This window comes from Notamacropus eugenii, chromosome 2, assembly GCF_028372415.1.
Source record: "Notamacropus eugenii isolate mMacEug1 chromosome 2, mMacEug1.pri_v2, whole genome shotgun sequence".
NCBI classification, from domain to species: domain Eukaryota; kingdom Metazoa; phylum Chordata; class Mammalia; order Diprotodontia; family Macropodidae; genus Notamacropus; species Notamacropus eugenii.
In genome coordinates this window covers 355,831,951-355,903,136 of record NC_092873.1, presented here as the reverse complement: position 1 = coordinate 355,903,136, position 71,186 = coordinate 355,831,951, and the positions used below count along the sequence as shown (strand labels likewise).

The 71,186-nt window shown below is 48.8% G+C and overlaps 2 protein-coding genes across 4 annotated transcripts; one reads left to right on the top strand and one right to left on the bottom strand.

Annotated features, from left to right (window-relative positions):
• Nucleotides 1–12,556: 12,556 nt before the first annotated feature.
• On the top strand, nucleotides 12,557–15,369 carry GJD3 (gap junction protein delta 3). The gene is made up of 2 exons (XM_072646363.1): nucleotides 12,557–12,742; nucleotides 13,439–15,369. Exon 2 carries the CDS (start codon nucleotides 13,455–13,457, stop codon nucleotides 14,352–14,354), a length of 900 nt encoding a protein of 299 aa, XP_072502464.1. The 5' UTR covers nucleotides 12,557–12,742; nucleotides 13,439–13,454; the 3' UTR covers nucleotides 14,355–15,369.
• Nucleotides 15,370–17,871: 2,502 nt separating this feature from the next.
• On the bottom strand, nucleotides 17,872–65,899 carry RARA (retinoic acid receptor alpha). Of its 3 annotated transcripts, XM_072646352.1 has the most exons (10): nucleotides 65,698–65,899; nucleotides 48,814–48,866; nucleotides 48,287–48,336; nucleotides 30,373–30,521; nucleotides 28,170–28,311; nucleotides 25,320–25,480; nucleotides 22,360–22,536; nucleotides 21,749–21,953; nucleotides 20,425–20,583; nucleotides 17,872–20,005 (listed from the first exon to the last, which is right to left on the bottom strand). In XM_072646352.1, the coding sequence occupies exons 5-10, from the start codon at nucleotides 28,279–28,281 to the stop codon at nucleotides 19,782–19,784; spliced, it is 1,038 nt and encodes a 345-aa protein (XP_072502453.1). In that variant the 5' UTR covers nucleotides 28,282–28,311; nucleotides 30,373–30,521; nucleotides 48,287–48,336; nucleotides 48,814–48,866; nucleotides 65,698–65,899; the 3' UTR covers nucleotides 17,872–19,781. The 3 variants fall into 3 exon arrangements, with proteins under 3 accessions (XP_072502453.1, XP_072502451.1, XP_072502452.1); XM_072646350.1 differs by lacking the exons at nucleotides 48,814–48,866; nucleotides 65,698–65,899 and having other exon boundaries at nucleotides 48,287–48,575; XM_072646351.1 differs by lacking the exons at nucleotides 48,287–48,336; nucleotides 48,814–48,866; nucleotides 65,698–65,899 and adding an exon at nucleotides 37,129–38,042.
• Nucleotides 65,900–71,186: the final 5,287 nt, after the last annotated feature.

The following is a 71,186-nucleotide window of genomic DNA, read 5'->3' as shown; positions in this document are numbered from 1 at the left end:
TATGGCACCCTAGTTCCCATGGGCTAAGAGCAGTTCCTTATTGTTAAAGAGGTAGTTTCAATTACCTAACTTAGATCTACCAGTCAGTCACTTTTCTCATTTTTGCTACATAGTCTAGTTTAATAATAAACTCCTGTGACCAACTAAATGCAGCTTTTCCTCATGCTAAGTGACTGGGCTAGAAACTCAAAATACTCAAATGAATCTATGGTCTCATCAATTTCAATATTCCTTCTAATAATGCTGATCATAACCCAACCACACTTACTCCTTCTGGGTGACTCTTACCCTGTCCTTCCATGAGTTTGTCACAGGGAGTTAATCCAATTTGCTAAAGGCCTTCCTCAATTTCATTTAACAACTCTCAGAGAATGATTTCTGAGGACTGACAATAAATCACTTTCTGATAGAGAGGTGATGAACTAGGGTATAAAATAAATGAGACATAGTTTTTTGGGACGTGGCCAATGCAAGAATCTATTCGGCTTGATTGGGCATATTTGTTAAAAAGGGTTTTGTTTTCATTTTTTTTAATGGGGATGTTGGAGGGAAACAAAGTAGATTTTTGTTAATTAAAATCGCAAAACTAAATTAATGTTTTTCAATCTCCAGGATAACAGTGGAACATATAAGCTGTTTGGCAAGGGAAAGACATAGGGAAAACATGAGAAGAAGATCACAGATTTCAAGTATGTAGAAAGTTGTCATGGAGAAGAAGGATTGCTTTGCTCAGCCCCTGAGAGAACTACTTGGGTTCTGCTGGAAGCTGTGAAGAGGCAAATTTAGGCTTAATTTAAGGAGAATATGCTAACAATAAGTTATCCCAAAGTGGAATTAATAAGCCTAGGAAGGACTGAGTTCCCCTCTACTGAAAGTCCTCAAGTGAAGGCTGGATGACTACTTATTGAGTATGTTGCAAAAGAGATTCCAGGTCAGTTGGACTAGACCAAGGGTGGGGAACCTGTGGCCTCAAGGCCACATGTGGCACTCTAGGTCCTCAAGTACAACCTTTTGACTGAATCCAAACTTCACAGAACAAAGCTTTGACTGAATCCAAACTTCACAGAACAAATCCTTTTAAGGGGATTTGTTCTGTGAAGTTTGGATTCATTTAAAGGGCTATACTTGAGGACCTAGAGGGTCATATGTAGGCTTGAAGATATAGGTTCTCCACTCCTGGGCTAGACAACTTCTGAAATCCATTTATTTCTGAGATTATGTGATGCTAAAAGTCTTTGTTTCTGTCCTTTGGGGTTGGATTTCTGTGTCCAGGGCAACCTTCCCCAAGAACCTGAGCACTAGAACTACAAAATCATATCCAGTATTTGGAAGGACACTGAGATATAGGAGATCCTCACCTTTCCCATCTCCCCCTTCTAAGAACTCAATGCTTTGTGAACTTAAAATAAAGTCTCTGCCTAGCTACAGGCTCTAAAATTATTAGTAAATTCTACCATTCTATTAAAAGCCAAGTCAAATCAAAGGTAGAGCCAAGATGGTGGAATAAAAGCATGGACTTCCTTGAGCTCTCCCGCAGAGCCCTCCAAATATGCATAAAAAATGACTCTAAACAAATTCTAGAGCTATGGAATCCACAGAGTGACAGAGTGAAATCAATCCTCAACCCAAGACAACCTGGAAAGTTGACAGGAAGGGTCTTTTGCACCTGGCAGGGAGAGGAGCGTACTCGTGGGGCACACTGGCACAGATGGGCTGGAGGAGGCTTCAGGGGACTGCATCATTGGCAGCTGTGGCGGTTTCTAGACTTCTCAACCCACAAAAACCAAAAAGGTCAATGGGAAAACTCAATGGTCAATGAGACCTGGGTAAAAGAGGAGCATGAGGTTTGGCCAATCCAGCCCCAGGCCCAGAGCAGTAGGAGTGGTGGCAGTGGCAGTAGCAGTAGAAGAGACTGCTTCCTGAGCTCTGGGCCCACAGATGGTGGGGCATCAAGCAGCTGATACCTGGGACAATACATCCACCCCAATGCCCACCCCCACTGGAAGCAGAGTCCTACCATGACAAAGAGTTAGAAAGTCAAGTGTTTGGCTGGGAAGATGAGTAAACAGTGTAAAAGAACTCAGACTAAAGATCTTTTATACAACCAGAGGAGAAAAGCAGAGTTAAAGCTCCTACATCAAAAGCCTCCAAGAGGAATATGAATTGGTCACAGCCATGGAAGAGCTCAAAAAGGATTTTGAAAATTGAGTAACAGAAGTAGAAGAAAACTGAGAAGAGAAAAAAGAGTGATGCAAAAAAAATCATAAAAAATGAGTCAACAGCTTGCTAAAGGAGACCAATAAAATATTGAAGAAAATAACACCTTAAAAAATAGACTAACTCAAATGGCAAAAGAAGTACAAAAAGCCAATGATGAGAAGAATGCTTTAAAAAGCAGAATTGGCCTAATGGAAAAGGAGGTCCAAAAGCTCACTGAAGAAAATAATTTTTTCAAAATTAGAATGGAGCAAATGGAAGCTAATGACTTTTATGAGAAATTAAAAAATTATAAAACAAAACCAAACAAATGAAAAAATATAAAACAATGTGAAATATATCACTGGAAAAACCACTGACCTGAAAAATAGATCCAGGGAAGATAATTTAAAAATTATTGGACTAGCTGAAAGCCACAATAAAAAAAAGAGAGAGAGAGACTAGACATCATCTTTCAAGAAATTATCAAGGAAAACTGCCCTGATATTCTAGAACCAGTGGAGTAATTAGAAATTGAAAGAATCTACTGATTGCCTGTGGAAAGAGATCCTAAAAGGAAAACTCCTAGGAATATTATAGTCAAATTCCAGAGTTCCCAGGTCAAAGTGAAAATATTGCAAGCAGCCAGAAATAAACAATTTAAGTATTGTGAAAATACGATCAGGATAGCACAAGATCCAGCAGCTTCTACATTAAAGGATCGAAGGGCTTGGAATTCCGGTGGTCAAAGAAGGTAGGATTAAAACCAAGAATCACCTACCCAGCAAAACTGAGGATAATCCTTCAGGGGGAAAAATGGACATTTAGTGAAATAGAGGACTTTCAAGCATTCTTGATGAAAAGACCAGAGCAGAATAGAAAATTTGACTTTCAAATACAAGAATCAATAGAAGCATGAAAAAGTAAATAGGAAAGAGAAATCATAAGAGACTTATTAAAGTTGTACTGTTTACATTCCTACATGGAAAGATGATATTTGTAACTCATGAGACCTTTCTCAGTATTAGGGTAGTTGGAGGAGATAGGGAGATAGATAGATAGATAGATAGATAGATAGATAGATAGATAGATAGATAGATAGATAGACAGACAGACAGATAGATAGATGGCACAGGGTGAGTTGAATATGAAGGGATGATATCTAAAAATAAAATTAAAAGGTGAGAGAGGAATATATTGGGAGAAGGAGAAAGGAAGAGATAGAATGGAATAAATCATCTCACATAAAAGAGGCAAGAAAAAGGTTTCACTATGGAGGGGAAGAGGTGGGAGATGAGAAGGAATGAGTGAATCTTACACTCATAGGATTTGGCTTAAGGAGGGAATAACATACACACTCAGTTGGGTATCTTACCCCACAGGAAAGTAGGGGGGAAGGGGATAAGAGGAAGGGAGGATGATAGAAAGGAGGGCAGATTGGGGGAGGGTGTTGTCGCAAGCAAACACTTTAGAAAAGGGACAGGGTCAAAGGAGAAAACAGAATCATTGGGGAGGGGAAGGGATAGGATGAAGGGAAATATAGTTAGTCTTTCACAACATGACTATTACGGAGGTATTTTACATAACTACACATGTATAACTGATATTGAATTGCTTGCCTTCTCAGTGGAGGTGGGTGAGGAGGGAAGGAGAGACTTTGGAACTCAAAGTTTTAAAAACAAATGTTAAAAAAAATTGTTTTTACATGCAACTGGAAAATACAATATACAGACAATGGGGTATAGAAATCTTATCTTGCCCTTCAAGAAAGTAAAAGGAAAGGGGATAAGAGGGGGGAAATGATAAAAGAGAGGACAGACAGAGGAAAGGTGTAATCAGAATGCATGCCATATGAGGTGGGGGGAGGGGAGAGATGGGGAGAAAATTTGAAATTCAAAATCTTGTGGAAATGAATGTTGAAAGCTAAAAATTAATAAATTTAAATCTTAAAAAAAGTCAAGTCAAATCAATAAGCATTTATTAAGTGCTCACTAAGTGCTAAGTGCTGGAAATGCTTAAAATCAAAGTGGGGTTTAGCGTAGTGATGTTATAATGAAACTAAAACCATATTCAAATCCTATCCATCCTTCAAATATGGTGGAATGCTTGTAATGGAAAGAGAAGTAGATTTAGAATTAGTAATTGGGGATTCAAATTCAGTTCTGGCACTTATACTACCAGTGTTACCTTGAATCTCTGAGTCTCAATTTCCCCATCTATAACATGATGGAGCTGGACAATCCCCAAGGTCCTTTATGACTCTAAATCCTTTAATTCCCTAATCTTCAGTCCCATCTTCCCTCCAAAGTTTTCCCTGGACACTTTGGTCCATAGTTATCTCTCCAACTCTGACTCCCCATATCATCATCCAGGGCCTCCTCCTTATCTAACAAAAATTGTTCTAATTCTACCTACCACTCCTCTGACTTTAAGGTTTACCAAGTACAACCAAATATTCCAACAACTCTGGGAAGCAGCTAGCCCCAGTCACTCCTTTACAGTGTTTCCTCAATCAGGTCACCTCTTCCCTCAGGGTTCTCTCTTCCTGCATCTCTGCAATGGGGATGAGAGCAGCTAGGTGATACAGTGGATAGAGCACCAGTGCAGGAGTCAGGAGGACCTGAGTTCAAATCTCACCTCAGACAACTGACACTCACTAGCTGTGTGACCTTGGGCAAGTCACTTAACCCCAATTGCCTCATCCTGGGTCATCTCCAGTCATCCTGATGAATATCTGGTCACTGGATTCGGATGGCTCTGGAGGAGAAGTGAGGCTGGTGACCTGCACAGCCCTCCCTCACTCAAAACAAAGTCAAGTGCAAGTCATGTCATTATTTCTCTGATGGCATGGTCTTCTTCAGCAATGAAGGACGAACACACACAATGGGGATAATAACAGTTGATTACGGAATAAATTACATAATTAATGAAATAATATCCAGCATTTAGGTAGCACTTTAAGGTTTGCAAAGCATTTCACAAATATCATCTCATTTTATTCTTATAACAAACCTACTGATGTGCCAATTTTACAGATGAGGAAACTGAGGCAGACTGTAACTATGTGACTTTCCCAGATTTGAGTTCAAGTCGTCCTAACTCCAGGCCCAGCACTCTAGCCACTTCAATGCATAGCTGCCTAAAGGATAAAGTGGAATAATGTGCGTAAAGGACTTAAGGGGAAAAAATAAAGCTGAATACAAAAATAAGCTATCAATATTAATGTTTCAATAGTTCCCTAGTCTCATTCTTCTATGAGATCACAACTTATCCAGGCTCCTTCAACCTGTGCAACTTTTGTCCATGTGTCCCCACCAATGCCCTCCTACAGGAGTATACCCAAGGCCCTAGGAGCCTTCCCCCCAGGAAGTCTTTTCCTGTGCTATTGGTACCATGGTATAGGTACCAAAACTATAGTTTGGCACATGGGTTGCACCACCTTCTTTTCCAATCATATATTTAATGGAAGATAGTCTTTTTATGTCCCCGTTTACATCCAACTCACCGGTAATATGGTGAGCGTTTATATACACCCATCATCCATCTCTTTATTTTTCTTTGGATCACCCACAATTTTGATTCTTTAGAGAACGTAGCACCCCATAATTTGCGTGGAATAATATTATTTCCCTAGAGTCTCACTGTGGCATGAGAATGACCCTAGATTCTTAAAGCCATGGTCCTGCAGGTCCTACCAAGTTGAAAAGTTCAATCAGTCAGTTAATAAGCATTGATTAAGCACCCACTACGTGCACAGAGGTTCTGGCAATACAAAGAAAGGCAAAGTCCCCATCTTAGAGAAGCTCACAAGGTAACAGGGCAGACAACATACAAACAACTATGTAGTGGCTAATATGGAAATATGTTTTGCATGACTTTACATATATTAATTGATATTATATTGCTTGCCTTCTCAATGGGTAGGGAAAGGAGCAGGAGGGAAGGAGAGGATTTAGAACTCAAAATGGTAAAAATGAATGTTAAAAATAAATATATTTTTTTAAGAAACAACTATATACTAACAAGCTAAATACAGCATAAGTAAGATGTAATCAGCAGGAGGAATTCACTAGAATTAAGGTAGATTGGGAAAGGCCCAGAAATGAATTGCACGTCTGTCCTCCAAAGACCAGCCTGGCGAAGTTTAGAGAGGCTCCACACCAGGCTTCCCACAGGGCAATGAAAATTTTTGTCAAACCAACTCTTGAAGACTGTCTACTGAGCTGTAGATGAATTGAGCTCTGTATAATTCAAGGGATTCCCTACACCAATAAAATTATAGACCCTTGACATTTTGTCATTCATTCATAATAACATGGGGTCATGGCAAGGATACAACCAGATCTCTAAAAGGTTGGGGTGTCAGGAACAACTACCTTCTAGCTTAGCAACAGAAGGAAAGGAACCAATGATGCAAAGGGGAGAAAACCTCCTGTCCTACCACCCAGGTTAGATGATACGCTCAGTTCCTCAGAGCAAAACCTACAGGATACCTGGTACCAAGATTATGCAAGGGTGCTGAAGAGGACCAGATATGGACGGTATCTTACTCAGATGCTTTTGATTGGTTTCCTACCCCTGATACCAGAGGCAGGAAGGCCTCAATCAACAATAGGGTGGGGAGGGGGAAATGGATGTTTTCAGTAAAGAAGATTCCAGGTATGGGGGTTCCAGAGAAAGGGCAAAGTGAGGGTCCCAAGCAGGAATAAGGAGTCTTTCTCTAGCACTGATAAGAAGAGAAAGACCAGTCTTGAAAAGAAGTGATTTTTCTGAACTACCGATCTCAGCATCCCCATGAGTATGTAAGAAGCTTCTCCTCAATGAAGAAGCTTTTGTTCTGGTTCTGGATCCAGTTGCTAGGCTCACACACACCCAAATCTGCTCGGGTGGGCAGACTCCAAGAATTGGAGAGCAAGAGAGAGAGGTCACACAGAAAGGGCTTTCACAATGACATAGTGTCAGTTCCCTGGGTCTGTGGACCTATACAGCATTCCCAGAGAGAAACACCCAACCCACCCTTCCTACTCTCCAAATGAGAAGGAATTTTCTCCAGATGAACAAATGGATGGAGACAGAGACACTGACCCCAGGACTTCCGTTCTGTCCTGAAGTTAGCCACTGGGGTGAGAAACCCTGGTCAGAAGTAAAGAATGGATGGCGGCAGTCAGAGAAAAGTAGGCAGGCAGAGCTTTTGGTGGCTTTAAAAGGAAAGAGAGAGGAAAAAAAAAGAAGAAGTCCCCACTCGACCCCTACCCCCACCCCTGTACCCATCATGATCTGCAAAATCAGGGCAGGTGACAGGAGAAAATCTAGGAGGCGTGATCACTCTGGGCATTCTGAACCTGGGATCTGGTTTTCGAAAATATTTTTATAATTTTTATAATTTTCAGTATGATTGGTTTCCTTTGTTATTCATTGTATTTTATTTTGTGTGTTTAAAAATATTATTTGGAGGAGGGGTCCTTTGCCAGACCCCAGAGGGCACCACAACACAAAAATAGTTCAAAACCCCAGCTTAAAATGAATCTAAAGAAGGGGGTCCATTTGGAGACTGCCACAAGTATGATTACATGATTGTGATTTCTCTTTATTTCTCTCCTCCCCACTTACTATAATGTATCCCCAACCCAGAAGACCACATTAGCTCAGTCAGTGTTAGAGACAGTATTGTGACCAAGTATTTTTAAATCTGTACAAATGTGTCCATGAATATGTCAAGGGGAAAGAGTTTCCTTAGACTGTGAGAGATGATGGGAGGAGGGTGTCTGGAGTTGGGGGCTGGAAGAGCGTCAAGACAGATCGGGAACTTCTCCAAGTTCAAGTACTTGCCAGATGGGACACTAGGCTAGTCCTCCCCACCTCCAGTCTGCCTCTGGCCAGTGTCAACAACACCTCCTCCACTCTCCAGGTCTGAGCTAATCTGGGATATTGGGGGTGCCCCAACTTCTCTCTTGCCTAAAGATTGTAATGTCTCCAGACCTAGAGATGTCTCTGCACAAGAGAGATTATGAGGGACAGGGAAAGGCAGAGTGGAGGCATGAGAAGGAAGATAGGATTCTCACATAAAGTCACACACGATGAAGAATGCTCCCCGCCTCCTAACGGAGGGGTGATAGACTCCAGATACAGAATGAGGCACACATTTTTGGATACGGCCAAATTGGGAATTTGTTTTGCTTGACTATGTACATTTCTTTCAGGGAGTTAGAGGGAGAAAGGAGAGAAAATCAATGCTTGTTAATTGAAAATAATAATTTAAAAAATAAAAAGTGTAAAATATAATTTTATAGAAATTATATAAACTTTATACCTGATATATAAACTACAAGCAATTTATATAAATTTATTTTATAATTTTACTGTAATATGTATTATTTGTAATACATTTTAAATTATTATATACAATTTATAAATTACAAATAAAATTGAACTATTTTTAAAATAACAGAAACATTTATGTAGTCACACCTTCAACATCACTCACCACCACCGCCCCTAATATCACCTTCACTTTCCACTCCCCCCTAACCGAAGCCGAGGGTGGGGTCTAGTCAGGTGTTTGTCCAGGCTAGGCCGGTTCAACCTGACCCAACGTAGCAGGAAATGAAGTGGGGATGGGTGTTGGGCCCTAGGGCGGAAAGAGGGGCAGGGCACAGGGCGTTTCTGAACAGTTTAAAATTAAACTCATGTAAATAAAATATATGGAAGCAAGTGGCAGACCAGGTCTACTGGTGAGGAGACTGATGGGCACTGGGGCCAGCAGCACCTGCTCTCTTCCTGCTTATATAGAGAGGGCTCCAGCCCTTGATTTCCATGTTTGGATTTCATACAGGTCCAGACCCTCCCTCTGCCCCCCATTTCCTCCATCCAGAGCCCTGTCCCATGCCCCTAGCCCCATGCAGGGGTAGCAGAAAGGTCATATTTACACCCAAAACGATCCAACCAACAGTTACTTCCAGGTCCATTGGAAGACAGCAGGGCTCACAGTAGACTGAGCAGTAAGGGAATGAGACCAGGAGTTGCCAACCCATTTGACAGGCAGAGGAGATCACAGGATGACAGATTTAGAGCTGGAAAGAAGATCTCAGAGATCACATGGTACAGTGGAAAAAGTGGCAGATGTTAGAATAAGAAGATCTAGGGTCAGGTCCTAGCTCTCCTACCTACTAATGGTGTGACCTTGGGCACGTCACTGTTCTCGTAGCTAATGTTCCTCATCCATAAAATGAGTGGAGTGATCTAGAGCCAGGATTCTTAACCTGCAGTCCATGAACTATTTTTAAAAATTTTAATAACTTATCTCAATATAATTGGTTTCCCTTGCAATCCTATATATTTTATTTTATACATTTTAAAACATTCTTCTGAGAAGGGGTTCATAGGCTTCACCAGATTATGAAAGAGGGTCACATTACAAAGACAGTTAAGAAACCTCGGTAGATTAGATAAAGTCTAAAGTCACTTCCGAATAAAAATCTATGATTTAATTCAACCTCTTCTCTTTCTAGATGAGGAAACTGAGACTCAGAAAATTGTAATGAGTTGCCCAAGATCCCTCAAATACTTAGGGTTAAGGCCAGAATTCAAAACCTGGTCTTCTGACTTCAAGTCTAAGTCTCTTTTGTTTTTCTCCTTTAGAAGCAACTGGGGTCACACAACTAGTATGTGTCAAGTGCCTGAGATGGATTTGAACTCAGGTATTCCTGACTCCTGGGCTGGTGCTGCCCATCAGGCAGGCTTTTTTCCACTGTATCATGGCACCTCTCATGGAGGAGAGGAGATGGTCCAGTCCATGATGGGAGGTGAAAGGCATTTTCTCTGCTCCTTGATACTGTGGGAGGTCAAGCTGGGATTCTGAGTAGGGAACTCTGCCCAGAAAATGAATCCCTGAACAGAGAACAGGAGCATTGGGTGGGGGGAAGGGGAATGAGAGTGACAGCTGGGTAATAAATCAACTTCCACCCAAATGGGGAGGAACAGCGGAAAGGAAATACTAGCCCCACCCCACTCTAAACCACTGGGGTAGCCACCTCTGCCCTAAATATTAGGTAACAGGATAGGGCCTATGGGCTCAAGCAACATTAAAAAAATAAATTAAAACAGGGTCTTTCCATAGGATCACAAAATGTGGGGATTTAGAGTTCATAGATTCAAAGCTGCAAAAGGTCAGCTACTCTAATCATCCCATTTTACTTATGAGGAAACTGAGGCACACAGAGCAGAAGTGACTTATCAAGCCTCACCTACCTTATCCTACCCCCAATCCTGTGTTCTTTTCCACTTATCAGCAACCGAGTTTGGAGCTTCATCTCACAACCTTTTTTCACTTTTGACCCACAGCTAGGCAAATACCCCAAAGAAATCCAGGACAGAGAGAAGGGTCCCACATGTGTCAAAATATTGATGGCAGTGCTTTTTTGTGGTAGCTGAGAACTTGGAACAAAGTACATACCTACCCACTGGGGAAATGACTAAATAAATTATGGCACATGAATGTAACAGAATGTCACTGACTTTAAAGAAATGAGGAATAGGAAGAATTCAGGAAAGTGATACATGTGCCCCAAAAGAGCATCAATAAAACATTTTAAATAGAAGAAAACATAATACTACAGAAGGGGATCCCAAAATAAAGCAGTTTTGTTATTACTTTGCATATATGTATATACATATGTGTGTATCGCCACATATATGTATATATATATATGTATACAGTTGTTCAGTCATATACAATTTTTCATGACCCCATGGACCATAGCACACTAATATTGTTCATGGAGTTTTCTTGGCAAAGATACTGGAATGGTTTGTCATTTCCTCCTCCAGTGGATTTAGGCAAACAGAGGTTAAGTGACTTGGCCAGGGTCACACAGCTAGTAAGTATCTGAGGCTGGATTTGAATTCAGGTTTCCCTAATTCTAGGTCCGGCTCTCTATTCCCACCTAACTGCCCCTAGGTGTATATATACATGTGTGCATATATAAGTATGTACATATACACATGGATATCTATATGCATACATTATATTACATTATCATGTCATATTAGCTTCACTTTACTCCCTCCAACCATTTCCTTTGTAGCATCCTCCTCCATAACCACCTTGCTCATGAGCCCTTGCCAATCCCCTCCAGTTCTGGAACCATGAACCATGATTAAAGCAAATCCGGAACCCCCATTCTTGAATGGGATGTCCAGCTATGCTGCTAAGGTCCCATTCACCATCCCTATGACTTTGCAGACTGTTATAATTGTTCCTCCTGGGAAGTAGTCCCTTATATAGGTCACCTCCCCATAGAGGAAGGAAACTCTTTCAGAGCAGGGACTGACAGTCTTAGTTTTTGTGTTCTTATCCCCAGATATCCCCAGTGTTTGGCATGTGATGAGGGCTGGATGAATGAATGCTTTCCATATACTCCTTAAAAACCAAACCATATATACCAGAAATTCTGTTTCTTATATAAGCCTTAAAATGAACATGTTGTCGATTGTTAATTTCATAATAAAGAAGGAAAATCTAATTAAAAAATAATTGAGGGAAGTGGGAAGAGTTATATGCAATACGAGATGACCAGATCCAGGAAAACATTATACCCAGTGACGGCAACCATCTAAATGGAAAGAACAGAGAAACTGAAATAATACTGTGTAATTTTAATTTTCCATGTTGACCTCAGAAAGGGGCAAAAAAATGTACCTTCCTCCCTTCTTTGCAGAGGTGGGGACCTATGGATATGAGACATTGCATATACTGTCAGACTTCATTGATGGGTTATTAGTTTTGTTAAGCTGCTTTAATCCTCTTCCTTGATTTATTAAAAGGGATACTTCCCTAGGTAGGGAATGGGGTAATAAGCACATATGTGGATGTGAGGGTGATGTAAAAACAAAACACGTCAACCCTTTAAAATGCAAGTCTTTTTCTCTGCTGCCTGAGCTGAGCTTAGAATATCTTCCTAAGTCTGTAGACATTCTAGAGTTGTCTCTGGAAATGTGGCTTCTACAGGGTTTCCACTCTGATGCTCTCATTCAAAAATGGGTGGGTGGGGAAGAGAGGTGAAAAACCTAATGTTTGTTTGTTTGATGGAGAAGAGAGTTACTTACTATCCTGTCTCCTAGTTTTCAAGATGGGTGGGAGGGGATTTCTGCCTTCCATGTAACAACTTGGTCCCCACATTAGGATGGGCAGCTAATGCTCTCCCCCATTTTCCACCTGGAAACAGAAACCTGAAAGTGGGGGACATGAGGTTAGAGACATAATGCATAGTATGAGAAGCCAGGCAGAAGTCAGACTATCCCTGCCCCACTCCCAACCAGTCCCTGTGGGGGAGGAGCCAACCGGACAGGCTACCCCTGTCCCTTTAAGAGAGAAGAGAGCTCCAGCCCATCCTGACTACTGTGTTCTCCCCCTTATGCTGGCCAAATCCCAATCGGAAAGGAAAAATGAAAGATTGAAAGAGAAAATGAAAGACCAAAAAAAATCTCTACCTTCTCCTGGGCTCCTGCTGCTCTGATCTCCTTTAGCCCAGGTTGCTGCAACTGCCTGGTAAGCAGGAGTGGGGGCCTATAGGGTGGAAGGTTACATGGGGACAGGAGACATACTTGATGAAAGTTTGAAATTAAGTTAAGTTTGAAAGTGGGGGATGGACCCCAAGGAAGGATAGAGAGGCAGGTGATTTAGGATTTCCCAGTCAGGTGGAGGGGCAGTTAAGTAGATGAGGATGGGGGAGAGGGGAGAGAGAGAGTACAGGAATTGGAGAGAACACATGATAACCAGGAGAGAGATTCCAAGGGGAGAGACTGGATGAAGCTGGAGGACAGGAGACATTTGGGAGGATGGCTGGAGGAGGGGTAAAGGGAAGGGCACCCTGGTTTGGGACAAGTGTCAGTGTCACCACCTTTCAATGGCATTGTCCCTCTACCCCTCCACTCCTGGGCTGGGATTTTTGTTCTTAACACTGTTAGGATGGGAAAAGGAAATAGGAATGAAAAAGAGGCAAACCATCAAGAGAAAGGGATTCTGGGGCAAGTTGGTCCATGGCTCTCTGGGCCTTTTGGCTGAAGTCTAACTAAGCTCAGCCTAGAAACACCTGACCACACCCTGCCTCACCTTTCTGGGCTGCAGGGAAGGGGACAGAGCTTGGGAAGTTTGCAGTGCAGGAGCTGGGAGTTGGGATGTGGGGGACTTAGGAGGCAAGCCCCCTCTGCAGCCCCTCTAACCAGACTCCCCTCGACTCCTTAGGGTGCCCAGCACTGCTATGGGGGAATGGGCCTTCCTGGGATCTCTGCTAGACTCAGTGCAGCTGCAGTCTCCCCTGGTGGGCCGCCTGTGGCTGGTGGTTATGCTGATTTTCCGAATCCTGGTGCTGGCCACGGTGGGGGGCGCCGTGTTCGAGGATGAGCAGGAGGAGTTTGTGTGTAATACACTGCAGCCAGGGTGCCGCCAGGCCTGCTACGACCGCGCCTTCCCCATCTCCCATTACCGCTTCTGGCTCTTCCACATCCTGCTGCTCTCTGCTCCTCCTGTGCTATTCGTCATCTACTCAATGCACCAGGCCAGCAAGGGCCCCGGCCCCCAAGGTGATGGGGAGAAGGAGCAGGAGAAGGGGTATGCCCTCCGGGACTGGCAGCTGGCAAGGCCCCGGGCTCACCACTGCTACCTGCTGAGCGTGGCGCTGCGCCTGCTGGCCGAGCTGGGCTTCCTGGCAGGGCAGACACTGCTGTATGGCTTCCAGGTGGCTCCGCATTTTCTCTGCACTCAGACCCCGTGCCCCCACACTGTGGACTGCTTTGTCAGCCGGCCCACGGAAAAGACAGTGTTTATAGTCTTCTACTTCGCAGTGGGGCTTCTCTCTACCCTCCTCAGTGTGGCGGAGCTGCTCCACCTCTTCTGGAAGGGTCGACGAAGCGCAGACAAAAATTCCCTGTGGCCAGGCAAGGCACGCACAGGTGAGAAAGACAACCATTGCAACCAAGAGCAGGAAGAGGCCCAGAAGCTTCTCCTGCCTCTCTCCGCACCAAGAAGGGGCCCTCCACTGGGCCCTGCTCCCGATGCTCCACCTGCCTATGCCCACAAGCTGAAACAGGGTGGCAGTGAGGTCGGCACCAGCAGGAGCAAGTCCTCAGTGTCCACAATCAGGGAGGACCTATCCATCTAAAGAGGCACCCTGACCCTAGCTCCAAGACAGGGAACCACTGGGGCAGGGGAATGAAGATGTGGTAACAGGCCAACTTCAGCCCAGGAAGATCCAAAGCAGGAAACTGCGGCTTGGGGGAAAGGATCCTGGATACAAAGCCAGGAAATCTGCATTTAATGCAGATCTTGCTCTGATTTGCAGTGTGACCTTGAGCCATTCACGTCCTATCCTGGGTCTGAGGTTCCTTCTCTATAAAATGATGTGGAGGGAGATTCAAGGTTCCTTCTAGCTCTACCAATCTATGGTTCTAACTATCCCTCATCCCCCTTAGAAGAGCCATCCCTTTGAGGTCAATGGTGAAGAAGACTTGGGGGAAGAATCTGAACTCTCCAGGGTCCTCCCAGGTAGTTAACTCCAGAGGCAGAATGCAAGAACTCTGCATCATGGACTGCGAAGTGCACCATAGGACTACTGGAAGTGTGGAAAAGGGGGAGAGACTGGGTGAACAGGCTGGTTGTTCTCTTGTAGACCACAGCAACAATTGTGATTTGTGGTCAGTGTTACTAGACTCTGCGTTTCATGTTATGTGACCTTAGGGAGATTGTGAGGGCTTGTATCTGGTATCTGGGATGACTGTGTGCCTATGTTTCTAATGTTACTCTCAGTGCCTCAAGCAGAGCAGGAAGATAGATCTGCCAGCTTTCACTCATTCCCAAAAGACCCAAGGGTCTCCTACATAAAATTATCCTCTTCTTCCATTAACAAAGTAGGCAAAGCTGGAAGGTGGGTAAGGCACATCCCACCCCGGGCTGTGTGGTACCCTTTTAAAGTGGCCCAATATGTTCATTATAACCCTATTTTTCTTTGACCTCTTGGGGTTGAGAAACTAACAGTATGGTTTTCCCCCTCTGCAGCCCCCAGTCTACCCACTTGTTTCTCAGTGCAAATGCATTTATTGGTCTGTCTATGTCCTGTGTGTGTTTTCTTCTCCCTTTTGAATTGTTACAGTAAATAGAAAACTATATTTGGAGTCAGAGGCATGTTCAGTCGTTTCAGTTGTATCTATCTGACTCTTCGTGACCCCGTTTGGGGGTTTCTTGGCAGAGACACTGAAGTGGTTTATCATTTCCTCCTCCAGCTCATTTGACAAATGAGGAAATTGAGTTAAACAGGGTAAAGTGACCTGCTCAGGGTCACACAGTTGAGAAGTATCTAAGGCCAGATTTGAATTCAGGAAGACAAGTCGATCTGACTCCAGGACCATGGGCTCTGCTCACTATGGTGCCACCTAGCTCCCCACTAGCTGTACTAATTTCTACCTATGTGAACCTTGGGCAAGGTACTTGAGGCTTCAGGAGGCCATGTGGTATAATATGACTACTGGATATGAAAACCTGAATTGGAATCCCACCTTAGTTCTTTGCTAGCTGTGTGACCCTTAGCCTCTCTAACCCTCAAATTTTCTTATCTGCAAAAGGAGGGGTTTGAGCTAGATAATTTCTATGGTCCTTTCTAGCTCTAAATCTATGATCCGTCCCCATGTGATGTGTGACCCAGATCCCAAACCCTCCTACCCACCCATGACCAAAATCAGGTTACCAGTCACAGCAGGAAAGGGCTCCCCTCCCCAGCTGCCCTGTGCTGATAAGGGTCCAAACAGGAAGAGCAGGGGAGAGGGGGAGTGAAAGAGTAACCAAGGGGGAGATGACTCTTCCAGGCCAACACTAACCTCAGGTGATGAGGGCAAGTCACAGGAAATCATCTGCTCTCTCACCTTCTGGCCTATTACAGTGGGCACAGACTGAGCCCTTTCCCCTAAGTGAGGGGTGACAGGAAGGGCTACAGTAGGAACTGGTGGGAGAAAAAAGGGAGAACAGTGTGTTCTGGGGGTCTGGGGGAGTCAGTGGCTAACTCAGGATGGCCAGCACCCAGAGGGAAGGAGGGAATAAAACACAGGAGGCAAAAAGGATGCTGGCTGGTGGGCCACTGCTGCCATCCGGCGGCTAAGATGGGAGCAGCTCCCCCTCCTCCCTCCCTCCCCCCCCAGGCAGGCCTTGAATGGTACCAGACAGACTGCCTTCTCCACCTGGACCCTGTTGTAGGGCAGTCTGGGAGTGCCTGGGATACCAGGCCACGTACCGCTGCTCCCTCCCCTTTTCTCTAGGAGCATAGCAAACAGTAGTTCCTTGACCTTCCAGTTATCCCAACACATACAATCTTCCCCAAGCTAAGGCCCCAATCCCCTTTGCCTCTATCCCCAACCCTATTTAAACCAGCTGATTGCTACAATGAGTACAGACTTCAGGCCCCCCCAAGACCCTCAGTGGGTTGAGTTACAATTCCTCCTCTAGCGAGCAGCTTGTGACCTCCGATAAATGATTTGGCCCCTTTGGCCTAGATTTCTCCCTCTATAAAATGAGTAAGTCTCTGGTGGCTTCCAGCTCGAACATTCTAGATTCACACCCCCAGTACATTCCCAAGAGTGAATCCAGAACTATTATAGCAGGCAGTAAAGACTCTTGTCTGAAGACTATTGCTCCCTTCCACTGGACCCCTGGGGACCCCCACTCCCTGAAAACATCCCTGTGCGACAGAATGGAAGTTGGACTGGGCCTTGGGAATCCAGAAGGACAGGGCCTAAGATGGAGAAAGACCTATGGCAGCGCAAAGGGCTAGTCCCACCTGGAGGATGCACAGGATCCTCCTCCAGAACTTTCTGGGTTGCGGGTTCTTGTTATATAATCCTCCTGCCCACCCCAAGGGCTGGCTTCTCCTTGTCCTTCCTTAACCCAGCCTTAGAACAGACACTTAACCTTTCTCCCTTTCACTTACACAAGATGTTCATTTCACATATACACACCATTCCCACAGTGCCCCACGCCCCCTTCCCTGCTCAGGCAAAACCAGGAAGTCAAGCATTTCCTCAGCCTCCTTTTCCACTTACACACAACATGGAATCTTGGCTCTACCTGGGAAAGGCTGTTACCTCTGAACCTCCCAATAGTGCTGAGAGCTCTGTACCAACTCTACCTCCCCACTAGAACCAGGGCTGGGAACCTATGAAAACATACTTCCCGAGGGAACTCTGGGTGGACAGGTACTGCCTTCTTTTTTATAGAGGCAATAGAATAAGTAACCTGCCCAGGGTAAAACCACTAGTAAGTGTATGAGGTCAGATTTGAACTGAGATTCTCCTGACTCCAAGGCCCATGCTCTATCCTGGGGCTCTATTCACTGCACTACCTAGCTGCCTCTACTGCCTTCTTTCTCTGAATTCTTCCTCCTCCCTAACTCAGGGTCCTAACCAAGGGAAAGGGGTAGGCTGGGAAGGTTGAGAGGACATATACCTATCCCAAGTTCTAGGCAAAGTACTTCACATAGGGACCTGGCTTCATTGAATCAAAAACTTCCACATTCAACCCAGAATCTTAATGGAAAACCAAGCATTCTGCACAGCCTGAACCCAAATTGTGGGGGCCCAGGCCCCAAAGGACATTTATAGATACAGGCTGGAGGGAGCAAGGATTTGAGGCATGTATAGAATAAATATAATTTTATTCTTTATCCAGTAGATCTCAGTGGAAAGTTCAACAGTAACAGCTGCACCAGGTTGGGCTCCCTAGGGGGAGAGGGAGCCTGCCCGGAAGTGAGGGGAGCATTGGAGGGGTCCCCACACTCCCCTCAAACCATCCCCCAGACCCCTGTGAAGAGGCAGGCAGGGTCAGGTCTCCCAACCCTGGGAAGGAGAGGGAAGGGTCCCCCCAGCAGATGCCCGCCCTGCAGGGGGAGACAGGAGTAAAGGGAGGGGGGAATGCAAGTAGAAGGTGAGCAGAAGAGGCCAGGTTGTAAGAGAGATGTTGACTCAGGAACACAGGTGTCTTGTCTGCGGTGAATGAAAGATGGTTGGGGGGAATGTAAGGTGGCCACTGCCCCAGCCCACGGTGGGGAAAAATGGGACTGCTGGTGGCTGTGAGGCTGGGGTAGAAGCAACAGAGGTCAGTGTCTCTGAGCCCCCCACTGTTGCTATCCCATTCACAGTGGGTACAGGGCAGGGTCCCCAAGGACAGGAGAGGCCAGACCTGATGTGGTGGAGAAGGGAAGAAGGCATCAGCTCTCGCCATGGTGGACTCCGTAAGCCTAGGGAGGGGCATAGGGTGGAGAGTGTATCTTGCCCAGCTCCTCTCCCTTTCCCCCTAGTCTCTCAGACTGGTACCCTCCAAACCTCAGTGGGAGAGGAAAGAGGGGAGCACCACACAACAGGAGATAAAAGAGAGGAGAAACAGTAAGACCCTTCCTTCCCCTCCTTCCACCCCCTACAAAGAACCTCCTTTCTCCCCTGCTCTCTAGGAAAGCCCACACCCAGTGGTTAGGAGTAGAGAGAAGTGGTGTGGGGGGCTGGCCCCCTCTTCCCCAGTGATGGGGTGGTGTTGGGGGTATAGAGAGAGGGGTTGGCTTTAGAGCAGTATTTCACAGTTTTAGAGAGAAAACTGAGGAGAAATAGGCTTGAGGGGGAGAGGAAGGGGTGGGCAAAGGAAAAAAAGAAGGGAGGGAGTTCCCTTGGGGTTAGGTCTTCTCTCCCCCATTAACCTCCCCTCCCCCTCCCCCAGGCTCTGAGCCCAGCCGCCCCCAGGGCAGCACCCCTCCCCCCAATGCACAGCACAGATTCCTTCAGTACAAATGTGCTTAAAATGAAACTTCTTATTTTAAAAAAATCAAAACAAAAAAATTAAAATAAAAACAAAACCAGCGGGAAAGATGGTAAAATCTGGGAGGAAAGGGAAGGGGGGCAGGGCGGGATTCAGCGGAATATGTACAGGGGAGAAGCCCTGTCCCCCATCATCCACCTGAGGGGATTCCACAGCATGGGGGACTCTCACCCCCCCCACCTGAGCCCCCAGACTGTCACTGTCCCCCAGCCCAGGAGAGGGCGGATGGCTTGCTAGTTTGGAGAATGGTGGGGCTAAACGCCCCCAGAGTTTGCTGGTGATGAACATGAGGCTGGGGGGTGGGGTGGAGAGTAGAGGGTGGTGAGCAAAGAGGCGCTTCCATAAGCATGGCCTTCTCTCCACCCGCTCCCACGACATCCTGGCGGGGTCTCACTGCTCGGGCCCAGGCCTGGGATTTGGAAAGAGGGCACCCTTTGCCCCGACCCCCACCATGTCAGGGGGTCTGTCCAGGACAATGGATGATATCCAGTTCAGGCTGCAGTGAAGTCCATTGCAGGGATGGAGCAGGAGGAAACCTGGCTCCATCCTTCCCTCCTCTTCCATCCTCCCATTCAGATCCCAGGCCCCCATGAGGTTCAGAGACCTCCAGCAGTCCTGGGGAGGAGGATAAAGGGAAAGGGGAGACGTGTTTCATGGTGATTTCATTTTGAAGGCAAAGAAAGCCAAGTTGTGGGGTGAGGGCTGTGTCCGTGTTTCCGCAGGGGGGAGAGCTGGGGTTCGGTCAGGGAGAATGGGTGGCTGGGCTGCTTCTGTTGGAGCTAGGGGAAAGGCTGGGGCTGCAGCTGCCCGGTGGCGGGGCCAGACTGCTCCCATCCCCTTCCCTCCCCCCACCCCCCTGCTGTCCACTCAGAGTGTCCAGTCCCTCTGAATTCTCTAGCATTTCCTGGATGAGGGGTGGCATAGAGCCTGGGATCTCCATCTTCAGCGTGATCACTCGCTCAGCTCCTGGGAGAGGAGGAAAGTTGGAGGAAGGTCATCCACCTAAGCCATCCCCACCCCCAGGGAGGGTATAGTCTCCCTCCCCCATCCTGGTTTGTATGTTTCAATGTTTGTTTTGGTGGATGGTTACAATGAAATGTTTAAGGTTACAATAAATTTTTTAAAAGGAGTCTCTCCACCCCCAGGGTGCTCAGTGAGGGGGAGGTGTCTATTTGCAACTGACAGTTGCTAAAGCAGGAGGAAGGGCTCAGTCCTCCCTAGGGTGAAGATCTAAGTAAGGAGAGGGTGTAACAGACCAACAAGTACCTGCCCCTCTTGGTACCAAGATCCAGGGCCCTGAGACTGCAGGGGTCTTCCTTGTGGTGAGCACCCCCACAGGAGGGGAGCACTCTCATGGGAGGGGGAGCACCCACTGCCTTACTTACCCTTGGCGCTGATGCTTCGAAGGTCCGTGATCTTCATCAGCATCTTGGGGAACATGTGAGGCCGACTGGGCCGCCGTTTCCTCACATAGACCTTGAGGGCCTCCAAGAGTGGCTCCTGCAGCGTGTCCACTTTGTCTGGCTGCTCCAAGTCCTGCCGATCTAAGAAGGGAGAGATGGAGGGATGAGCATCCGTTCTCCCTCCCCTCCCTTCTCCAATGAGGAAAAATCAAAATCTGGTCATGCAGTCCCAGGCCTGGCCACTGAGGGGCACTGCTGCCCAGGTCTCTGAGCAGGGTCTGGGAGCAGGTAAGGATGGGGGTCATTTTACCCACTGACAGTATCAGTTGTAAGAAGGAGGCCACGCCAGCTTATCTACTGTTCTGTCAACGACAGCCTCCCCTCTCTTCTTCCTAAATCCTTGGCCTGGTATCTTCAATTTTTTTTTTTTCTATATAGGTGACTTCAGTGTGCAAAAAGTCCCTGAGCGAGGGCTATGTCCACCGCTGTGCAGACCAGCAACTTTTCTGTGACTTAGATAGCTGCCATGGGGCACTGACACTTGATCATGGTCAGATACAAGGGGAGGACTTTGACTTATGTCCTGAGCCCAAGGTTAGCCCTCCATTCTCCAGCCCAGACTGTCCTACCCCAGACATAATTCAGTGACAAGAGCAAAGGGTTTGGTGGAGGGGAAGATAGTTGGGAGGTCATCCACCATTCTTAGCTGAGATTCTTCCAGACTACAGACTCCTGAGCTTTTTGGTAATCTAGTGAAGCCCATGGACCTCTTCTCAGAATACTGCTGTTGCATTGGACTTACAGCAGAGGTTCTCAACCTGGGCAGGCAAACTTGATTTCTTTCACATTCTGATTTTGATATAATTGGTTTCTTTTGGAATACTACATATTTTATGCATTTAAAGGCATTATTCTAAAAGAGGTCCATCGGACTCACCAGACTGCCAAGGAGGGTCTATAAAATGGTTAAGAAAACCTCAACTAGACTGACCAATATCAACCCCTTCCTCTGTGAATCCCCCATGTCAAGAGCTTATATGGCAGCATTCTGCTAGAATCTCAAGAGACTGTGTTAAAAGCTACATAAACAATCATCCTGGCCTCATCTGAAAAATATTATGGTAGTATGTCCCTTTCCTTAGCCCCTTCATGGTATATTCTATTTTGTAGTTCCATGTACTCTGTCCTAATAGGAGACCCTAGGAGAGGCTTGGGGGAGCTGCCATGAAACCTGCCCACTCTGCCCTCAGCTCCACTCCCACTCTACAACCCTACAGTTCCCCTTGGGTTCTTAAAACCCACCCACCTCCACAGATGAGGCAGATGGCACTGAGGAGCCCGGTCTCAGCATCATCCATCTCCAGTGGCAGCAGCTGGTTGGCGAAGGCAAAGACCAGGTCAGTGAGAGGCCCAAAACCAGCATTGTGCATCTGCGTCCGGTTCAGGGTCAACCCATCTGAGAAGGTCATCGTGTCCTGTTCTGGTGTGTACCTCGTGCAGATCCGAAGAATCTGAGGGTTCAGAGTAAGAAAAGATCATACTGGTTCATTATTTTCCTGACACACCTAGGCCCCCTTTAGCCCCTGAGGATTTCATCAAGGAAGGTCATCTCGATCATCCTCCTGTTTCTGTGCCAAAGGAACCCCACCCCCTAGCCCAGTCTCTCCAAGCTAAGTACTGTTTCCCTAGGGAAGTTTCTGCCAGAGTCTAAAGTAACTTCTGCAAATAAAGTATTTTCCTTTGGCGGGAAAGGAGAACAAATGGGAGACTGAATAGCACTGGAAGTACTCTAACTCTTCACAGATCCCCTCTCCTTGTTGGGGAGAGGGAGAACAGGATCATAGCAAAAGTGGCAAATAGGCAAGAAGGAAAGGCTGGCTATTCTAGGACAGGCAGCAAGCGCCCAGGGCTCCTCACCAGGATGTCCAGGCAGGCAGCCTTGAGAAGGGTGATCTGATCAGCAATAGTGAGAGTGGTGAAGCCGGGAAGCTGCTTGGCAAACTCTACAGTCTTGATGATACATTTGGTGGAGAGTTCACTGAACTTGTCCCAGAGGTCAATATCCAGGGAGACCCGCTGTTCTGAGCTGTTGTTCTGTGGTAGAAGGAGAGAAAGGAGGCTGTGACAGTTACCAGCCAATTGTCCCCTGCGGCTTACCTATTGATGACTCTTCTTCTCCTGGCCTTGACCTCCCAACTCCCCTCAAAGGTGACCAACCTCTACCCTGACCCAACACCATGTTACTGATGACAGCTGAGGCTGTGCCAACAACACAACACAGTCAGTGCCTGTTTCTATCATGCTAACAAAGCACTTTCGTCCCTACCCTCAAAGCAGGTAATGATTTCATTAGCCCTAGGCAGCAAGTTGATGGAAGTGGAAAAAGGACCGGACTTGGAGTCAAGGAGACTTAAGCTGGAATCCTGTTTTAGATATATTATCCATATGATCCTGAGTAATATCACTTAACCTTTCTCAGCCTCAGTTTCCTTATCTATAAAATGGAGATGAGAATAATCACCCATCTTACAGGGCTGTTGCAAGGCTCAAATGAGTTGACATATTATATAGTGCTTTTCAAGTTTTAAATCAATATACAAATGCTATTTATTACTATTATTATTCCCACAGATCAGACTGAAGCATCAGTCAGTAAACATTTATTAAGCACCTATTATGTGCCTGGAACCATGCTAAGCACTGGGGACAGAGGGCCAATCATTTAATTCAGAGACAACAAGCAGATATATATGTACAAACAAGCCACGTAAGGGGAAAATGAGAAATAATGAACAGGGGGAAAATGCTAGAATTAAGAGGGATTGGGGAAGACGTCCTGTAGAAGAGGAGATTTTAGTGGGGATGTAAAGGAAGCCAGGAGGCAGAGGTGAGAGCATCCCAGGTATGGCAGACTGAAGCTTTCAGAGGTTCACAGAGCAATGACAGCATTAACAGCAACATGTATGTAGCACTTTAGGATTAGCAAAGGACTACAGATATAGAAAGGAAGTGTGGTGCCCCAGGAAAAACACTGAATTTGGAAACAGGAGCTATCTGGGGTTATACAGCACCTTGGACCCATCCTAGCCATGTGATGGCAGCCACGTCACTGAATGTCTCTCCTAGTAGAGAAATGGGGGGAGGCACAGAATGCTGCATATACTGTTAGATATGGACAGTGTGTCAGGTGGTTTAGTTTAACTGTTTTTCTTTAATACAAAAAAAGGTTCGGTGTGGGGTTTGATATACCAAAATGACTGTACTCGGGCATCATAGTGGCCATTAATAGATCTTTTAAAATAATTCAAAATACCTGTAGTACCAATTTCTCAGAGTTGTTAAAAATCAAAGATGATAACATATGCAAAACCCCTTGCACAGTCTAGATATTGCTATTCTGGGTATCAAATTTGGAACTGAACTAGAATTTGGAACTAGGCCCAAAGATCTATAAAATCGTGCATACCCTTCAACCCAGCAGTACTGCTAGTAGGTCTGTATTCCAAAGAGATCAAAGAAAGCGGACAATATGCACAAAAATATTTATTGCAGCTCTTTTTGTGGTGGCAAAAAAATTGAAATTGAGGGGATGCCCAGCAACTGCTTGTGGTCCATGACTATGATGGAATACCATCGTGCTGTGGGAAATGACAAGGGGGATGGTTTTAGAAAAATATGGTTAAGACCAACATGAACTGATGCAAAGTGAAGTGAGCAGAACCAGGAAAACATTTTGCACCATAACAGCAATATCGTAAAGGATGATCAATTGTGAAAGATTCAGCTACTCTGATCAATACAGTGATCCATAACAATTCTGAAGGACCCATGACGAAAAACACTATCTACCTCCAGAGAAAAATGATAAACACTGAGTGCAGATTGAAGGACACTTTTTTCACTTTATTTTTCTTGCTTTTTTTTCAACATGCCTATGTTTTGCATGACTTCATATGTATAAGTGCTATCATACGGCTTGCCTTCTGATTGGATAGGGGAAGGGCTGGAGGGTGAGAAAGAATTTAGAACTCCAAAGTTTAAAAATGTTCAAAATAGTAGAGGTGTGTGTGTTTAAAATTTTAGTTCAGTTTTATTAAAGCAGCTGGAGCAGTCGATAGAATACCAGGGGAATCAGAAACACCTGAGTTCAAATACAGACTCAGTTTACTAGCTATGTGACCTTGGGCAAGTTGCTTAACTCCTTCAACCTATTTCCTTTTCTGTAAAATGGAGATAATAATAGCATCTTCCTCCCAAGGTTGTTGTGGGGATTATATTTGTTTATCAGGATATTTGTAAAAAGCTTAGCAGAGTGTCTGGCACATAGTTGGTATTTAATAAATGTTTGTTTCCTTCCCTCCTTCAGTTAATGGTTAAAACTTCACTAAGATTTTGGGACACCGTGTATAAAGGTCCGGTATTACTGGGTTTCCTCCCAGCCTTGCCCTGTGATCTCATCAGCATAGGGATCTCCCAGGAAGGAAAACTCCCTTCTGCCAGTGAAGGTAAAACTCTTCACCAAAACTCTGCTACTGATGAGGAAACGGAGGCTCCAAGAGGTTCCCTGTCTTGTTGCCTATGTCCACACAACTAGTAAGAGCTGGATGGGGGACTGTTTTGATCCCAAGTCCAGCACTCTGCTCGATGTCACCATGGAGTCTACATAGCTCCAGAGGCGAGGAAGGCCTCTGAATCAGGACTGGACCCTTTAAAGATGAGGGTATTAAACCAATGCCTCCTGTGTCCTCATTCCTGTGCCATGAAGCTGTCCTTCTTGTTCCCAACATCCCATTCACCTCCCCATCGCCCCCATCCCCTTTCTTGCCCAGCCTTCGAGGTTTCCATGCCACTATCTCCCCATATTCCTTGCCCCATACCGTAGTGTATTTCCCGAGCTGGCAGAGGGCAGGGAAGGTTTCCTGATGGGCTTTTCGAACCTTCTCAATCAACTCCTCCACCTCAGGGGTCAGCGTATAGCTCTCTGAACACTCTGCCTTGGGCGGCTCTTTCTTTTTCTTATTCCGATCATTCCTCACAGCTGGAGGAGGGAGGGCAGAGGAGAGGGGGAATAGGGGAGAGAGGTTAGAAGCAGTGTGATGGGTGAGGCCCTTTTATGAGGCCCTGGGCCCCCACCCCAGGGGGCCCCTCATATCTTAAAGGGGTGGGGATTTCCTCCCCAGGCCAGTACATCTAGGCCAGGCAGAGCTGTTATCTCCTTAGCAAAGTCATCTTTGTGAACGTAAACACACACACACACACACACACTCTCTCTCTCTCTCTCTCTCTCTCTCTCTCTCTCTCTCTCTCTACACCTGCAAAGGATGAGAAAACTGGTCCTCCAGCCTCAGTGCTCCCTCCCTCATCTGAATCAGGAAGGAAACTCCACATACACACATACTGGATATAGCAATGTTTTGACCATGTCTGTGGGCCCACAGCTTAGTTAGGAATAAGTCCCAGGCATTGCTATCTGGCCTTTTGTATCCCCATGCTCTGGGCTGTGCATTTGTCTGTGCACATTCTTGTCACTTAAGTCTGTTCCTCCAAACTCTCTTTTGTTTTGCTTTTCCTCATCTTCCTCCTTGAAGGCCCTCGGACACCCTGGGCCTTGGGTCTCTCACTGAATGATGCAGAGGGTCCCTTTATCCCTGCGTCTGAGTAGAGCACCTCAGGGTGGACTGGGAGGTGTCAGGAGGAAAGCCTAAAGGAACAGTCTTCTCAGGATCCCTGTAAAGGAAAGGGAATTGGGCAGGAGGGTGGGAATGGGGGATCTCTCGGCCCATTAGCCAGGGAGCTGACAAATCACCGTGGGCGCTGAGCCGCACACACCACTCGCCTTTAAAGAAGCGATGGGGTCGTTACCAGCCGATTATCCCCGACACACAATCACTCACAGGGCAGGGACTCAGCCGCTGTTGGGTGGGGGAAGGGGGGGTACAACTGAAGAGGAAATCATGGAAAGTGAGGGGGATGGGGGGGCTGGCAGTCGGAAGGAGTAGGGAGATGGTGGGGAAAAAGAGAGGGAGAAAGAAAGAGAGAGAGAGAGAGAGAGAGGAGCTGGCATAATTTGGAGATCACTCATGTCGACTCTGCAAATTCAATAAAGTGCAGGAGAGAGAGAGGGCGAGGGTGAGGGAGAGGAAGAGAAAGCGGGGGGATAATTTGGGAAGAGAAAATTGCAGCTGTGACAAGACGTTTATCATTCGGAAGCTTTAATTCTATTGAAATGGCAGCTGCTCAGCTCCAGGGCACAGAGCTCTGGGAAGGAAGGGAGGGAGGAAGGGATGGGGAGGCAGGGTCCCCATGGCTGCCTGTCCCCAACTGATTCCTTTTTCTCTGAGCACATACACACTGAGGTAGAGTTGAGGAAAGCCTGAAGGTGAGGTAGGTTCAAATCAGAGGTGGATAACCTCTAAAGGTTCAAAGCTCCCTACTTCTTCCCTCCCCACCCACAATGAAGGGAGTCTGGGAAAACTCCTGTGTGTGTATATATGGGGGGGGCCTTAGATAACAAGGGTAGCAAATCTCATCCTCTACCTCCTGCAGTGAACTAGCACCAGCACAGGCTGGGGGGAGGGGGAATAGGAGGGGTAAGACAGAGGGGTGGGGAAGAAAGGCAGCGCATGCTCAGTCTCAGACAGAAGCCAATACTACATGGTGTCTGTCACTAAGGCTGGGGCACATTGGAGACTGGGAAACTCTGGGCTACCCAAAGGCTGCAGACTAGACCTGCTTATTTCCCCAGAACTCATGTACCTCCCACTAGGAAAAGGGATAGGAATTGGTGGGGCTCTATATATGTCTACCTATGTCTCTTATCTGCATGTGTCTGAGGGTCTGTACACACATGTACATGCATCTTTTTTTCACACCCCCATGCTATACTGGGCTATGAATTGGGGGCAGGGAAGGGGAGTCCTGCTGCCACTGCCCACCTCCCCCAAGTCTGAAGGTTCCAGCTCCATGACAACGGCCAACGCAGACGGAGGCTTCTGTCAGCGTCATTTATCTCTGACATCATCAATCATTGGTTGCCATAACAACACCCATGATTCAAACACAAGAGGGTTCCCCCTACCCCAGGCCCTGCCTCGTTCCAGTCTGCCCTCTACTCAGCCCAAATTTAACATCCGTGTTCCTCAGAAGCAGGCTGACAACCCCAGATTTGAGATAGCATGGAATGGAAGTGAGGGGCAGAGAAGAAAGAGGCTTTTTAATTCTCTTCCTCTTTCCCTCTCTACCAGGGACTCCCCTAGAGCTCTTGAGTCTCTGGAGCCTCAAGTCCATGGAACTCCTACCTCTGAAGGGAATTGTCCTAAATGGAAAACTGAGTCCCTCTCCCTCTCCCCAAGGTCATAGGGCACCCAGGTGTTCCTCCTGTGTCTCATCATAAGTGATACGGTGAATATAAGCAGGCTAGCCTGAGAAAACAGCTTCTACACAAATGCACACATGCACACACGCACACACACACATACATCCACGCTCATGAACACACTCACATACACGCATGCACGCACTCATACACGCCTTCTCTTCACTGCCAACTCATTCATGGAAAGTTGGGCTTCTCCCTCAGCTTTCCTCAATCTCCCCTAGCCCCATAGTTCTTATATTGCCCAAGGGCTGAAAGGGGAAACCAGGTCACAGAGTGCACACAGTATCCTGTCCTCCCTGTTTTGGCCCCAGGATGCCTAGCTGTGAGGGTAGCAAGGGGTGGCACTCACACTCCTTGGACATGCCCACTTCAAAGCATTTCTGTAGCCGGCAGTACTGACAGCGATTTCTCGTCACCTTGTTGATGATACAGTTCTTGTCCCGGTGACATGTATACACCATGTTTTTCTGGATGCTTCGACGAAAGAAGCCCTAGAATTGGAAGAAGAAGCCAGGTTGGAGGGGTGGGGTACAGAGGTCAGCAACCACAGAGCAGAGGTGGGAAAGAGGGGCAGATCCCCATCTGTGGTCTTTGGGTGAAGACAAGACAGTACCTCTTCCCGGCTCAGGCACCTCATCACCTCCCTGGACAGATGAGACCCAGGGTCAGGAGAACGTGATTCAACAACAAGAAAAGGAACTCCCAGAGGAGAATCCCAATGCCTGCCTGCTGAGGCTGCCGCTGCCACCACTACCCCTCCAGTCTCTGGCATCCTTAGCTCCTTCTCCTCTGAGGAACTAGCCCCAGGGTAGCTAATGAGTCAGGGAGGGGCATGGAGGGGTAAAGATGGGGGAGAGGCAAAGCCCACAGTCTTGGTGGCTAAGAACACACTGGCAAGCAGGCACAGGCACAGACTGACGCATAGTAAGTAGATATACAGGTACAAAGGCCAGCAGGCAGAGACAAACCAGCGGGCTGGCAGGCGGACCAAGAGAAGCAGACAGGAAGAGGGCCAGACAGGCAGGGGCAGGCAGGCAGAGAGATGGACAGACAGACAGAGAGGTGGGGCCAGAGAGGTAGATAGAGAGGCAGAGAAGTGGGCAGAGTGGCAGAGAGGTGGGCAGAGGAACAGAGAGGTGGACAGAGGAACAGAGGGGTAGGCAGAGAGGTGGGCAGAGGAACAGAGAGGTGGACAGAATGGCAGAGAGGTAGGCTGAGGGGCAGAGGGGCAGAGAGGTGGGCAGAGGAGCAGAGAGATGGGCAGAGGGGCAGAGAGGTGGGCTGAGGGGCAGAGGGGCAGAGAGGTGGGCAGAGGAACAGAGAGGTGGACTGAGGGGCAGAGAGGTGGGCAGAGCAGCAGAGAGATGGGCAGAGAGGTGGGCTGAGGGGCATGGAGGTGGGCAGAGGGGCAGAGAAAAAGCCAGGAACTAAGAGAGCCTAGAAAAAAGGCAGGGAGGCACATGTATATAGGCAGACAGGCATGCAGGTAGGACCCATATACATGACATGCAGGTAGGCAGGTGACCACACACAAACACACTCTCCTTCCCAGGTAGGACCCACATGAGATGCCACACATGCATGCACACACACTAATTAAAACACAAGCACAGAGAGGCAGTCTGAGGTCTTGGGCTCTGCCCTTCATCTCTATCTCCAAGTCCACAGACAACTTGCTCCAGGTTTAGAGAACTCAACTGTGTAACTTCTCAGACCTCACTCTTGTGGAGGCCCCTGGGGAGGGGAAAACAGTAGAGATGGTGTGCCCTGCAGTGTGGTGGGAGTGAAGACAACTGCCATATTGGGTGTTTCTGACCTGTCCTCTCCCAATTCCAAGGGCCAAATCTAGAGTAATGGGGTAAGACTAGGGTCTGAGTGGGTAGCTGTGAGGCTATAGGAAGCCAAGATGTGCTGGCATTGGGGGAGGGGATTCTAGTAGCCAACAGCTTTGGCACTTTCTGAGAGTGGGGTAGGCAACTCCCAAGGGGTAGTTCTATACCTCCTCTCACTGGGCACTCCTCCTGCCAGGTTGTTCCAATAGGGTTCAGGCAGGGTTGCTGGGGGAGGCCTCCTGGGTCTCTTACCAAGAGCAGGTCAGATGCCAGCTCACCATGGTAACCCCAGCAGTGGCGGGTGTTCACCCTGCCAGCCAGAATTATCAGCCTTGGGAATGCAGCCTTTAATGCGGAGGGAGAAGACCACACTTTGGGGCTAGGGGCCTCTACACAGGGGAAGACAAGAGGCAACCTGAGGAGGTGTTTGAGGAAAAGGGAGAAGTCAATCACAGATTGACTTTCTGTAGCTGTATGCAACCTTACATCTGTTCCTTCTTCAAGATCAGAACACCCCTGCTTGCTCCTCATGCCTTCCATTCTCTCTCAAGACAGACAGGACAAAGCCAAAAACCACCATCCCCCTTCCCTTCACACAAATCAAATTACTGAGGGGTACAGACTGTGACCAGAAAGGAAACCCACAGATATCTTCTGTATTTCAATGTTATCTCTTCCCCTCATCTTTCAGCAATGGTCTGTTCAATACACCTAACTCACCTTACAGCCTTCACAGGCACTGACCCCATAGTGGTACCCCGAGGACTTGTCCTGGCAGACAAAACACGGCTTGTAGATTCGGGGGAGAGGAGGTGGCGAGGGGGGGCTGGGCACAATCTCCTCTGAGCTGCTGCTCTGAGTTTCAATGGCTGAAAGGTTAGGTAAGAGAAAATGAGAAAACACAGGTTAGAAACCCTCATTCCACAATACCTCCTGATAACCTAAGACCCCCACCATTGTCATAGGCAGTATGATAGACTGGAAGACGCATGGAATTAGATAGAAAAGGACCTGAGTTTGAATCCTGATTCTTCTTGTTACTACCTGTGTAACCTGAGGTAAGTCTTCCCCTCAATGGGCCATAATTCGAAGCTCCAAATCTATAATTTATGAACCCCACCTTTGAAACCCCCACTGGCCCCATCACACCCTCATGGCCACATAGTCCCTGGAGGCATTAGGCAGACCCCGGCCAACCAAATCGATACTACCCTATACAATGTCATCACAGCTGGATACAAAGTATGTTTGTGCTAGCCTGGATCACTCACTGGGTCAGAGTGATCACCTGCTGAAACCCTTTCTCATGAATTCTTCCTTCCTTCCATATAGCTAGGAAGGAGTTAAGGCAAGATGGGAAGAGGGGGGAGGGCCTGAGTCTGGACCAGAGGAAACTGGGGTCAACAGGATGTTCAAAGGCAGTCCACTCCCCCTCCTTTCTCTGCTTCCGTTCTCTACCCCCCCAGCCCTGAAACAGTCATGGCCCCTCCCCCCACAAACAATTCCCTCCCCCTCCTCTGGCCAGGAAACCAAAGGGTAGAGCAGGAGGGCAGAGACACAGCTAATCTTCCACCCTACTTCTCAGCTCTTGGCCTACAGAATGGAAGAGGGATAGAGGTCCCCTAACATTGACCCTAGGAGTGTCTCTTCCCAGAAGTCAGAGATTGGGAACCCTCTTGGTGTTCTCTACCAGTCAAGTATGGATTTGTGTTGTTGAAGGCATGTGTTAAAATGTTGCCCCCAAGCCAAAGTGGGGGTGAAAAAAGGGGCTTGTTTCTACTCAGTGGTCAGTGTGTCCTGCCTCCTTACTTAAGACTCACTCTACCCCACTCCTGCTACTGAGTTTCCAGGAAATGTGAAGGCAAGTGACCTGATGGAGGGGCAGTTGGGTACACAGCACAGGTCAGATTCTCTATAACCATACTGTCTTCCTAGGGGGGATGGGGCAGACTTCAGGTACATTTGATATTAGGGTATATTTGATATTAGGAGAGTTATGTTGGAACTCTTAGAGTCGGGGGGGGGGGCGTGAACTACTGAAATGATAAAAAGCAAAAGACATCTCTCCCACCCCTTAGGATCAACCTATTTTCCATTTCCGAACTTTCAAACTACCATCATCCAATGGTCAGTGTCCAGCCTCCTTCCTCTGACCCCCAGTCAAGTCAGACAGTAGGATACAGAGGGGGTTTGTCAGCATGAGAATGCAAAGGGAATTCTAGGTCCTCAAAACTGATTCTTTATCACACCTAACCACTCCTGTATCTACCAAGCTCTAGGAAGAACTCTGTGAACCTGCAACATGACAAAGTCCAAAGATGCAGGTACCCCATTAACATCACCACGTTAACCCCTCCCAAGCACACACACACACACACACACACACACACACACACACACTCCCAAAGCTTCATGCTTGATGAGAAGGGAAGGGATTGGTACTAAGAGACAGGAGATACTAGCCCATTTCCCCTTCCCCCACTTCAACTTCATCAATAACAGACTTCTTTCTTTCTGGGGGTGCCAGGAGGGTGAGAGAAGGGCACTGTGCCAGCCCAATGGGCTAGGGCCAACTATCATCTCAGCTAAAGGCATCAAGACCCTAGACGCCATCCTGCCCTGGTCACCCCAACCTGGAATGTAAATGGTTGCAAAGTTCAATCCCTCCATCTTGACCTCAGTTTCTCCTACACGCTAAAATTCAATGCAAGAAAGCATACAAAACTTAGATCTCCTGGGGGCCTTCACCCCCACAAAACTGTTTCCCTCATCACTTCTACTCTCCCTTAGCCCTAGACAAGTAAATCAGACAGACAGAGAGGCCTGAGAACAGCTGCTGGGGGGGGGGGGGGGGCGGTAACTGGAAGGGGGGTAAGGGGCCAGGGTGAGGCTGGGGGGGGAGGGGATCTGGACAAAGGAGTCCTTTGTTGTGCTAACTTTTTCCAAGACGCAAACCAGCAACAATAGACAATCCAGCCTGGAGAAGGTGGGGGGGGGGGGGGGGGAGAAGCGATATCAAGGACAAGGGGTGTGGGTCCCCACTGCCTGACCAGGAGTCTAGCATTCCAACAAGCTGAGGGACAAAGGCGATGACCCCTCCCCTCCTACCCCACCTGGCCTTTGGCCTCCTGGCCCCGCCTCCCCTAGGGGACCAGATCCCACCCCCAAGTGCCTCTTATGGCAGAGGATAGAAAACGGTCGATTCACTATGGGGAGAAAAGGCAGAAAGAGACAGAGACCTTGGGAAGCAGAGGAGAGGAGATGGGAGATAGATGAAAGAGGAGGATAAAAAAAAACAGAGAAAACTGGAGGAAACAGGAGGTGTAGGATGGGGAAGGAGAAACTGATGTTTTGAGGAGTGGGGTACGAGCAGAGGAAGAGAGAATTCAGAAGAGGAAAGTGATTGGGGGGAGGGGAAATGGGGAAAGCAAAGGCCAAGCAGAAATATGCAGCAAAGGCAAAGTCCAGAGGGTGTTGGTAGCAAAGAAAAAAACTGCTTTGGGGAAAGGAGGGGTGAGAAGAGACATGGAAAGACATGCAAGAGAAAGGGACTCAATGGGATAGAGACTTGTTTCCAACCTCTCCTTCAGCCCACTCTTCTCACTCTTCTTCCTCAAGCTATAGCAGTTTCTATATCTCCTTATATACCCTTTTCCCCACATCCTCTCTCTCTCTCTCTCTCTCTCTCTCTCTCTCTCTCTCTCTCTCTCTCTCTCTCTCTCTCTCTGTCACACAGACATACAGACACAAGAGAATATCCTTCGCAGTCACCCAGGTAGCCCAGTCCTGCTCCTGACAGGGCCACCCTCTCGGAATCTGAAGGCTTGGTCTCCTGTATTCCACCCTCTTTTCTCCCCAGGTTTATAGACAACTGAGGAGAGGAAGAATGAGGACCTAGGGGGAGACTGGTGGGGTGGTGTAGGGGACTAAAGAACAATGTTGTCTGCTCTCTCCAGCTGTATCTTCTCTGCCCACCGAAAGAGGAGGGGGAACCTGCATCCATCTGTCCTGATGGCCACTCTATCCTTAAATACACCTCCATCCACCCAGGAGACCACTTCCCTGCTGGAAACATCATAGAGCTGTCAGCCCCAGGGAAGAAACAGCTTACTATCTGACTTCTCTCTCACTACCCATCAAAGCTCCCTCCCCTAGAGAAGGGGAAAGCAGAGATTAAAGGAGGGATAGAAGCTAGATCAAAGTCCAGAACTCAACAGAGAACTAAGGTGTCTTGACTCCTAGCCAAGGATAGGTTTAGGCTGTGGAGAGAGAGGGTATCTTCCCAGTCAGGTTTGGAAGAAACTCCCTGGGCTGGCCCCTCTCTCTACTACCTCTCTGCCACCCCCTCCTTGGGGCCAGTTTCCTGAAGATCAGCAGGAAATCGGATGGGCCCTTGGCCAGGACCTCCCTTTCCCTCCCCCACTCCAAGTCTGGCTCCTATACTATTCCCTACCCCCATGAGCCCCCAAGGGGGAAGGGAGAGATCTCTAGGGACCAGCCCCCTCCCCAAATTCCCCAGCCCTGAGACTGGGGCCAGGGGAAGTATGAAAATGTATGTTGGAGGGGGGCACAGGGGGAGGATGGGGGAGGAGGACGGAAGAGGTCTGGCCAGGCTGTGCTAACTCCGATAAGCATCTCCCCCCCTCAACCCTCCCCTCCTACTCCCTGGGGCTCCCACGTGCTCCACATTCTTGGATGTCTGGGAGCAGGCAGAGGCGTAAAACAGTCCTGAGTATTAAGGCAAAGGATCGGGGAGAAACATCCTGGCCCTCCAACATCTCTATCTCTCTGTCATTTCTACCCCCTAACAGGGGTGGAGTAAGGAAGGGGTCCCCAGGGCTCTGACTCGAAGCCCATTACCCTTTGGCAAGGTAAGAATCCAAGAGTCTTCCCTAGCCCCCCACCCTCAGCCTGGATGACTCCTCCCACTCCCTCATCTGAGGGAGAGCAGAACTTTTAAGTTATCAAGGGGGTAGAAGAATAGATTATAATAACAGGAGCTGCCCAGTCTTTTAAGTTTTGCGTCTGTTGTCATGGGCACATTGTACCCTTCCTGTGAAGGGCATCTGCCCCCATATCCCTGCTCCTCCTGACCTCAACTTTCTGCTCATAGCTGACCACAGTCTTTCTTCCAACAGGGAAAGTGGAGGGAAAAGAGAATGGTGAGTCTAGGAAGGCTAGGTCTAGGCCCCTTGCCCTCTGGATAACTGGCATACACCAGGGATGTGGGTTCCCAGGACAGAGGACTACATTTTCAAGCTTGGGATTGCCTACAACTCAGTTTCCCCATCCATTCGGCAACAAGCTACCACAGCACAATCTACCTCTCTACCTACTGGGTACTTCAAAGGGTAAGGAGAGAGAAGGAATCTGATACTGTGGTGGCTCAAAACTTGAGCCTTGGCCAGGGGCATTCAATGAAGATGGATGACAATCACACAGATGGACACTAAGTCTCCAACAATTTGGGGGGGGATCCTCTGGCGAAGGGAGGTAGAGGTGGATAGGAGGGGAAAAAGTTAACAGGAAAGAGTGACAACTTTAAACAGCCAGATAACTCCAGAAGAGTCACCTTCCTTCTTCCCTGAAGCTGGGAGTAGGGGTGATGAAGACACTCCATCCTGAGTTCTCACTTCTTCCTCAGCCTGACCCCAGTCCCCACCCCACTCCTATTATCTAACTAAGGTCAATAAGCAATCTCCCCCTCCCCAAAGCAAAGCCCTCCCTCCCCTCCACTGGGTTCCTGGATAAGCCACAAAGGTCAGGGGCCAGAACAATGGGAAGAGATGGGTGGGGTGGGAGTGACCAGAGCCTGGGCTAGGAGATCAGGATGGGCCAGTGCCAAGTCAAACCCTATATTCCCACCTGGTGGGTCTCTAAGTCGGATATAGGTGGAAAGGACTTTCTTGCTTCTTTTCCAATTTTCATGTTCTTTCCCCTTCCCCATCCAGGAATGCCTTCCTCTAGAGGAAGGGATCCCCTTTCTAGTCTAAGAAAGAAAGAAGGGAGGGGAAAGGAGGTGGGCAGGCAGACACAGTGGATTGGAAGTGAGAGGCAGTCAGTCCTCCAGGGAAACCTAAGAAGCCTGAGGAGGGAGAAATCTGAGCCCATCTAGCAAAAAATCCCAGGAGAGGTCCTTCACACCCAGGTACTCTGTACACAGAGACACACAGCTGGGCACAACATACACACACATGTGTATACACTATACACAGCCTGCACAGTACCCCCCACCCCAAGTATTGTGGAAGACTCTCCCTCTAAACTAAGGGCTCTTAACTGTTTTTGTGTCATGGACCTCTTCAGCAATGTGGTGACACTTAGGGACCTCCTCTGATTGTTTTCAAAAGCACAAAATAAAACACAATAGAAACCAATTATACTGAAATAGTTATCAAAATACTAAAAATTCCAAGTTTACATAGCCCTGACACCCATCTAAGGACCCTACATTAAGAACTGCTCTAAAGGGGCCCATATTATGGGAAAAGAATACCAGGTTGGGTGAAATGGCCTCTCAAGTCTCAGCTCTAGACATCTACGATCCCAAGAAAAAGGATAAATAAGAAGGAGGAAGCGTTATGAGTAGGAGGTAACAATCTTAGAGTGTCAGGGCAACAAGCTGATTTTCCCCTTTGGGTAGAACAGTAGAGGCACCCCCCCCCCCCCCCCAGTGACAAAAAGATCAGTCACTTCCCTAACCTTCAAGATCTTCATTTATCACTTTGCTTCCCCACTCTGACCTGCCCCCACTCCCTAACATTCCTGATACCCTGGGTTAAAAGAGATGGTCTAAGACAGAAAAGAGCTACAGGAAAAATTCCAATTCTACTCCCAATCCTGTGCCTTACTCCCCTATGGGGAGTGAGGGGGAGGTATCTTCCCACCTTCCATTGGAAGAGAGGGAATAATGATACTTAAAAGCACAAAAGATACCAGTCAAATAAAAGGGGCTTAGTCTATCCTCACCATGCCCCTCTGGGTACCAGGCTTCATCGAGATGTGGGAAGAGATAGGAGGGTTAAAATAAAGTTCTTTCTGGTGCACACCCTCATCTTTCCAAACAATACACACCAACATACTCCCCTGACACCCACATTAATGAAGTGTGAGCTATGAATTGGGAGCAGCAGCTGTCACCATGGGGGGGAGGGTGCCAGTTTGGGGGTGGGGCGATCCCTTTCCTGTGGGCATGACAGCCGCCAGATAGTAGCCCTCTGCCCTACCCCAAGTTGATATCACCCCTTTAGTTGGGGGTAAAGTCTTTGAAAGCCCATCTAAAAGGGGAGAATGGTGGCTTATACTCCTCTGCAAGAGAAGTTATTGGGGTGGCAGGGACAAAATTGTCCAGTAAAATGTCCAAGTTGAAAGGAAAGAAAGAGAAGACCAGAAAAGCGGGGTATCCACAGAGAAGGTCAGACTGCCTACCCCAAGGTTCCAGGGTCTACAATAGGTGGGAAAGGGGCTGGTACCTACAGCGGCTCGAGTTGTTCCAAATTGGAGTCCGGAGTGGGGTGGAGTAGGGGCCGGAGGCGGGAATCCCCTTCTCAGAGAGCAAACAGGCTCGGCTCTGATTATAAAAATCCACCACAAGGAAGGGGTTTGGGCTGGGGGTGAGCACCCCTACATCCACGCTCTCGTACATCTTCCCCCCAGCCAGCAAAGAGAGGAGGAGGAAGACTGGGGAAGGAAGTCCCCAGTGGGGAGGTACTCCAGGGAGACCCCCCCACTCCCTCTCTCACTCCACTGGCCAAGGCACCATCCGAGGAGTGGGGCCAGGGAGCAGCCGGCAGCTCTCTAGCCACAAAGTCCCTGAGTTCAAATTCCACAGCAGCAACGGCTGCCACTCCAGTCTTGCGTGGAAAGGGGGAAGTGGGGGAGCGTCCCCCAGGGCCTCCACAGAATGACCAAAGGAGGGCCCCCCAAACTCAGTCCAGCAACTCCACCTCAAGAGGGCCCCCAGTCTCTAGTCTCATGATGTCGGGTAGATTATTGGGAGAAAGGTCACAGGAACTGCTCCCCAACTCCCCAGGCTGGGACAGGGGTGGAGGTGGGGGTGGGAGAAGGGGGGGCCCGGAACACAGGCGTTTTAGGCACTTCCTCCTGTCGCTTGCCCTCGCTGGGGCGGCCTGTCCCCCCTGCTCAGGGTGGGGGCGTTCGTCCCCCTCTCAGGAATCAGCCTCCTCTTCCTCCTCCTCCTCCTCCTCCTCCTCCTCCTCCCCCCAGAACCAAGGATTCCCGGGTCCTGGTCGGGGTGGAGACCCTGGCTCCGACTCCTCCCTCCGCCAGGGCCCCCCAGTCCTTTCCCTCTTGCAGCCGCTCTCCTGGGCTCCCTCTGGGGTTGTAAGAACCTCCGCGGCAGTCCTCCACTGGGGGGGGCCTTCCCCAGCCCGCCCCCTACTCCCCCCGTACCCTCCCTCTAGACACCCCACCCCCTCAGCTTGCCTCAGCCCCGCCCCATCCAGGTTCCGCCCCTTTAACCCCTTGACTGTCTGGTGGGGAGCAGGACCAGCCAGCCTGGGAATCGCGGAAGGGAAGAGACTGGACGGGGCGGGAAACGGCTCTCTCTGGGGGAAGGAATCAGGAGAAGAGGAGTAGACAGTAAAGTACAGAGGGCGGAGAGGACAGGGCAGGAGAGGGGAGATAGAGGTGTTTCGTCTTTCCCCTACCACAAGCCTGGGCTCCGGCTCCGAACCCCCTGCAGGGAGAGCTCCTCGGGCTGGGTGCCGGTGGCTCGGGGGACACAAGGGGGTGGTCCCCGTGCCTTCCTCCGTTGGAGGCCTGGGTCCCAGACTCATTTGCCTAATGCAATGCAGGTGAACTTTCACTGAACTCGCCCAGCGGCAGCGCCTCACATCCCAGTGACCCACCCACCGGCCAGCACCCCGTCTATGCCTGTGACATCACGCACCTTGCCCGTGGCCGAAGGAGTCCGTCTGGCCAGTCCCTATTCCCACCCGCGTATCTTAGGGGAGGGGGCTGGCATGTGTGTGTGGCTTTTACACGTGTGACATCACATACCACGGAGTGTAGCACTGTGGCCTGGCATGTGAAAATAGGTGGGTGGCTTTGACACTAAACTTTGACACTGTGAGACGTGAAAATATTTGTAGGAATGCTATTTGCATGGAGAGAGAAATGTCCCCTACTCCCCACAAGGTAATAGCTGACACAGAGGGAAAGAAAGGACCCATCCATTGTCCCCCATCCTACCCCAAGTTGTTCAGGCTCCATGCTTTACCCATGCTGTACCCCTTGTACACCAAAACTCTAGGCCTGACTAACTTCTCAGATAGAAAGTACCCTTCACTGTAGGGAAGGGACACAGAACAGTTTCATTCTCCCCCTAAGCCGCCCCCTTACTCTGCCCTTAATCTTAACCAAAATAAATAGGTTGATGAAAGGGAAACCTTGACCAATTTGGGTGATCGACCCTCCCTCAAGAGGCAGATACTCCTTCCAGAGGACAAGGATCTTCTGTGTCCTTATTCTGTCCCTGGTCCCAATCCTATCCCAAGAGGCCATGGCACAGGAAATCACATAAAAGCTATTCCAACCGGATACCAAAGTCTTAGCAGTGGCTGGATATCTCTAGAGATCTTGTCCAGCTCTATCCACCTGCTATATCTGATCACACTCCCTCAACAATGCACTGGACATTTCTGACCATCGAGCTGAGTTTTGAGTTCAGGTCAGAATTCATCCATCCCTTTCTTTCCATGCCCACTTTCACTAGCTCAGTCCAGGTCCCTATCACATCTCTCCTAGACTGACACCTAATTAATTTCTGTGCCCCCTGTCTCTTCTTAGCCTCTCCAATACATCTTTCATTAGACTTTCATTTAACATCTTTCATTAACCTAATCTTCCTAATGTATCTTTAAGATGATTTACTGTTTCAGAAGAATTGCAAACTATTAAGAATAACATGAATGGATGCTCCAGATCACTAATAAGAGAAACGCAAATCCAAAATAGTCTGAGGTTTTACCTCAGACCCAGAAAATTGGTAAAGATGACAAAAATGGTTACAGTCAATATTGGAGGAGTTATAAAAGAAAGGCACACTAATATATTGTGGTGAAACTGTGAAGTAGCCAATCATTTCAAAAAGCAATTTGGAATTATTCAAACGAAGATGCTAAAATGTCCATGCCCTTTGACCCAGAGATCCACCCCTAGGCATATATACCAAAGAGCTTAGTAACAAAACAAAGCTTCCAAGTACACCAAAATACTTATGGCCATACTTTTTAGTAATAAAGAACTGAAAATAAATGAGATACCCACCACCTAGACAATTACTACACAAATTATGATACATGAATAATGGGATATTACTGTGTTGTAAAAAATTATGAATATGGAGAAACTTGGGAAGAATTTTATGAACCGATAAAAAGTCAGCAGAACCAGGAAAACAATGTTTAGTGACTACAGCAATGTACATGGGAAGTATACTGAATGCTATCAAAAATGTAGTGACCAATGTTTTTCATACCCATTAAGACTGGTAAGAGTGACAAAAAAGTAAAATGACAAATGATGGGGGAAAGCAGATGGATGGATATGGGAAAGCAGATACATTAATGCACTGCTACTGGAGTTGGGAATGGTCAAGTCACTCTGGAAAGCAATTTGAAACTATGCCCAAGCAGATACTAAACTGTACATACTGTTTGACCTAGTAATCGTACTATGAGGTCTATGCTCCAAAGAGATCAAAGAAAGAGGAAAGGGTGCCATATATACAGAAATATTCATAGCAGTTCTTTTCGTGGTGGCAAAGAATTAGAAACTGAGGAACTACACCCACCCATCAACTAGGGTATGCCTGAATAAATCATAATATATTAATATGATGGAATAACTGTTATACTGTAAGAAATAATGAAGAAGACGATTTCAAAGAAATCTGGAAAGATTTGTATGAACTGATGCCAAGTGAGATGAGCAGAACCAGGAGAACAATTTATCAGAAAATAATATTGTACAGACAAACAACTCTTAAAAGGCTTGGGAATTCTGATCAGCACTATGACCAATCATAGTTCCAAAGGACCCATGACAAGACATGGTGCCCTCTTCTTGAGAGAGAAGTGATGGTCTCAGGGTATATGCTGAGACATTTTTGGACATAATGCAGGAATTTGTTTTGCTTGATGATACATGTTTGTAACAGGAGTTTTACTTTTCTTGCTTTCTTAGTAGGAGAGGAGAGGGGAACCAAGGAGGGGGAAGATAAGGCATACTTTCATTAGAAAACAAAATTTAATTTAAAAAAAAAACAACAAAAAAAATGAAGTAACTAAGTTTCACCCAAAAGAAGAGATCAGAGAAAGCACTACCTCTGTCTCTTTGCAGAAGTCGAGGACCATGGGTGTGGTACATTGTATAGAATGTCATAATTTTTCGATATGTTGGTTACTTTTGCTTGGCTATAGTGTTATTTCCTTCTTTTTAATTCTTTCTTGTAAGGGATGGTTCTCTGCGAGGAAGAGACCAGGATACTTTGGGAAATGTAGAAGATGTAAAAACAAAAGATATCAATTAAAGTTTATTTTTAAAAAACTACATTTCCTTGCTCAAAAGGGGAGCTCTACTGAATAAAGGTCAAATTCCTTATCCTAGCATTTGAGATCTCCCACACTCTGGCTTCATCCTGCTTTTTCAGTCTTGTTCCACATTCCTTCTCTACACTTCTGAACAGGAACCAGGTTCAAATCTCAGTTTTGCTAGCACTTGCTACCTCAGAAAAGTAAATCTTGGGATCTCAGCTTTCATATTCTAAAATATGGGGGGGAGGGCAGGGCTAGACTGGATGATCTCCAAGGTTGCTTCCGGCTCCAGGGCCTATCCTGTAATCCTGAGACTCACTGTTCCACAGCTTATCCTGTCCCCTTGCCTAAAATAAGCTTTCCCCATGTCCTTTGAAGTCTTTACCCTCCCTGACCCCCTCTAAGCTACAGATGAGTGCCTGTTCCTTCCCCAAATCTCTCATACCACCATTCAGCCCTCTCCTCTGTACTTAAATCACATTCTCATTTGCATACAGAGCTCATAGCTACCGTCGAGTAAGGTCTTTGAAGACAGGACGGTGTCAGAGGCTGTGGTTTACTGAAAAGAGAACCGGATTTGGAATCAGAGGACAGGAGTTCAAGTCACAGAGCAGAATTGTTTTACCTTGGGCAAATCACTTAATATATCTCAGAGGCTCGATTTCCCCAGCTGTAAAACCTACTAGACAAAGTGGTTGTAAAAACCAAAAGAAATATTTTTCCTCTGTGCATCTGCCCCACTCTCACCTGACACTCAGTAGGCACTTAATAAATTTAATGAATTTGAATCTAAGGATCTGCCTCAATTATACCCTGAGAAGATCCAGCCCCTACTAATTTCCAGTCTCGGAGTCTGAGAGAAGCAAAGCAAATAAAAGATGGCTGAGGATACCCCTCCACTACCTGGGTGCCCCCTAACTTGGAGAAGGGAAGAGAAGGTCTCCTTTTCCAGGAATGAGCTTTTCCTGGCTGCAGGCTTTGTTTCCTCCACTCCTTTAAGGGCAAAGTAGGTTACTTTTGCCCCCAGATACATGCCCCACTGACTTGGAGAGAACCTCAGAGCAGGAGCCAACCCAGCTGAGGAGTTTTCCTTCCCCCTACTCCTCACCCCAGTAAACATTCTGGTTTCTGATGGGCCTGGAGGGGGTCCTCCATCCAACAGAGAAGGAGGGGAGGGGTGGAGTCTAGATTCCAAGTCCCAGCTCCCTTCCCTTCACTCCACCTGGGTTAATCAGTGCTAGGAAATGAAAGGTGAAAGGGTCTCCTCATTTAAAACCCTATTTTACAGCCTTTGGTTGACTTAGCATTTTGGACCCCATGAATGGAAGGGCTCACTAGGCCATCCCCCTGCCCCCTAGCCCTCAGTGCTTACTCTATTATCACTGGGAAAATGGAAAGGAGCAAAGGGGAGGGCTAGGGGAGACAGCAAAAAGGAAAGGGGTTGGAAGGCAGTGACCAGCAGGAGGTGGTGAGAAGGAAGAAGGAATGAGCAGACATGCACTTTTCAGCATGACTGCTAATACTCAAAAGTCTTTCTTCAAGTCACACGAGACATTTTCTCCACGGAGAGACAAACATAGAGAGAAAGATCCCCCACAGAAGAGGTGTGGTAGAGAAAGACCTTAGGCCTCGAGAGCTATACTAGTTCCTCTATTCAGTCAACAAGTATTTAAACATTAAGTAGCTAGCTACTATGTGCCAGGCACCCTACTAAGTGCTGGGGATGCAAAGTTAGCAAAAATGGGGTGTCCCTGCCCTGGAGGAGCTTACAATCTACATTCTTGTTATAATCTCACACTACCACCTCACACAAAGGAAAAAGCCTGTGACTCTCAAAGCCTTCTTCTTTCTCTATGGGGGGACTGGGGGTGTGGAGAGGAATGAGCTTCCCAGTGGTGGAAAGGGGGCAAGTGTGGACAGATTTGGTGGCATGGGAGTAGGTGCGGACAGATTTTATCTACAGCTTTCAAAGAAGAACGCAGATCTCCTCTCCCTCCCCTGGCCTCTTCCTTAACGCTCCCTCCTGGGGTGGGGGGCCTCCAGCCAAAAGAGAAAGGGAAGAGGGGTGGAGCTTAGGCTCCCTTCACTCCACCTGGCAGAGAGGGGCCTCCCCTCCCTGGCCTGCCAGGAGATCAAGGGAAGGGAGGAGCAGCCATCCATCAGTATGAGGACAAGGACAATGGGAGAGGGCAGAGGAATGCCTATCTGGGTGTTTATTTTCCCCCTAAATCTGAAGGGAAGATAAAGGTAACTTCTCAATAAGAATACTCTCTCCCTCATCCAGAGTTAGCTCTATAACAGATGCCCTAGATCCCTAGTTCCCATTTACCTTAACTCTGGTCAGTTAAGAAATGTCTTCTCCAATGGGCGTGGGGCACTTGAGGTGAGGAGATCTACTGAGAATCTCCCTTATCTCTTTCATCCTCTCACTAAGAACCTGGATCCCTTTCATTTATCCTCAGGTCAAGTTTGGAAAGCATAGCCATCATCGCCATCATCATCATCATCATCATCATCATCCTCCTCCTCCTCCTCATCCTCATCATCCTCATCCTCATCCTCATCATCATCATCACCTCAGGGGTAGGAGCCACACCAGTGATTTTGCTGATATGGGAACTCCCAGGTGAGGAAGCTCCCTCCACTGATGCTGGGCTGCACTTCTCTGCAGCTGAGTTTCCTAGAGTACCGAGAGGTTGGATTGTTTGCTCATCCCCACATATATCAAAGGCACACTTGAATGCAGATTTTCCTGGATTTGAGGCCAATCTCTATCTACCTCCTAGAGACAGTTAATATTTACACAGATTCATTAAGATATGCAAAACTTTTTGCACAGATTATCTCATTTAATTCTCATGACAATCCTAAAGAAAGGCAGTAAACATTTTATCCCTATTATATGGATGAGAAAACCAAGGCATAAGAGGTTAAGTGAGGTGCCCAAAGTCACACAGCCCTATCAGTTATGAACTAGATGCATTATTACTTCATTTTACATAAGATTAAACTGAGGCACAAAGAGATTAAATGACTCACCAAGGGACACAAAACTAGCACGTGGAAGAAGTAGGATTTAAATCCAGGTGTCTCCTGACTACAAATCCAATCTTTTCCCCACTAAACTATATGGCCTCTCTAGTGTGTTAGATAAGAAAGATGAGTACTTGGTGCTTTCTCCTCCCCCTCAACTCATACGAAAACTGGACAGAGGGCATGGGAATATGACAGGCTAACTCTTTCCCATATACACAATTCACTGATACTTGTCTCCCTCCCCAATACTCAAATACCAAAGAGCCAGAGCAGACCTCAAAAAACACAGTCAAAAACCTATTTGGTTGAGGTATCACCATATACCTAACCTTATTCTCTCTTTCCGACTTCAATTTTTTCCTTTGTTAAATGACAAAGGTGGACCAGGTAATCTCTAAAAAACTTTTGAGTCTGGACCATAGCCCTGGATCCTCTGCCCAACACCCATCCCTTGCCCCCTCACTGGGGCCTTGATTTGGAAAGGACACCTGCCTAAACCTTCTGTGAGAAGCCAATCAGAAGACAGAAGGACACTCCTCTCCACCCCTCCCCCAACCCCTACCTTCCCCAACTCTTCCTTAGGGGAGATCAACCATGTTGAGGCTTTGTCCATACCTGACCACTTCCTCTATCAGCTGTCGTCAACCCAATTCTGCTCCTATCACTTCCCAACACGGAAGAGGGAGAGGAAAGAAAATAAACAGATCTGTCTATTTTTTGGAGTTCACCCCAGTCCAGGGTAGACTCTGCTCTAAAGAGGAGATTACACTGAAGGCTACTGTGCTCTTGGGAAAGAGGGGTTCTCATGTTATTCTCCAAAATCCCTGTAGCATTAAGTGGCCAGAGGCTCAAGGGGAGGAAAGGTTGGTTTTATAGCTCCTGTCAGAAGTCCCTGGTCTCCCAGGCTTACCAGGCAGTGTGTGCCTGGCTTGGGAAGGCTGCCTCCCAAGGAAGCATGAATCTTTTATCAGCCATGCTTGGATGCATCCAGCTACAGAAGTGCCATCACAAGGCAGGAGGTGTGTGTGTGTGTCTGTGTGTGTCTGTGTGCATGTCTATGTGTCTCTGTGTGTGTATCTGTGTCTGTGTGTGTGTCTGTGTCTGTGTGCCTGTACTGGGGTGCAATGGGAGAGAAGCAGGAGAGGTAGGCCCCTGCAAAGATGATTTACACACCAGGGACCTTCACTCTAATTATGGGGAGAAATCTACCTTCACAATTCCCTGGTAAAATACCACAAAGTCCTTCCCCTGTTACTGTATGTGACAAACGTGGGGGATGGGGGATAGGGAGAGGAGAGATGTTGTTATTATTTACTGCAGGGGGGGAGGAGGCTCCTGGGAAAAAATAAGAGCAGTGGCGGGGGAACAGGAAAGGGTATTGCCCAAGTATGGGTGAGGGGACCCTACCAGGAAATTACAAATCCACACCTCTTTCTTCCCACTCACCCCCTCTCCCCTGCACCCAGGGGAAATGGTTCCCAGGGTGGGGAGTACATCGGGGATCCCGGAAGCCACCCCCTAGTGCACATCAAGAAAGAGGAACCAGCTTACAACATTCCTGGGTAAGGGGGAAACCTCTTCCCAGGCTGGCATGGGAGTGGTCATGGGGTAAGGGAGGCAAAGGCTAGGCAGAATGTCCTTCTCTAGTGCCAGCCAAAGACTCACATTCCCCCATTATGCAGTGTCCCAGGATTTGGGCCACTAGTTTTCTGCACATCCCATTCTAGAAAAAAGTGTGCCCCCCAGACACTTGGGCACACGCCCCACTGTCCAATGGAAGTGCCAACCTGGCAAGAACAGGAAGCCTTACAATTTCAGCTCCTAGAATGGGGGCAGTGCCAACTTAAGGAGGAATCAGTCCAGTCCCCCCTCTCAGCCCCACCTCCAAAGGCCTTAACCACTCAGGACAAACACCAGACATTCAGATAAAGCATATGGGCTGCAAGAGTAGGTGAGATGCAAAATAAAAGAGCTCTCTCCCCAATTGGGGTTGAGCTTTAAAGCTTCCATACAGAGCAAAGTGTACAGAGTGAAAACAAGACAGGAGACAATGAGATGGGAGAAGGGACTGAAGGGAGAAGGGAGACTTTGGGGCACGGGGGCGGATATCCAGAGTGGCATTCAGGAAACTTTCTGAGCAGGACCTGGGTTATCCCTCTGGGGACCAAGAAGTAGTCCCTCCCCCAAGCTGAAAACACCAATAGTAAAGTGGGAAGGGGGCACCAGAATGGCAGATACATTTGTCCATTTCAAATTGATTTAACAACAAGCATTTATTAAATGTCTACTATGTACAAGATACCTGAAAGTTCCCTGGCTGTGGGGGGAAGTCAGGAAGGAGAATGACACAGAGACAGAGGAGGAACTCTAGGGAAGGTCAGATGCTGTGGGCAACTGGCCAGAGCAAGTAGGGTGGCACCATTCCAGGGTCAACTTCAGGGACAATGAGACTGCCCTGACCCTAGGAAGGCGAGTACTGCCCTAATCCAGAGAAGGGAGCATTGACCCAGGGCAGGGAGCAGAGAGCAGTGTTGCCAGGTGCCCCACTGGTGCCAACAGGAGAAGCAGTGGGTGTCTGTGGCAGTGTTCATCCTGGGCAGGCCAGGGAAAAGGCATGTGGGATGGAGGGAGGAGGGAGAACAGGACATTTCCCAGGTCAACAGCTGCCCTGTCCATCCATCTCCCAGCCTCTGTTCCCTCTTCTCCCCGCCCGGCCAGGCCCCAGATCCCTCCCCCTCCTGACTTGGCACTGTGCCCAGCTCGGCCCTAGGGGCCAGAGTTACAGTAAGAGGCCTGGCAGGCCTCTGGTCTGAGCTATGCCAGCTGGCAGCCACTACTGCCACCTCCCACTACCTGGCTTCAGACAGGCCAGGGGTGGAAGAGACGCCCACCTAGCCCGTGCAAAACTCTCATGGGAAAGATAGAGAGGAAGGGGGAAATGGGGGAAAAAAATCAGAGACAGAGCAAAAGGGAAGAGGGAGGGGCCTATGTCTTTTCCTTGCAGCCCAGCTCCCACCCATGACCAAGGCAGAGCTTTCCTCCCTGCCCCCGCCCTCATGCTGTCCCCAGAGCTCCTTCCCTCCATTGCCTAGCTCACCTCAATTCTCACCAGGTTTATACCCACCACCTCCCTCCCTTCACGCTCCACTCAAATAGGGGAATTAGTAGCAAGGTATGTATGTAGGGGAAGCGCGCTGTGCTGGCCTTCCTCCTACACCCTTTAGGTACCCTCATAAAAAGACACCTGGTACAGGGGACCCTGAGGGTAAGGATGAGGGAGGAGGGCATGTGGCTGCCTCTCCAGGTCACAATACTGTTCCCGCCAAATGTCGAGAGGTTTGTTTATCTACCAGGGGCCTTTGTCTGCTGCCAACCAAGCTATTTATAAGATCCTCAGTGAGGTGGAAGGAGGGAAAGCCGGGCCGAGAACGCAACACAAATGGCCCTAACCTTTCTGCAGCCCTCCAGCCTAGCACATACTTTGGCAGAGTCCAGCAACCCAAATTATAATAGAGGTTCCTTTCCCATCCCTAGATGGGGCCCCTGCAAGCTTCGAAGGACATTCCCTGTAAAACAGGCAACAGTAATAAACAGTATTCATATAGTGTTTCGAAGTTTGCAGAACACTTTCCACATCTGATCTCACTGGAATCTCACAATAGCCCTGTGAGGTCAGTGCTATTATTCTTCCCATTTTACAGATAAGGAAACTGAGGCTGAGAGAGGTTTAAGTACTTTCCTAAGGTCACACAGCGAGTGTCTATGGCAGGATTTCAACTTGAGTTTTTTCTGATGCCAAATCCAGAGCTCTATCCAGTGTACCCCTTAGCTCCCCCAACAGCTACGTCCGTTATTAGCCACTCTTTCTTTGTCACTCCCTGACTGACACCCCATCCTTCCCAGTGTTTTTATATAACAAAACCACCACAAACCATCCCCTCACAGAGCTCTGATGATAAACCACCAGGTTCTCCTGTGATATCTGAGCCCTCAATCCCACCCATCCCCACCCCTCATTCCCACTCTGTGGCACAACTTACTGGCTGGTGACGGAGTGCTGTACCCACTGACAGGAAGCTGGTGCTGGATACTTGTCAGGGTGCCAGGTGGAGAAAGTCCGCCCAGCATGGGAGGGAAGAAGAAGGCATAGTGAGGCACTGGGTACCCATTAAGGTGCCCACTCCCAGGCGTTGGGCATGAGCTGCTATTGCTGGCCATGCCCTGATGACAGTCAAAGATACAGACAGAGAGTCCAGTTGGGAAGGTTTGAGGGGCTTCTCAATGCCCCTTCTCAGCTCATTGGGGCCTGGAGTTGGGAGGGGTTGTGGGTGATCAACCCACCCCCTCTTCCTGTCCTGCAGCTGAAGAGGGCAGTACCCCACAGGGTGATCTTGGCCTTCTGGAGCCACCGCCCAAACCAGGGGCAAGGTGGCAAAGGGAGGGGAGGGCGCTGCTCAGGTCGGCTGCTATGATAAGCTGGAATGAGGCTTGGAAAGCTGAGGTAGCCTCCTGAATGGCACCCACCACGGCTGGCTGTTAGGCAGAGTATCGAGCGAGGTATCCTCACCTAGATGAACTCTGATGACGCTGGTGCTGCTGGGGAAGCCATGTCTTCTGATGCTGAAAAGGAGAAGACAAGACAGGTGAGTAGGCACAGAGAACAGGGCACAGGGGTTTTCTCTACGGGGCTCCCCCCACCTGGGCAGCTGGAGGTTTTCCCGTGACACCAGGCTAAGCAGACAGATGGCACAGTGCCTGCCTGGCACAGACAACTTGGGAGTGGGGCCCAGACACTGCAGAGGAAGAGGTGAGGGTGAGAACATTCGCACAAAGAGCAGAACTTAAACCTTTAGGAGACACCTCTCACCCTAATGTGGCCAAAAGGCCTGTTGTGCCTTGAAGGCGGGGTCCCTGGAGATCAGCAGGGGACATGAGGGAAACACAGCTGGACCTAGAGATCTCCCCAAAGAAGGGTTACCTAAGGTCACAGATGTAGAGAAAGCGTGGGGATGGTGGAGGTAACCGAGGGAGGGGAAGGGGAGAGAAGCTGCTTCCCTAAAGCATGGTACTTCTCAGAATCGTGACGCAGCAACCCTAGGGGCCTCTTACACCACTTCCCCCACCCCAGCCCCAAAATCCAGGGACCTAACACCCTGCATGGGTGGGGATAGGGTGGGGATGAGGATGTTTAGCCTGGAGAAGAGGAAGATGCAGGTGGGCCACAGAGCCGTCTTCAAATATTTGAAGGCTGGTGTGTAGAAGGGGGGTCATGTTTGTTGTCCTTAGCCCCAGAGGCAAGAACCAGGAGCAATGGGTGGAAATTGCCAAGAAGCCAACACAGGCTTGATGAAAAAAAAACATGCTAACAATTAAGGATGCCCAGGAGAAGAATGGGTCACCTAGGAAAGGTAAGTATCTCCTCACTTGAAGTCCTCAAGCACTGACTGAAGGGAGCCAAGGGATTTACTGGTATATATTTTTACATGGGAATCAGGCTAAAGGGCTATCGAGGTCCCTTCCAATTGTAAAATTCTATGATTCTGGGGTCATTTTGACATTCCCTGCCCCAAACCTTAAGTGAGTACAATGGAAGCAGAGGCTTTCTGTGTTTTTAGCTTCACTCTTTCACTTTTACAGATGAGAAAACTGAGGCCTGGGGCTGGCAAATAAGTTGTCCACAGTCACACAACTTGTAAATGACAAAGCCAGAACTTGTGCCTGGGTGTTCTGATTATAAGTCCAGTCTTTACCCTTCCTCACATGTTAAGAAAGGTCACAGGGGCAGCTAGATGGCATAGTAGATGGACCACCAGCAGCCCTGTAGTCAGGAGGACCTGAGTTCAAATCCAGCCTCAGACATTTACTAGCTGTGTGACCCTGGGCAAGTTACTTAACTCCAACTTCGAAGGAAGGAAGGAAGGTCACAAAGACAGAGGGAGTCAGAGAGATGGAGAGAAAAGAGACAAAAGGAGAGAGATAAAGAGAAACACATTAGGACAGCCATCAAAGGCCACACCAGGGCATGTGCAAAGAACAGTCTGTAGGAGCAGGTCTACAACCCCAGTGAACAAGGGGATAAGCTACATTATACCTTGGGGAGCAAAGGGTACTGATGCAGTACCACCAAGCCCAAATACCAAGCTAAGTAATGCCTACCTGCCAGGGATGCCATTGGCAACTCTTCCCCCTCACTGTCCACTGTCCCAGCTGAATAATGCAGGGTAGAGTGGTAGTGAGAGCCAAGTAGACATTAGGAAGAGACAGGCAGAAGTGGGGAAGTGAGGAGGTGGGGGATGGATGTCACAACTGAAATTAAGGTAAACTGAGGCACAAAGTATCAAGTTCACAATTCAATTTATTGGTAAGGTGGGGCTGCTAGGTGTCTCGGTGTATGGGGCACCAGTCTTAGAATTAGGTATCAGGAGGACCTGAGTTCAAGGCTGGCCTCAGATACTTATGAACCATGTGGCAAGTTACTTAACCCCAACTGCCTTCCCCCCCTACAAAAAAATTTATTGGTAAGGCTAGCAATTACCATTAAAAGGGTCTTTCAGCTCCTCAGTAAGCAAAAAAGCCCCTGGGAAAGGGGGAGAAAAGGAGGAGGAAGAGAGAAATGTAGCCTTTTGTCCCCTCTACCTGGGGATAGAGTTTGCTTCCCTAGCTTATTAATTACCATGATTATTAATTTTGACCACAGAAACACACTTCCAGGTCTCTGATGAAGTCCTCCCAGGCCAGTAAAGGAGGGTGACATCAGAGGCCCAGGGAGCCCCACCCAGTCAGCAGCCAATCTGCCACACCCAGGACCTCTATGGAAGTTCTCCAGATGGGTAAGCTTCACCAATGACAGGAGACAGTGACCCAGAACCTCAGGCAGACAGAGAGTCATGTGTTTGGGTGGGAAAAATGAAATCATGTTCGTATACACTCAGCCCAAACTGCTCTTTTGTGTTCTTTTACTTCACTGTTTTCAAAGATTTTAGTTGTGGGGATTCAGTTAGGAGAAGGCTAGGGATCTGTATGATGTTTCAAAAATAAAATTTATTAATACAAATTTTTGTTAAAAACAAACACATTCACTTCCAAGAGAATGGTGTGTGTGTGTGTGTGTGTGTGTGTGTGTGTGTGTGTGTGTGTGTGTGTGTGTGTAGCTAGGAGGTAACTATTGCTATGCCATACAATGAACACAATTATTTACTTCTGTCTATACACCCAGACATACAACCCCACATGGACATGGACACACACACACACACACACACACACACACACACACACACACACGAGTTTATTCCACTTTAGATTCTCCCAGCTCTCTACCACCAGCCTGGACCTTCCAACTGCCTCTTCTGCCAAGAGAGGTCCTAAAAGCCCCTCTCCCTTAAGTCCAGCCATCCCACCACACACACTGATGATCACACAAACTTAGGCATAGCCTACCCTCCCTAAGGCCTGGAAAATGGTCACTCTCTCAAGGCCTGAGCTCAGCCTCCACAGATAAGCTCAGGCTAAGACAACTAAGGGAGGGGCTCTCTGACAAAGGGGAATCCTACTACACCCTGTCTTATCCAACTTAGCTTATTCTGAGCTTATCATTTGCTGGCATCACCTCTCCATCTTAGGCCCCCATATCTCCAGTAAGCTCTCAAACACAGGACATTCCAGTAGCTGTGTACCCCACATATCCAGCTAGACAGATCTCAATTCAAAAGGTACCCTCTGGGCCCAACCTGGACTCAGCTCTCAGAGATCCCATAACCACTCCCAAGGGGGAGACCCCAAGCCACCTTGAACTTCACCACTAGGTACTGCCCAGGTATTAGAGGCATCCCCCTTACTCTCATGTAGAAGGAATAGAGCCTGTGTTCAGCCCACAGTTTCTCCTTCCCGCCAACCCAACCACCTCCATGTCAGGACTGACAGCCTGTCTCCAACACAACTTGGCCTATGATATAAAGTCTGGAGCAAAGTTACTTAAAGTTCTCAAGGGAGGGACTTCCAGCCAAGGGGAGGAGGAAGCAATAGAGGCAGGGATAAAGGTCACAGAGATCTTGTCAAAAGCCTAGGTAAGACCAACTAAACAGGGTTGGGCAGAGGGGTGGAGATGGAGGTAGGAGGACCTGACAAGGCGACACACAGAGTACCTGAGAGTCCAGGAAGGGCAGTGAGTGTGTGTGTATGTGTATGTGTGTGTGTGTGTGTGTGTGTTTGTGTGTATTCACTCACTAGGTCCTACAACTCCACCCCACCTCATCCTAGAAGCATGGCATCACCTCTTTCTCCTGGGGTAAGAAGGGCATCTTCAGAGAATCAAGGCCCAACACAGGCAGAGAAGGGAAACAAGACACCCACATCCAATTCACTCCTATACTTCGTAGGCTACCCACAGGGTACCTTCCTCCCCCTCAATGTGGGCAGCAGGGGCGGGAAAACCACAAGCCCACAGTGCCAGGATATCCTGAACCCTTCTTGTGCCCCACCTGGCAGTGGCAAATAAGAGGGAGGAGACACAGGGGGCAGTGTCAAGGGGATTTCAGAGAATCGGCAGGCACAAGAATAGTTTGCTATGTCATCTACTCCTGTAGAGTCAACCCCATGGACCTCCTCTCCCTTTGACTTCCTTCTCATGTTTTAGCCCCACACAACAGGTTCCTCACAGGATGTTCACCTCCTCTAAGGCTGAGAGGATTGAACTGATTTGAGCTGTACCCTCCTTGCTTCCACTCAAAAACTCAGCGGCCTGGGACTCCTCTCTCCTGTATCTTCCCATGACTCCCACCAGTAGGCTTATATTTGGTTTACTAGAGTGATATAAGGACTTTGTTCTACAGGCACCTACTCCCTGTCCCCCTGCTTCCTCAACATGAGGATGATGATGATGATAAGGATGAGGATGGATGATATATAAATGTCAAAAACCTACATAAATACTTTTGAAATAAACCATCATCACTTATTAAGCAACAGTGATAGCTGTTAACAGGTACCTGCCATTGAATTCCTCAAAAGTAACCAAAAGTGGTTTACCTCTAGACGGTCAATGAAATGCCTAAGGTACAAGAGTCATATCAAGAGACCCTCCATGGGTAACATCCACATGAACTGAGCATATCAACAATATACTGATGAAGAAAACTCAAACAAATGGTTGAGTCAGATGGATTTGTTTGTGGAAATTAGGGGTGTTTATGACAGCAATTAAGGACTAGATCTTACCACCAGAAACTACAGGACGATTATAGTATATACTTATATTTGCAGCCATACCACCTTGCACACACCTGATTTAGGATGTAGGATCTCAGAATTGAAGCAGGGCCAGGCCTGATTAGTACTTGAGTGGGGCACCCCCTGGGAATGCTGGGTGATGAAGACTCTTACTTTTTTGTTTCCAATCCATTGCCTGCCTAACCCATCTTCCATTCAGCTGTCGAATTGATTTTCTCAAAGCACAGGTCTGACCATGTTATCCCCTGCCCCAACTCAATAAATTCTAGTGGTTCCTCATAACTTCCAGGATCAAATATAAGATCATCCGTTTGTCTTCTACAACCTGGTCCCTTCCTGCCTCTCTGGTCATCTTACACCTTACTCTCCTCTACATACCCTCATGATCTAGTGATACTGACCTCTCCATCATAGTTCTCACATAACACTCCATCTCCAAACTTGGCATTCTCATTGGCTGTCCCCCATGCCTAGAACTCTCTCCCTCATGATCTTTCTCTACTAGTTTCCTTCACTTCCTTTAAGTCTCAGCTAAAGTCCCACCTTCTGCCTGCCTTTTCCAGGCCTTGTTAATCTTAGTGCCTTCCCGCTGAGATTATCCCCAATTTACCCAGCTATGCCTGTGTGTGTGCATATGTGTGTGTATCTTGTTTCCACAAAATTACTTGTGTGCTGTCTTCCTCACTATCCTGTGTGCTCCTTGAGAACAGGGGCTTTTTTTTTTTTGCCTTTGTATTCACAATGCCTACTTAGTAAACTCTAGCTGACTGACTTAAGAAGCCCAAATTTTGTGACCAATTTGACTATTCATAGAAACAGTGGACACTATACAATATGTTGCTGCAAGCTGCTACAGTTTCAAAGTTTAACATCTACCAAATACCTAGAAAGATGTAGCCTGAATTAAACACCAGAAGCTCTGGATGTTTCACAGTTTAACAAAATAACAAATTCCAAACTACAAATACAAACTCAAAAGTATCCTAGAAAACTGAACCAATAAACTATATTGGAACCACACCCAGACTAAATTGTCACCCATCATCTCCTTGATGTAAGCAACACTGATTCATCAAAAAACTTAAAAACAATGTTTTTAATAAGTATCACCATTCCAAAAACTCAAGTGTCCAAGCTGTATGAGATAAAAAGCATTCAAAATACGGAGAACTACCAGGAGAGGTGTCAAGGTTATGTGGGAGCAAGATGAGGGGCATATCATCTTCAGCACCTTGTCTGCTAAATGCATTTGTACCAAGGATGCTTTGAGCTAAACCTACTAAGGCTGGGTTTGTCTTAATCATTTTAATCTAAGTATACAAAGTAATTATTTTATCCATCTGCTCATAGAACAGTACATACAGGGGAATGATAACATAATGACTTGCTCACACCATTTGCATCTGAACTCCTTTAAACAATCTACCAATAGTGAAAACAACTATAATAAGGAGAGAATCTCCTATCTATGATTTCATTGGTATAGGGAACTCCCAGGTGAAGAAATTCCCCCTGCAATGGAAGGCTGGCACTGTCTCTGCCACTTAAGAGTCTTCTGAGAGATTCCTAGAACATCTAGAGGTTAAGTGACTTGCCTAGGGTCACAAAGTCAGTATGAATCAGAAGTGGGACTTGAATCCTGGCTTTAAGGTCAGCTGTCCAACCACCATACTATGCTGCTTCTCTAATAATAATAATGGCAATAAACAATTCGTATTACTACAGAACTGCAAAAAAAAAAAGTATTATCTTCACCACAACCCCCTGAAGCAGACAGCATAACTATTATTCTCCTAACTTTACAAAACAGGAAACTAAGGTTGAGAGAAGGCATAGCTGGGACTTGAGCCTGAATCTCCTACCTCCACGTTGAATATTCTTGCCTTTATACTGGGCTATGTGGATGAAAGGGTCTGAGAGAATATTCTATCTCTAGCCCAACACACTCAGTCCAGGTCTCCCAGTTCTATTTTGACAAAACTAGAAGAGACCTTTGGATTAATAGGGGAAGGATGTGTGGAGAATAACACAGAGTACTTCCTTCATCCTCCAACCCCAGCCAGGCTGAGGAAGCCCCTAGGAGCATTGGTGAAAGGATTTTGGTTTAGATACAAGATGAACCATGATGGCTTTTGAGGTCTCCTCCAACTCCTGATATTCTATGACCCCTCCACCAGCAGTCTTGACTCAAGTTGTTCCCTACATTCCTTCCTTCTTTCCCACTAGTACTAATGGTCCCATTTAAAATAAGTAAGCCTGGCATTCAAGGGAGCTAGAGAGACCCTGAAGGGGAAAGGTGTGGCTCCATTTTGGGGTCAGGGGATTCCCAAGCATTTTGCCAGTCAATGATTCATAAACAAATGAGGCACAAAACACAAATCTCGTTATGGGGGGGGGGGTGGGAGGTGGGGGTGGAGGAGTAGCCACAGTCACATCCTAAGTGGGTAAAATCAACAGCTGCCCCCCAGGACCCCGTCAGAGGAGCCAGGCTAAACTGGGCTGGGTAGGGTGGGGCAGGCAGGACAGATTTCAAACAAGGGATGGAGCTATTTATAAACTTTCCAAGAAAAAAAAGCCACAGCCTTTCTCTTCCCTTTACCCCACTGGCTTTAGAAAGAGAGTAGAGACTCTTTTCTCCCTTCTACAACCAGCCTTGGACACTCTTGGGCTCCACAGACAAAGACAGGGAGATATTGAGCTAGGCTGGGCAGCATCTCCTTCCCACCCCAACCCCTCCACTAGGCAATCAGGCAGCTTCAGTCTCAGTATTTATCCTCCCTGCTGCCAAGAACTGGGTGGGCAGGAAGCCAGGCATCCAAGCCCAGGCCTTTGGCCAGCGGCTCCCCCCCCCCCAATTTAGGGGGGACAGGGCCTCACAATCCCCCAGGCCAGGGAGGATGGAGGGGCAGATAGGAGGGCGGTGCTGAATAAAGTAAAAACAGAGAACTGGGTTGGGGGGGGGGGGGAAGATGATAGGGTAACTATAGACTGTCATTTGGACTTGAGAAAACTGACTGATCCCCACTTTATTAGCAGAACCTCAGTGATATTATAACCCAGATCCTTTCCCCCCAAAATCCTCAAGAGATATCATTAAATCCAATGTCTGAGCAAACCTACCCCTTCCCCCATCAGGCTCAGAGATCCTGGTTATAAGATCTAAAGCTTAAAGATCAAGTTCAATCTTCCTGTGTTTCAGATGAGGAAACTGAGGCCCACAAAAGTAAAATGACTTGTTCAAGGTAACTCAGCCCTTAAGTAGCAGACCCAGAATTCAAATCCAGGTCTTTAGACAGTCACTAAAATCTGTAAGTCCACCTTCTCCAGGTGGAAGAAAGAAAGAGCTCTAGTCTGGCCATCAATGGAGTTTCTCTGCCTTTGCGTATTTCCCTCACTCTTCTTCACCTCCCTCCCACCTCTGACTACACATAAGTATCCAGGAAGTCCTTCATATTGTCTACCCTCCAACCCTCTGGTGGCAAAACTCAACAGATTCCCGAGGAGGCCTTCAAGAACTTTACCCTTTGGGGTCTCTTCAATCTTCTTCTTCCATATTCCTAAAAGAATTGACTATAGCCAGCCCTACCAAGAAAGAGAGGCAAGAACAGACCTGCCCTAGATGTGAGGCCCAAGTGGGTTACAGTGTCCTGGATGCCCTCCCCTTCCCCAAGGGAGTGGAAAGAGAGACAGAAAAAAGCATGAAAGGAGTTCTGCCAGGGGCAGCACCCTCCAGCTCAACTCAAACAATCCCCATTCTCATGCTTTCCAGGAGCGTTCTACACAAAACTTCAGTCCACCACCCACACTCAGGAATCAGGTTGGGAGAGGGGTGTGAGGGGGAGAAAGAGAATCACAAATTTGCCCACAACTTTTCCTAGGTTCCGGCTCTTTTTCCCTGAGACCACAGAACAAAACCCAGGGTCTAAAGGATGCCACATTGTTTAGTCTTTCAGAGAATATCATAGGTAAAAAATGGGCGGGGGAGGATGCTAAGGCAGTGGAGGGTGGTAGTCCCCAAGACTCAAGGAGAAGGACCAGGGAAGGTAGGGGAAGGAAGAAAACAGGAAGAGGAAGAGAAAGATGAAGCGGGCGAGGTCGGTGGCCTAGACCACAGGATTGTTTGGTCAATACAAAGGCAGCTTTGTCTGGGGGGGGGGGGGGGGGGCGGGGGGAAGAGGGTATGCTGGGGCAATACCCCTAAAGGGGACCTATCTCTCCCTCCTCCTGCATGGAAACCACCACTTACCCCCTCCCTACCCAGATCCTGGCACAGGGCTTTCCCCACCCCCACACTGGCATATGCCCCTTCTCAGTACCCTTTCATTCTCTTACAGAGAAGGGGAGGAGGCCACAGAGAAAACTAGAGGGCAAGAGAAGTAGTTCCTTTCTCCCCTTCCAGATTCTCCTGGCAGAGCTCATCCTGGGTCTGCACCAGAATCCACCCACCCACCCACCCTGAGATTTTCATTCCCACCAACCCACAACTTGTTCTAGTGCGTCGTCACACTCTATGTCTAAAGCCAGATGCTCCACCATGGGGAGCACCCCATGTGACCCACCCCTCCTTCACTAGAAGGCCCAATTCTATTCCCTCCCACCACACACACACACACACACACACACACACACACACACACACACACACACACACACACACACACACAGAGTCCCTTCCCCAGGGACCTAGGACGTGGGGAAGCCGGGGAACGCCCCCTTCTCTCCCTCCTGCCTCAGGATATCCTCTTGGCACTGACCCCAGACTAGGCCTGACTCAGGTTGCTTCTCTCCCACCCCACCCTTAGGACCCCCAGGAGTTTCCTGCTCCAGACACACCCCACCCAGTTGAGCCCAGGTCTAGGGTCTCTCCCCATTCACCCTCTTATGCGCACACATACATGCGCACACATACACACACACACACACACACACACACACACACACAGTGTCTAGGATCAGGACAGGAAAAGCAATGTATGCCTGTACCACCTCTCTCTCTCACTCACACACATGTCTAAGGGCAGGGCAGGAAAAGCAATATGCCTGATGTACCTTCTTCCCCAAAGGATCTGACACAGTGAGATATACAGGGGAGATAGGAAAGTTGGAAATAAAGGTGGGAACTGGAGGAGAGGTAAATTTAATTACCGTATCCCCCTCCCCACCATACATACTATGCATAGCCTGGGATATTTTCCAGCCCCCAACTCCAAGTGCTCCCCCCACCCAGCAATATCAGGAAGACATGAAAACTTCCTGGAAAAAATGAGCATTTTCAACTGCAGAGGGTAGGAGGAGGAACCTCCGGTACAGTATGGGTGGGATGGGAGAGGCTGGGTAGAGAAGAGTCCCCATGGAACCTAGCATCCTTAAAAGAAACACAGAAACAGTGGGTCAGCCACAGTCAGAGCTCCGCCTCTATCTCTGTGGGCAACCAGTGGCCAGGCAGTAACTGGACTTATGCTTTCAGTGATATAGGGAATTCCTGGCAAGGAAACGTCCTCTACAATTCAGGTCTCCACCATCTGTGCCACTTGGGTTCTTTGAGAGTGTCCTAGAGCTCTAAGAGGTTATGAGATTGGCCCAGGGTAGCAGTCAGTATGTGTCTAAGGGAGATCTTGAACTCAGGTCTTTCGTGGCTTCGAGGTCAGCTCTCTAAGGACTACAGTATCGCTGCTTCTCCTTCTGTATGACGTTGAGTAAATTACTTCCTACATGGACTCTCCTCTGTAAAATGAAAGGGTCAGAACTACATGGCTCCTGAAGTCCTTCTCCTGCAGCTCTGATGTTCTGTCTTTCTAGCCACCCACACCTTTGAGATCACAAATGGTCACACACATACACACAGAACAGAAGGAGGTGACAGGAATCCCCTATCCTACCATCACTGACATAACCGAAGCCCCACACAAAGGGAACCGAGGGTCCAGGTCCCCCAAAGCTGCTCGGGCTCTCTCCCCAGGGGCAGGCCTACAACAGTTGAGAGGGTGGGGGAGAAAACAACTCTGAGGGCCCCAGGGGTGGTGCCCACAGTGGCCATATCCATGGTAACCAACAACAAACATGGCCCTATGAGGAGCCCAGGGTTAAGACAGGAAGTGGTAGCCACGTGATTGGAAGTACATTGTTATGGGGAGGGGGGTGGCACCCGTCAAGAGTCAGTACCCCTCACCCAACCTGGATCAGAAAATGGGAGGGGGGCAAGAGAGGGAGATGTGGAAGTGACCACTCTGCCCCTCCCCTTCCCTCCACACTGAGGTAGGTCAGCGCCCTTCCCTCTCTGCCACTCAAGGACCTGCTCCCCCCCAGACCCCCTCCCTTCAGCTTCCTGCCGTGACTGTAGATCAGAGAACTCCTCACCACAGCTTCCCCTTCTGAAGTCTCGATTCCTAGGCCTGGAGGGTTTCATTTTGGACTAGAGAGAGACTCAGAGCTGGGGACAGGGATAATGTGTGTGTGTGTATGTGTGTGTGTGTATGTATGTACACACACATGCACATGCACACACAGACAGGGTGGGGGGACGGGAGTGGACAGAGGTACATGCATTAGGCTCAGGGCTCCATGGAAGAACAAGATGCACTTCACAAGACATATATACACTTGAATACACACACAATGGGTCACAGTGACAGTGACACACAGAAACACCCAAGTATATGTCCTTAAGTGACTCTAGGATGGGGGGAAAGGGGAATTGGGCCTGGAGTGTGACAAGTCTAGAGATTGAGTATTTGACTGTCTCCTAACACTCCTCCTCCAAATGCCCCCCTCCCACCACCACATCTCCCTCCTTAAACTCCCAAATCATTTCTAAATTCATCTCAGTCATCCCCTAAGACAGGCCACGCTCTCTCTGCCTGGGAAAAGAAGTTCGAAGCTCTCCCAGTTGCTCTCTCTGTCCTATGCCTCAGACATGAGTGCCAAGGAATACCCCTCCCAGTTCCAAGGTGCCCGGTCAGGAGAGGGCACCTTGGCCCGAAAGAGGGAATGGAACCTCCCCCTTCTCTCCCCCTTCTCTGCAGATGTCCTAGACTATATTTAGCCCAGGCCGGGCGGCCAGCCAGACCCAGACGCCCCACTGGTCCTGAGCTGAGCTCCCAATTTTCATGCCATTAAAATATTAAGGGAGAACTACCCTTAAATCTCCTCAACCATCACAGGAGGAACAGCAGGGGCCCAGAAGGAAAAGGGGGGAGATCTGAGGATGTGAAAGGAATAGGTTAGCGCCCTTCCGTGCTCCTTCTCCTCCATTCTATTTGTGGTCTTCACCGCACTTCTCCCTACAGGGAAGAATTGGGTGGGGTATGGGGATAGGGTAGACTGAGAAGGTATGGGGGAATCTAAGTTGTTAGGGAAGAAGCAGGGGAACACCTGCTGAGAGTGGTATGGGAGGAGGGGGTGTGAGGCCCTAGAAATTCCACCTGTCACATTTCAGCCCCCACCCCTGAGCTCTGGTTACAGGACAAGAAGGAGTGGGAGAGGTTGACAGGTGCAGGACCCAGGCTGTGGCATCAGCTTAATCCCTGCTGGGGCTGACAATGGGCTGGGGAGCCCAGTTGTGCCTGTGGGGGCATCAACCAGGGGTTGCTACCTCCTCCCTGGCTTAGGGAGAATACAGAAGACTAAATGTGTATATATGTTCCATTTTTCCTGGTCTCCAACTCTATGTAGGAACTCATTGGGGAGCAGGGGAGTGGGGTATAGGACTGTACTACTAGAGTAAGACAGCTCTTTCCTACCATACCTATCTTCAGGGAAGGAGGGAACCCAGTATGCCCCCTCTCTCCTCCCCTCCCCCTAAGATGCCAGGCAGGCGGGCCAGAGTGTGGGAGGTCTGTCTGCCTCCTCCTCCTCTCCAAATTCCAGAAACAAGCAAGAAGAGGCTCCAATTGCAGAAAGAGCAGCAGGCGGTCCAGGCTGTGGGGAGGCAGAGACCCAGACTGAGAGGGAGACAATCCCCCCTCACCCAACTCACAGACACCCCTGGACAGACACACAAGCTTGCACTCTCTCTTTTTTTCTCTCTCTCCTCTCTCTTACACACACACACACACACACACACACACACTCACACACACGCAGCTCTCACCTCCCACAGAGACACCCAGACACCCAATCCATACAATTCCCAACACACACCCGGACACACACAGAGATCCAGGCACACTTTGAAAACAGCCTCTCCCTCCTTTTCTCCCAAACTGTGTGGGCTACAGACAGCAAGGGTGGGCGGGGGGGGGGGGGGGGGGGGAGGGGAGGAGGTGGAAGAAGAGAGAAGGTGGTGTAGGGGAAAAGCAGTTTTCCATGATAAAAAAGAGAGGGAACTAAGAAGGGAAGGAGAAAGAAGGCGTCAGGAGAGCTGTGAAACAGGGCTCACTGATGCTAGGAGGAGTCAGCCACACATTCACTCCCTGAACCCAACGGGACTAGACTCCACCTTAGAGACTCACACCCCAGTCATCAACTCCCAACACCCCAAACTAGGCTTTCTAGACAAGGTCAGAGCAGGTCCATGGTAGTGTGCAGGAAGATGATGTGTGACAGAAGAGAGATTAACCCCATTTATCCTAAATCCATTCGTTACTGGCACAGGATTACAGGGGAGAGGGAGGATGGGAAGGGCTGAGGACCTGTGGCTAGGGCAGGGAGGAGAATCCAAACCAGGTTCCCTAGAGATTCTGCTGCTCTTAGCCTGCTGTCCTCCCAGGTTCTCGGAAGACCATCTTGTCCTATATGTGCCACCCCACCATCCAGAAGGCAGAGAGCCAGAGTTGTGGGGCTTGTGCCCATGTTGTCAGTGGTGCCAGGGGCACAGCTGGCAGGCCCTAGCCTTTTGGTCCCTCTCCACAAGGTCCTGGGAACCATTCCTGTCAGAGAGGGAGAGAGGGAAATGCCAAGACCACAGGCCCAGTCCTTTGGGTAGGGGAGTCCAGAAAAAAGGAGTGGCTCCAGACTCTTGCCCACCCCCACCTGAGGGATCTTTGCCAAGACCTTCCACCAATATCCCACAGATTAGGAGCCACCTCAGATAATGCCAATCCCCTACGCATGAGTAGCAGGAACTATGTTGTGACACGTGTGGGTGACTATGCCCAGCAAAAAAGCAAAGTGGGGGCTGGGGTGGGGGTGGGGAAGGGACAGTGAGCCAAGCAAGATGGGCTTCCCCACAGCCAACTTCCTGCTAGGCTGATATATGAAGGAAGGGGCCCCCAGGGTAGTAAGACAGAGGTGCCACAGCTATCCCAGACCTAGAGTGAGTGGGGGCTATGGCTAGTCCTGGCTCCAAGTTGGTACAAGACTGAAATGGAGGGTAAGTAAGAGGATGCCTAAGATCCACTAGGCTAAAGGTCATCTTAGCCCTCTACCTGTGTCCACAAAGGGCTGCCCTCCCTCATATCAGACAGTGAGGTTATGCAGAAAGACTTCACATGGAAAAAAATCACACACACACACACACACACACACACACACACACACACACACACACACACACACACACACACACACACCCTCCTCCTCCTCCTCCTCCTCCTCCAAAGCTAGGATCTCCAGTTGCCAGTCGCTAGGAAGCTCTCCTTTGTCTGACCTCAGTGACCTTTATGGCTCAGGACAGTGCAAGATTCCAGTCAAAACTGATCTCACACTACCCTCACCCAAACAAACTCTACTGCATTCTAAGCTTCCTTGACTCCACCAAAAACTGGTCCCTTCAAATTGCAAGTGATATAGGGCAAAGTAACAGCCAACCACAAAGTGTTAATACCCCTCCTCTTCAAACCCTTGTTGGGCCTGGCCCTTGCAGCACAGTTAAGACTAGGAGGCTGGGCCCAAGTAGGAAGAGTGTTTCCAGACCCTTCCCCACCCCCAGGGGAAGCCCCAAGGCTCAGAACATCCCCCACACACTGGTTTGGGGGATTCCCCAAAATGCTACCCTCCCACAACACAGGAGATGAGTTTGGGGTTTGCATTCTGGCCTCGTACCAGGAACAAAACGACTTTGGATTAGGGGTGGGGGGGTTGCATGTTCCCAACTTGGACATATGGCAGCTCAAGTTTAGGAAGGAACAAAAGGAGACTCTAGATCACCTACCACTGTAGTCCCTGGAAGAAGGAATATGCACTTGGATGGAGACAACTGGGAGGTGGGAAGCAAGAGGGTGGAGGATGATGGGAATCCCAGAGGAGGGCAAGCAAGTCCAGGAAAAGTCTCTCAGGAGATCAGGGATCCCACATGCACAGATATGAGTAAATTACATACATACATACATAGACATACATACACACACACACACACACACACACACACACACACCATACAAAACAAGCCAGCGGAAGCACATTTGGAAGTCTCAACACTCTAAGTCTGCCACAGAAGGGGGGGAGTAAAAGAAAAAAATAAACAGTTTTTTGGGGGGCATTGATACCAAGAACAGTTGGGGGGTCCTTGTCTGAGCTGGGAGAGGGGGCATCCCTGAGATAAGGGGATCCTTCTGCTCTAAATTTCCTCCCTGCTTAGGCAGAAAGTAGAAGGTTGTCCCCATTCTATTTTTTCCTGCCTCCCCCCCCACACCATTAACTCATCTCTCCGGCCCAGATAGAGGGTCTGTGCCCAGGGCAGAGCAGATAAAGGCAATGGGTAGGAGGAAAAGAAAAACTGATTTCTCAGTGACCACCCCCCCACACACACACACACACATCTGGCCCACAGCTTCCCAGCCTCTGTGGGTGGTACTGGAGTCAGCAAGAATCAGGGTTGTACCAGGTCCCAGACAGTTCCCAGCAGAGCCAATCCTGGGCAGAACAGACAGCCATGTTCCTCCTCCCTCCCTCCCCTCAAAAAAATAGACAACCCCCTCATTAAGGAGTGAGTCAATTCGATCCCCCAATGTCAGTACCACTCCTAGGGAGATTAACTGGACAATACCCCAAACCACCTTTTTGTGATTCTACTACCAACCCTGCCTACTATGTACCCTGTGAGTTCCAATTCCAGAATCCCAGATTGGAAAACCCGTCCTCAGCTTTACCCAAAATCACCCCAAAAATTGTCCAAGTGCTCTTCTCCCCAGTCTGGCTCCCCTGGGTGGGGGGGGTGGGCCCCCAGCTAATTCTCCCAAAACCACAGGAAGGCTCAGATAACAGGAGGGAGAGAGGGAGTGTGGGGCCAGCCCTTTGGGCATCTGATCTCTCCCCAAACAGGTTTGAAAGTCTCTTTTTGTTTTGTTTTTTCAAAAGTAAAAAAGAAAAGTTTTCTATGGTGTCTCTGACACAGACACTCGCAGAGATAAACACAGGTACACTCACAGATCCAGGCTCAGAAAAATACACATGTACGTACACACACACACACACACACACGGGCCCAGACACACCAAACCAAATGGACATAACACTCAGGGGCCCAGATACACATATATGCCCATGAAAATCCAGATGAATCCACACGAACATACACAGACCCAGACAGATGCAAAGATTCGGGACAGACACTTAAACACTAAGAACCAGTCGGATAGACACACGGAGAGCCATACAGAAAGGCACAGGAGATGGAGAGTGGAGGACACGGGCTAGACTCCGAGGTCCCTCCTAGCGCTCTGGATGCGTGACCCTGAGAAACACTCTCAGATATTGAAGGATAAGAACACAGTCTGGACAAGGGCAGAAAGGCATGGGGACCACACACGGACACCTCTACACACCCACACACAGACCCATGCACGGACACCCATACATCCCCCCAACCCATTACTCCGATGCACACAGAAACACCCATTCACAGACACATTCCCATAGACACGCCCCCGCAGACAACACACCCGTACGGTCACATATAGACACACACCCCCAGACACAGTCACCGTCACCCGGACACCCCTAGAGACACGCACACCCGTCCCTTCCACAGACAGTCACTGACACACACACCCAGACACCTACAGTCTCACAAAGACAGACGCTCATACAAAGACACCGACACGCACGCAGAGGCGGCCCCTCGCACACAGCCGCGCACGCACACCCACACACGGCCCGGCCCCCCCACTCCGTGGGTTTCCCCAGAGCCCCCCCTTCCATGCCGGAGGCTACCTCCGGGCCAGGAGTCTGGCGAGCCCAGGCTCCCCGGTCCCGCTCCCCGCCAGCTCCCCAAGCCCGGGCGCAGCTGGAGCCTGAGGGCTGGGGGCTGCGGGGAGGGCTCCCCAAGTGTGGCGGCGGGGGCTACCTGGCAGCCGGAGAGCCGGTCCGTCGGTGTGTCCTCCGAGCGGAGCGCGGCGGGCCCGGGCCCCTCCCTCCCTCCTCCTAGTCCTCCGGCGAGGGCTCGGGTCTGGGACCTGGGAGGGGGAGAGTCCGGGACTGGGGCCGCGCTGCCGGGCTCAGGGGCGCGGGGAGAGCGCAGCGGCCATGGCGAGTCACGTGCCGAGCATGAAACTTTACCCGGAGCCCGGGGCCGGGGGGTGGGCGGGGTGCCGGAGGGGTGGGGGTGCCGGCCTCCTCCCCACGGCCCGCCTCCCGCCCAGCCGGGCGGGCCAATCCTCGCCCACGGGGGCGGGGCTGCAGGCGCACTCCCCCACCTCCCCAGCACGCACCCGAAGAGGTGTGTTAAAGGAGCAGAGAGGGCGGGCCGGGGGAGACGAGAGCGTGGGAACCAGGGGGGACGCCCACCCCCTTTCCGCGATAGAGGCTGCAGCCCCTTACTGTGGGGCTTAGTTAAGGGGAGAGCCACAGAGCGAGGGGTGGAGATCAGGATGACCCCCATGCACCTCGAATCCCAGGCGGACCCCACACCACCTATGCCTAGGGAAATGACATGCATCGGGAAAGCAGGCGAGGGCACTAGAAAGGGAGAGGCCGGGGACGAAGTTATGTAGGGAGCCAGCCTCCGACTTTGGGGAGTCCGCTAAGGAGAGGGAAGGAGACTCCCTGGATTCCCAAGGAGAAGCAGGTACCAGCCCCAGGGAGGCACCAGAGCGCCAATCAGGTCTCGGTAATGCCACAACTCCCTTTTTCTCACACTAGGCTATAGGGCGAGACCCCTTTTCTTCACCACCACCACCCCCTTTTTAAAAAGGGGCCCCGCCTCCTAGCCCCCAAAGATGGCAGCTCTCTAAGGTTCCGGTAGGGGGAGCCTGAGAACCCTCTTCCCCTGTCCCCCCACATCCCCGCCTTTTCCGCACACCTCTCCCCCCACCCGGCGGAGAAACGCAGACTGATTCATTTTCCTTCTTTGGCTCTGTTGGGGGCGGGAGTAGAAGGAAATAAGAGCCAGGTCCCAGCTCTTCTCAAATAGAATCAAAGAATGTCAGGGCTGGAAAGAGCCTTGGAGAAATTCACTGAAGCCCAAGGGAGGTAAGTGACATGTCCAGAGTCACACGGATTAGTGACCCGGAGCAGATCTCTGGATCTGCTAGATCACAGAGAGATATCAGCGTTAGGGTCCCCAAGGTTATGGAGATAGGGAAAGGGGCAAGAACTGTCTCCTTATTTCGGAATCCCAACTCCCAATCACACCAATGCAAACATATTTTTTTAAATGCACATTTCTATCCATCTTCCCCAGAGACAGCTAGCTACTGTCTAAGGTCTCTGCTTATTCTTGGACGGGAAGAATCTTAGATATCCATGGGGATATCAGGGGAAAGAACAGACAGACACAGGCCCTGAGCCACAGGCCCTCCTTTGAAGGCCTTCCCAGCTTTGAAGGGGGTCAAAGCCCTCACCTAAAATGCAGCAGAGACAATCCTAGACTATTAGGGATGGAAGAGCACTTGGCCCACAGAATGTCAGAGAGGGATGGTACCTCAGAGATGGTCTAGTCCCACCTCATTTGACACAAGGAGGAAATGTAGGCCTCAGGATTCAGAGTAAACTCCTTGGGGGTAGGGGAAATTTTATCTCTGTATTACCAGCCCCTAGCACTAAATGGCACAAAATAGGTACTTAAATATTTGTTGGCTGAAGGACATTAGGATAATAAAACCAACCTCTTCTACTCCCTGCTTGGATTCTTAACCCCTTTCCAGTCAAGGCAATTTAGAATGACCTCCTGGTTCTAGGCCTTGACCTATCTTGTTTTTATTTGGGGGGGGGGGAGGGTTGGGGAGAGAAAAGGATAAACTGTTATGACCCGGCATCATGGTGGTATACCCAGCTGGCTCTGGAGAAAATATCTATCTCCCCCACCACCACTCCTTCCTGTTGGATCAGCGCTCTATCTCCTCCTCCCGCCTTGATTTCCGTCTGCCTTTTCAGCCGCCCATCCCCTCCCACCCCATCCAGGCCAGATCCATCCGCAAACATGTGCTCAGCGGGTAGGAATGCACCAATGGCTCCCAGATGTGGATGCTAATACTTAACCCCTTCTCCCACCCACCCCCACCTCCCTACTGACTCAATTCAGCAACACAGGGTGCTGTTGGGGTGGGGGTGATGATGGAAGCAAAGCACATCAATCACTTGCCCCAACCCACAAACCTATCCCCACCAACCAGCCCCTCCACCCTGTCTTGGCTACCACAGTTGGACTGAGCTGGTGTTGCCTGCAAGGGGCAAGGGGCTAACAGACAGACACACATACCAGTAGCCTCACACATAGAAGAACAGAGACATGGAGGGGCAAGGCCAGACTGACAAATGAATCCTTTAAGTCCCACTATCCCAGGAAATGGACCCCCTTAGGGGTTTGATACCCCCTAAGACTCTCAAGCTTACTGCCCAGTGAGTATCCTCCACCCCAGCCCCTACCCTTTGCCCTCTATTTCTCACCCCAAAGTACACAGGAGTGGAACTTTTCAGATATAAGGAAGGTAAGAGAGAGAAAGGAAGAAGCCTGGGTGTCCCATAGCCTACAGGGCGCCTAGGAGAGGAGCAGGGAGCCCCAGGGACTGCCCCAAAGTCAGCTTTTTTTTTTTCCAGAAGCAGCTGAACTCCAGCTGTGTTGGACACACACACGTCTGAGCAGGAGAAAGCTGTTTCTCCTCCCCACTTCCCCCTCCCCCTCCCCCCCATGACCTAGAAGCAGAATTCCAGACCAAAGAGCCAAGGAGGCTTCAGGGGAAACAGACGCAAATGGTAGGAGATACTGAGAAGTGAATGGCTTTTCAGGGTACACAGAATGAACAGAAAATAACCTATTCTTTGACTTTTCTCCACTACGCTCTTCCCCCCAAAGATCTTAGTCTTTTCCAGTCCCAGCCCTTCCCTTCTCCTTACAACCCCCTGAAAACACACACACACACACACACACACAAGATTCCAACCACAAATAAATTATACCAGACGAGGCACAAGAGAGGTCAGAGGATTGAGAGAACAGAGTCACACAAGTTAACACAAGATCTAAGACCAAAGACAATATCTTCTCACTCCCAATCTTGGGCTCTTTCCATTATACTACCCAATTTCACCAGGGGTTTAGGTGAAAGGTAGAGGTGAATGAGGGTGTGGTGCTGGGACTAGAGAGGGATAGTTTGGGGGAAAGAGGACTGAGGTCCCCTGATCTCCAGTTAACAAACAGATATGTGAAATGGCACATTTTGAGTTAAGAGAAGAGAAGAAGGCTCCTCTATGTACCTTTTATGTCAGCATTTGAGAAAGGAGCTGCCCTCTTCAGGACTTTACACATCATCTCTCCCATCACCAACATGGGCCATCAACTCCTTTGTTGGAATACTTGAAAGGTTTCCCACACCAAGACAGTGCCCCCTCCCCTGCCTACAGCCTCCCATGTCTAGGAAATGCCACCCTTACTTGACCACTTCTACAAAGGAAAAGCTAATTGGGATGGGCACAAGCCTCACTGAAGAGATTAGGGGGAAAAAAATGGAAATGGAAATCTATTAGATCCAGGGCAGACCAAGACATGATAGGCAGTGTCAAAGCAACTGTCTGGGGGTAGGGTGTAACTCAAAACACAGGCCTCTGGGACCCAGTACCCACCACCCCATTGGACACAACTAGGGTGACTCAGCTGCATCCGGAAGAGATGCCAGGGCAGTGACTCACCTGCCGAGAAGAGCTGAAATTGGCATCATTCCAGCTTCTGGGACAGAAGTGACTTAGTCACTGGGGTTGCTGTGCCTGCTAGGCATTGCCAAGGAAATAAGGGCTGTGGGAAGGTGGTGGTGGCATCAAAGAGAGTTGGAACCTCCTGCATATTGCCCATGACCACCCCTGTGTAAAGGCACAATTCAGGGAGTTCTAGTGTCAATGACACCCATTCCTATCCTCAGCCCCCTCAAGTTGGCCATCCTCCATACTACCAATGCCCAATCTCTAGTTCAAACAAGTTATCCAAGACCCCTGGGATGCCTGCCCCCATAACAAGCTGCCCTCTGCCCATCACTCACCACTCACACTACTGCCAGCCCCACCTCCTCCTGCCACCCAAGTTGTACCCAGGCGCCATGTCTCGCTCAACATGCCCTGGCAGTACCCCCCCCCTGCCCTTGTTACCCCCACCCCCACATCCCAGCAGCTGCTGAAGTTGTCAGGCAAGAGAACTGAGTGGGTGGGGGATTGGGTTACCAGTGGCTGGTGGGATGGGCTATTATCCAGTTCCTTTCCCCACTTCCCCCAATGGCCTTTTTCCCACTGTCATCCTGGTGCCAGCCTGGCAGAAAATGTCCTAAAATTGGACTCCTCCACTCCCTTTCTCCACCACTAGTCAGCAAATGAAGGTTCAAGAATATTTGCCAGGCATAAGACTTATTTCCCCAACCAACTGTATTCCCTCAGCAAAATAATCACCATATCCATCTGATCCCCTTTCCCCCAAGCCATAATACTTTCCTTCAAATCCCTTACCCTTAGCCAACAGAGGGGTGGAGAAAGGTTAGTCCTAACAGTTCAAATTCAGTGGGATTAAATTCTCCCCCTGAATCCCACATCCCCGTGTTATCTGGAGTCTCTAGTCCCAGAAGATTGGGGGAGGGGATGGGGGAGCCCCAAGGGGAGCCAGCAGGCCAGACAGCCTCAATCCTCAATCCATTTGCACTATCGATTTCTCATGCACTGTGGCAGAAAGCCCAGAGGTTGGGGGTGGGGGGATGACATAGCCCCCCAGAGACAGACACAGACAGTGACTGAGAGGGAAGGAGGAGGGGCAATATCTGCCCAAGTCAACTGAGATCAGCTTAAGGTAGGGGAGGAAGACAGTACATCCTTCCAGCCAGATTGCATATTGGTGTGAAAGGTTGGGGGTCAGTGATGGAATATTGAAGGAAAAGGGCCTTAGTAGTTGTGCTCCCTGGGGCACTAGCTACCCTAGTCAACTTCCACCCACCTAATAACCTCTGTCACAGTCTTCTTCCTCCCTCCTCTCCTCCCCATCTCGTTTCTCATCTGTCTCTCTGCCCCAAGTCTGCCCCTTCCTCCTCCCATTTTCCACTTGGGTGGAATTAGAAGTTTAGAAGGAGACTTAGCAATATCCACCTGTCCCATACTGGAGGCAGTGGGGTACAGTGGAAATAGTGCTGGCTTTGGAGTCAGAGTATAGGTACTTATAGCTGTGTGACCTTGGTTAAGTTTTCTGAGAGAGGAGGATCAGATGACCTTAAAAGGTACCTTCCAGCTTTAAATCTTTTTATCCCTTTGGGGGTGAAGACTAGGTAGAGAACCCCAAGAAATGCCCTGGAACTCTTTCCTGAAGCCTTGTGTTAGGGATATGGGGGAAATGCATCATCTTCAACTTTTACTGATCCCCTCTTATGTATA

Coding starts and splice junctions, on each gene's coding strand:
- GJD3 (XM_072646363.1), top strand. CDS start 13,455: ATGGGGGAATGGGCCTTCCTGGGATCTCTGCTAGACTCAGTGCAGCTG.
- RARA (XM_072646350.1), bottom strand. CDS start 48,464: ATGGCCAGCAATAGCAGCTCATGCCCAACGCCTGGGAGTGGGCACCTT. Junction 30,522..48,286: donor CAGCACTCCGTCACCAGCCA/GTAAGTTGTGCC, acceptor CTAACCTTTCAG/CCATTGAAACTCAGAGCAGC. Junction 20,006..20,424: donor TCGAAGCATCAGCGCCAAGG/GTAAGTAAGGCA, acceptor CTCCTCTCCCAG/GAGCTGAGCGAGTGATCACG.